The sequence below is a fragment of the Kogia breviceps genome, chromosome 19, assembly GCF_026419965.1.
Source record: "Kogia breviceps isolate mKogBre1 chromosome 19, mKogBre1 haplotype 1, whole genome shotgun sequence".
Taxonomy (NCBI): domain Eukaryota; kingdom Metazoa; phylum Chordata; class Mammalia; order Artiodactyla; family Physeteridae; genus Kogia; species Kogia breviceps.
The window spans coordinates 38,272,833-38,344,485 of NC_081328.1; the positions used below are offsets into that span (position 1 = coordinate 38,272,833).

The following is a 71,653-nucleotide window of genomic DNA, read 5'->3' on the forward strand; positions in this document are numbered from 1 at the left end:
AATTAATTGAGTGATCTTGGACAAGTTATTTAACTTCTCTGAACCTCAGTTTCTCCATCTTTAAAATTAGGATGATAAAGTAGTATATCCTAGTATCCCTCATTAGACTGCTGTCAGGGATAAACGAGATGATGTGTCTGAAGCACCCAGCTCTGAGCCTGGCGCCTGGTAGGTGTTCAGCAATTTGAGTGGCTCCTTTTTTCTTAACTCCAAGCTGACTGCCTAGTCTGTTAACCCAATATTGCTCAGCTAGAATCATATTGCAGTCAATTAAGTTATGACTTTCTTTGTATTTAGACACACTCATCAAATGGGTATGGGTGTTTCTAAGTTTGCTCAGGTACTCTATCTTTTTTTAAAAAAATCAATTTATTTATTTATTTATTTTTGGCTGCATTGGATCTTCATTGCTGTGTGCGGGCTTTCTCTATTTGCCGCGAGTGTGGGCCACCAAATTGCTAGTTCTCAAAACTTTGATGTGCTAGATTCCTAGGCTCTGCCCTGGTAGACTTTAATTCAGTAGGTGTGGGTGGGGCCCAGCAGCCTCCCTGGGGATATTCTAATCCCCATTAATTTCAGAAATGTCCACCTAGACTGTGACTGACATTTGATTTTAAAGCTAATATTCCAGGAAATGTGGAGTGTTTTCTGAGGAGGAGGAAGACCCATCCAAAGCACCCACATTGGAAGAGGCAAGCAAAGCTCAGAGAGTCAGGAACTCTGCATAACAGCCATCCGAGGTTGGTACTTGCTGAAATTCTGAGAGTCAACCAAGGAGGTCTTCTAGAAGGTTCCCCAAGGCTCACAGATTGACAGGAAACCACAACAGGGGTAAAATGCAAACATAACACACCCTATCAGATGTGAGGGCAGTTCTGTACACAGTACAATAACTCGTATCATGGAAAAGTTTATAACTCATTTGTTTTAAATCTGTGTCTGTGTTTTTTCATTTTGGTGATATGGAGAGTTCTGGAGGAAAAGGGGGTGATGATTCAAGTGGGAATAATTTTTACATGTACATCTCCCATTATAAGAATACTGATCTCGAAGTATATTCTTTTGTCTTGAGTCTTTTGCATTATTGATCCACAGTGATGAAATCCTTAGGACAGATCTTCAATTTCCATATCATTTACTACTTTGGTCTACAGCCTGAGGCTAGTTTTGTTCTCCAAGAAAAAAATATTTGTAGGAGTTGATTGAGCCCAAGATTGTAAATGTAGATTTCACTGGTAAAGTGATTGACTCTCATATTGACTTCAGGGATTAGAAAATAAGACTCAAAAGTATGAAAACCACATGGGCATATATAGTAAGTGCTCAACAAATGTTGGCTTTTATTATTATTAGGTGATCATGGGATTGACTTTCACTAATTTGCTCTTGAGTTATAAGCTGCTGTTGACCCAGGGATAGTTTCTAAGAAGACCAAGTTCCTGACACACCAGGGAACATAAGGGAAATACAGCTTCCCTTTAGTGCAGTCTGCCCCAAAGAGCTTTATCCAGACTATGTGGGGTCCTTCAGGTGATTTTAGACGGTGTGCAGACCTTTTAAGTAATGTTCTTTAAAATACTATGTATTTAAGAATAAACATAACTGGTAAAGCATCTATGTTTAAATATATTTTTATGACAAAAGAATGGTTTTGCATTTATGCTGATATAAAGTTTCCTTTTAAAATAAATTATTAAAGTAGAATAAGTAAGTTGATTCAAAGAAAGCTGTTAAGTAATCATAGTACAGGTGGTACCCAGAAATGGTAAAAACTGTGGCGGTGGTATGCAAATGATTGCGCCTTGAGAAGTGCTGTGTGATGAACCGAATCTGCCTGCTCCCCATTTTGCTACATATGAAAATATTAACACTCATTTTATAGGGTTTGCAAATATCACACAGTTATAAAACTTGCGTACTGGATAAGACCATGAGATCATCACAGAACCACCTTCCTTGTTATAGTTAGGTGGATTCTGAGGTCTACAGATGCTGTGCCTTGATTAAGTGCAGCACGTTCTGGAGGAACTGGGATTTCACCCTGTTAGAGAAAACATTCATACCTTCTGGTGGTCTAGACCTCAAGAGTAGAAAAGGGGTAGTCCTTTACCCCCAGTCTATCAAGAGAGACATTGGAAGAGAGAAATTGTGTTCTATGGCAGGATCTCAAGGGGCACCTGTCTTGAAATACTCAGAGGTATTTTTGTATAACTGAATTGCTGAGTTGTCCACCTGGAACTAACACGATATTATAAATCAACTATATGTCAATAAAAAATAAAATAAAAAAACCCCAAAGAGAAATAAGAACAAAAAAGAAATCAACCTATCAACATGAATAGATGCCTAAAACAGTGTTATCACATGCATTCACTTCATTTTTAAATTTTTTTTGCAGATTTATTTTCTCATTGCTTCAGATTATTCATTGAAACCAGTGCTGCCTCTCAAACACAATTGTGCACAGAAGTGTTGCTAATCATTTGAAAAGACGCAGGGAAAAAAATGTCATAAGTCATCTGCACTCAACTGCCTTAAGAAATCCATAGGATCATATGCTTATTCAGTTATTTAGGGAGAAAAAAAGAAAAATTCAGAGGTCTTTTATTTGGAAGAGGATTATATTTATTCTATTTGACTTCAAGGTGTAGAAGCAGAACCAGGAGGGTGAGATAACGGAAAGACAGATTTTAGCTGAATGAGAGGAAATACTTTTCGTTAATTCTAGGACAGAGCTGTTTTAAGAGAGGACGGGCTCCCCAAGACTAGAGGTGTTAATTTTCGGTGACAACCCTAGGGGACATGGGGAAGGAAATGCTCTTATCAAAGGGCTGATGGGTACATGAGGTGGCCGGCCCAAGGTCCTTGCCACTTCTGAATGTCAAGGACTCTGAGGTGGCCCTTCCTGTCTTTCAAATGGCTCATTATAGGGGGTCATTATCTGCAGTTACTGTCTCAGTTCTACGTAAAAAGCAATCAAATCATTTGGGAACTCCCCGCCCCCCATAACACTCTTGAATACATGCAAAACAATGATATATTTTTGGTGCTAAATGGGAAAGAAAACATGTGAACATAAGCCAGCCATTTTAACTGTTTACTGGGATATATTTTAAAAATCAGGCTGTTAAATACTTGATAGTTTAGGATTTGCATATTAATCAGGGTTTTGTTTAACAATAATCAGTAATTTTTAGAGAAGTGTATCGATCAATCTGGAAAGTCCAAAGTTCCATCATTTCAGACTCAGAAAACTGCTATTAAGAGCTTGTAACTTGGACTATAATAAAATGCAGAATTAGGTTGAACCAGGTGAAATTGTCATCTTGTAGATAAAAACCTTACATATGCAATTTCATATAGTTCAACCTACTACTAAGATGTTTATAAACAGTTTTATGATTACTAAGACTTGTAAGCATTTTCGACTAAACCTAGAATTTCCCCTACCATATTGATCAAAGAAACATTATCACCACAAGGCAGATGATAATCCAGTAGGATTTCTTCTAAAAAGGCTCCGCGTTCCTTTCAGCTCGCTATTGCCCAGTGGAATTTTCATTGTAAAGACGCTAAGCCCTCTAATGTGCAAATCATTAAGAAGGTAGTTGTTGCTGTTCCAGCAAGGTTTGCCTAGCAGTGAAAAACAGCCAGATAAACTCCTGCCCTTGTTGAAACCAGGCGGGGAGACCGTGTGGTAGTGCTTGGGGGTGGAGGGGAATGATTTCTGAAGTGAGGATTTAACGCAGTATAATCCCAGCTTCATTGCCTGTTCACAAGAGAAAACACAGCTTCAATTTAACTGCAGGCAACAGGAGTTTCACACTGTCAGCACCAATTGTTTAAAACCCCAAACTAGTCTCTAAATGGGAAGCATCAAAACTAAAAATCTGGAGGGATTTAAACTCCGGATTCTCTTTCAAATATAGTGAATCGAGTATTATATATTTTCCATAGGACGTTCATACTCTCATGTTAAGATGAGCTTGCTCCTAGTAACTTTTCCTGAAAGCTCTGCTTTACAAATACAAAATTTTCATGTACTGTAGGAGAGCCACATAAAAGACATGCTTGTTGACAAATGGGGAAAGATGACATTTGAAAATTCTGTAAGAAAACTGGAGGACGGTCAGGGATTCCCCTCTCTTCCATTTGTTGTTAAAAATTAATAAAAATGTAAGCCCTCAAACTTTACGCATTCATACTCAAAACAAACGCATTAAAAATCATGGCTATGTGGAGAAGCAAGGGGACTGAAAGTAGTTCAATCTATTTTACGGTTGAAACAGGCTCAGAGAAAGTAAGTGACATGCCCAGTGCCTACAGGGATATGGAAAACAAAGACCTTGACTTATATGCCACATTCTCAAAGAAACTAGGGAACAACTCAAACATTGGTGGTTTCTGTTATCACTCTGACAAGAAGGTATTTTAATTCAATTTTCCCGCCCTGAGTTAAAAGCTGCCAAATCCCATCTTAAGTTTCGATCCGTTACTGTAGCATCCTATGGGCAGGCTTGGTCTAGATATACTTGTTTTCCCTGTGCCATCTCCAGCTCAGCAAAAGAACCACTTCCATCCTCTTAAGAGACTTCAGTACCAGGGTAATAACGTGACATCTTGATCTGGTACTGTTTTCCACCCACATTAACAACTTCTCTACCCAGTTTTGACAATGTACTTAAAAGGATATCCAGTTTGTTGGGGATGAGATGGCTGAAGTTCCTAGCCCTATGATGCCCTACACCCAGAACGGATAAATTAGTGTTTTTTTTTTTTTTTTTTTTTTTTTTTTGCGGTACGCGGGCCTCTCACTGCTGTGGCCTCTCCCATTGCGGAGCACAGGCTCCGGACGCGCAGGCTCAGCGGCCATGGCTCACGGGCCCAGCCGCTCCGCGGCACGTGGGATCTTCCCGGACCGGGGCACGAACCCGCGTCCCCTGCATCGCAGGCGGGCTCTCAACCACTGCGCCACAAGGGAAGCCCCGATAAATTAGTTTTTGATTCAGAAAGAAACATTCCATGCGTTTTTAAGAAAAACAGGTACCAAGGGGTGCTTCTGCTCAACTGTTTCCTTTCCTCCTCTCACTCTCAGGAGGCTGAACAGAGTGGACTCAGTCACTGCGTGCCGTGAGCTCAGTAGCAGTGAATTCACGATAAATTAAGTTTTGTCCATATAGAGAAGTTATCTACATGTAAGCACAGGGCCTACCTTTATTCATTTGGCCACATATTTTTTTTCAATGTAGAGAAAGTTTCTCTTATGTGTATGTAGAAACTTATTACTTTACTTCTGGAGTCAAAGACCATATGTGACATGACTATAATGTGAGGAAACTAATTTTCCCAAGTGTCTTGTACACATGAACTTACTACTTACAGCAGTTTACACGGTTGGGTGAGACACGGCCTTACCTGAAGAGGCAAATTCGTAACAGTGAGAGGCCACTCCCTACTGTCACTACATTGTAATAATGAAGTTACAAGCTTGTGTTGCATGAAAATATTTAGTGCATTAAAAACACTGAGACTCTTTTTTCCATTTTTTTTATTACATTTGGACCTTTAAGAAACATATACCACCAGTTATACCACTATTCAGTAAAAATCTATTCTAGTTTTTGGAACGCATATGTGTCACAAACTATCTTGCTTCTGGTCTCTAAGACTTTACTAAGAGTTTATCAAAAAGGTAGGCTCTGATCTATGGGATCCTGAGCCTTGAGGTTTTAAATGTTTTGATTATTGTAAAACAATTTCCAGTGGATGAACTTAATTCCCAGCTGTTTTTCTTCTAGAATGGGTTAATCATTTTGAAGTTACATCCTCCACTGCAAGAATATTCAATTCCTTCAGCTTTGTGATCTATTCTGTCTTTGGAAAACTTGGTGAAAAGGTAATTTGTCCCCCCTGTACAATAGGGTTGAATTCACCAGAACATAACCAATACTAATTATAACAAAAGGCATTATAGATAAGTGTATATGTGTCATGTTCACTTTAATGAATATTTCATAAGCCAGTAACTAACTATGAAGACTATTTCTGGATCAATACAATCCAAGTGTGGCTGTAGGTACACTAAACACCTTAACACAACTCTTGGTATCTGACATTGATTCAAAATAAAAAAAGGGTAAGTGAACAAATACATACTCACACGACTATGTTTTCAAGAAGCTACTCTGTGGAAGTAAACAGGAAAGGGGCCCTTCAGGAAGCTGTTGATGGGGACTGGGAAGGTTTAAAGCTATGGCTTTGGTAAGCACCCAAGTGAGCTGTAGGAAGGCATTTGTAAGAGTAGATTCTGCAGCATCAAAGGATAATTCTCTAAAAGAGGTGGGCATTTTCTCAATTAATTTAAATTCTGAGGCTTTCAACAGTTGAGGGCTAGAAACAAGATCCAAAGAAAAGAACAATCTTCTTCCCGCTTAATAAAGGTGACTGTGCCATTCAGCTCATGATGCTAAATTGTCCAAAAAGCCTTTGGTGGTGTGATATGGACAAGAAAAAAATACACAAACCACGTAACACCATTAAAACTCAAAAAACACTTTTTTCATTTAAAAAAGTATTTAGAACACATAAAACAAGGCAACATTTATTCTTTTTTCCCGTCTTCCGGCACGGGGTCTGTTGGTGCTTCCTCCACGGTTGCACTGTTGCTCTCGGAGCCAGTGTTACTGTCACTGGTCCCTTCCTCTGCCAGACTGTCCACCCCCTCCTGCCCGCTCTCCTTGTCCTCAGGAGTAGACGTGCCTTCTTCACCATTCTGTTGGCTTTCTGTCGTTTCTTCAAGGTGTGTCTCCTCTGTAATCACACATTTGTCACTGTTAGTTCCAATACAAAAATTCCCTCTTCTAATAATGCTGACAGTCCAGAGCTGCAGCATCCGATGATAAGGCAGCCACTCACCACATATGGCTACTAAGCACTTGCTTGATATGAGCGAGTGTGACTGAGGAACTTTTAGCATGTTTAAAACAATTTGGGATGTGGAAACAATCTACTTTTTAACTGTAAATTTTGAAATCTAAATACAGATGAAGTATTTCTGCTGAAAATTTAGCTTCCAAATTTCGATGTGCTCTAAGCCTAAGAATACACACTGGATTTTGAAGACTTATTAAAATTAATTTCACTTAAAAATTTTCATTTAAAAAATGTCGGTAGTAGAAAATTTATAATTACAAGTGACTTATATTTCATTTCTATTGGACAGTGCTGTTGTGAAGTGCTTGGATTTAATGAGTGAGAAAGCAGGTATGGAAATGGTATAAGGCTGATATTTGAAGTACTTCGTTACAAGTCACGCTGGGCTGTTTTCTGTTATTGCTCTAATAGTCTTCAGAACAATTTTCTTCAGCTCTTTTTCTTCAGCTAGAAGGATGAAATCTGAGTAAAGACCTAGGCATGATCTATTCATAGATGACAAACAGAGGCAAGGCTGAGTATTCTAGCTGCAAAATGAGCCAAAGAACCATGCTCTAATTCTCAAGCTCTTGTTTTAACCACAAAATGTGTTCAAGCTCCAAATCTGTTAAGATAAAAAACATGTTCACACGAAACAGAGAAAGGTTCAGATGATAAAGCTTAAAATCTGACTATCTGAAATGTTAATCTGATGAACTACATTCTGCAGAAATATCTGGTAAAGACACTATATTCTACTTAATGTTTTCCAGATGTCAAATCAGAAGTTGTCCATTGAGCACCAAGTATGACTGTGGTCCCTTCTCACTTCTTGTAATGATGGTCCAGGGAGCCTTTGATTGTGTTTCCCATACTTTCAGCTCAGCTCTGTTTACTACACAGTGCACTGGGCAGGGTCAAAACAATGCCAGAAAGTAGAGTGATCTCAAAATTTCAAGCAATAATCGATTTAATCAGTACTTCATGTAAGCTGTGTTACTGTTTGCCTTGAGGAATGCTTTTAAGCAGGAAAATCGGTAGAACAGAAGCATGAATTGTTCCAGGATGGGGTCGACAAATGCTTTCCATAAAGGCTAGATAGTAAATATTTCAGGTTTTGTGGGCCAGGTAGTCTCAGCTGCAACTACTCAACTGTACTGCCGTAGCCCCAAAGCAGCCACAGACAATACATAAATAAACGGTTCCAACAAAACTTTATTTACAAAAGCAGGTGGCAGGCAGGATTTGGCCTGCAGGTTTTATTTGCCTAACTCTGTTCTAGGACACCAGAGACAACACTGATCTTAAGAACAAGGACCACATCTTCTTTATTATTTTTTTAATTTTTTTATTTTTTTTTTGCGGTACACGGGCCTCTCACTGCTGTGGCCTCTCCCGTTGCGGAGCACAGGCTCCGGACGCGCAGGCTCAGCGGCCATGGCTCACGGGCCCAGCCGCTCCGCGGCATGTGGGACCTTCCCAGACCGGGGCATGAACCCGCGTCCCCTGCATCGGCAGGCGGACTCTCAACCACTGCGCCACCAGGGAACCCTGACCACATCTTCTTTAAACAATTTTAGCAATAAAAGTTAAAATACTGAGTGCCAATATCATGTCAAGTGCAGTAATGATGATTTTTATGTACATTTATCCTTGGGAACTCACTCTCAGAGGCAGGTGCTAGAATACTTGCAAATGAAAAAACTGAAATTAAATAACTTACCCAAAGTCACAGCGCTAGCAAATGGGAGAAGCAGTATTAGACCCAGATCTGTCTGACTCTCGGGCCAGTATCCTTAACCATTAAACCATTATACTTTATATTCCCAGGAAATGACATGACTCAATCTGGGCAAACAACCAAGACCTCAAACAGCGAGACTAAAGACAACACGCCTTGTACTAATACCAACATTTTAAGTGGACTCTACTAGAAGAGATTAAGATTTTGAAAGAAATGGGTAGGTCACATGGAGAATAATTCAAGAGGCAAGATCAACAGAGTGACTTCTGAAAAGCACTGAGAAAGGAAAAGCAGAACTAAAGACAGCTGTAAAAACCCTTGACATTTACTTCGGTATCAACTGAAAGATTACCTGTCTCCATCGGAATGCTCTCGTCTTCTTTCTTTTCTTCGGTCTTATTAGCTGCTGGCTCCTCCTCAGGAACAACACTGCTCTGGCTGCGCTCAGCTTGCTCTGCTGCCTCTTTCTCCCTTTCCTCCTGCCTTTTGCGAGCCTGTTCCTCGGCCTGTGCAATTTCAGCTGCAATTTTTTCCATATCCACTTCTACTTTCAAACCACACAACTAGCAGTCAGAAAACAGAACCCAAAAAACTCTCTTAGTAATGTTCTTTTCTTATAATCTCTGAACCAGAGAAATTGTTTTAAAAGTGGGTTTTCTTGGCTAAGAACTATATACATATAGATGGCAGAAAAAAAAATGGTTCCATGTCCTCTCTGAAGCTCTTGTGTCTACAGGAAAGTTGCCCTAGCATGCCACATAACATCAAGTATTACAGAACAGCTGGTGAGACAATGCTGAAAGTTCTGGATTATACTCAAAGCTTCCATTTTATATCTCAGGTGGCCAAACACTAGATTTACTTGTTTTCATACAAAGTGCAAACTGAACTACAGCTAATGGAGACATTTGATGAATAAACTGCAATGAAATGAAAATAATTCACAACTGCATGACAGTTTAAATTAAAACCTCAGAGGGTTCTAGAGTCTAAGGCCTAGTACATATGTGTGTACTATATGATATTTCAAACCTATTGCAACTCTGCCAGAAAATGGAAATTATTTCATAAAGCAAAGACCCTGCCAGTTACAGCATAGTTAACCCTGTTTCCAAGTGAACAACGTTCTATAAAAACACTATTTTGGAAAAAAGAAAGAGGAAAAAAAAAAAGTAACAGACACAGTGATAAAAGTATAGTTAACACATTAAATTTATACCCTTTTAAGTTCATTGTTAAATGAATCTGTGCTTTCCAGGAATTTCCTCTTCTTTTCTTGGTGTCGCTCCTCTATTTGAAGAAGTTCAGCTTCTAGTTTTCGCTGTAAAACATAAGATCAGGTTTTGTTACCACTGAATTATTTTCTCTAAAGCAAATGTCAAACACAGAAAATATGTCTCGTATTTTAATGGTCCACACATTCTCGTAGTGTGATAAATGTTTTGAATTTTTAATTTATTTATTACATAATGTATCTAGCTAAGATTTTTAAAATGTAAAATGCAGCAAAGAGGGAATGACTGATTAATAAGTATATGTTGGAGAATACTGTTTCAGGCCTCAGCGATTTTTTGGAAAAAAAATATTTAGTACATCAGTAAGAGCTGACAGGATGTCCCCAAATTCTTATCGGATATGCTTTCCATCAAAAGGCTCTACGTTACAGTTTTAATGACAAACTTATTAAATCTCTGGGAAAGTCTACTCCCTCCAGCCTCTTCCCTGAATCAGGAACAGGTCAGACTGAACATAAATATTTAACAGGCACACTGATGCATGGTATAGGATCAGGTCACCTGGCACCTGTGGCATAATAAAAAGTTTTGTGACTCTACCTGATGAACCATTAAGGACTGGACCTGTCGTTTGAGGACCTGCATTCTAGCTGTTGTGACAACAGACCGAACGTCTGGCACCACACTCTCACTAAGGATTTCACTGATGAGGCGGTGGTTTCTCTGGAAACGGGCGGTAGCTGTATGCTTCATTGAAAAGCCATCATCATAATCTGGAATAAACAAAAGGATCTGGAAATTAGGTCACCAACTACCATCATCAGGAGAGTGTAACAATGTTAATACTTAGTGATTACCAAGGAGCCATGGCCCTCACTGGTCTAACAAAATCTAAAATAAATCTTTAAGTTATGATGTGCATCTGGGAAGATTTGGCTGAAACACAAATGAAATACGACCATGTGTCTTTGGCCTGGAAATCAACATGAAGGCTGATCTAACAGCAAAACAGATTTTGCCAAATGTCTCACTTTGGGGGTAGTAATTTAAGGCTTTTACAACTGATGTTACATAGGAACTGGGTGGTGTCTTTGTCACTGTAGCACTTTAAAGTAAGGAAAATGCCCACTGCAGAGAAAACATTATCTCTAGCAATATTCAGTTTCCCAGATGGGCATATATATTTTATAAGATTAAAATACCACTAAAGCCTTAAAAACATTTAATTCTAAATTTCACTTCTAATTTTTATCAATTTACACACATATACATTTGTTGTCAGTGTATCAAGGTATATATTACATGCTGTTTTCATCCACTCAAGTGCATATACATATGGTATGGATCTGGATCTGGTTTACAAGATTATTCTTTTTTTGTTGTTTTTTGTTTGTTTGTTTGTTTGTTTCGGTATGCAGGCCTCTCACTGTTGTGGCCTCTCCTGTTGCGGAGCGCAGGCTCCGGATGCGCAGGCTCAGTGGCCATGGCTCACGGGCCCAGAAGCTCCGTGGCATGTGGGATCTTCCCGGACTGGGGCACGAACCCACGTCCCCTGTATCGGCAGGCGGATTCTCAACCACTGCGCCACCAGGGAAGCCCCAAGCTTATTCTTAATAGCTATTACCTTTGCTCTATCACTATCAGTTTTTGACATATCTGCTAACAACCTGTGCTATTATTTACTTAATATTTTTATTTAAATCAACTTAAAAAAAAAAAAGAGCTTCCTCTTAAGCAATACACATTAAAACAAAAGTTCCTCTCTGAACCACCTAACCATCTTAGTGTGCCATCAGAGGTGGGGGACCACACTTTAGGAAACTGCTATAAAGGCTCAAATTGTGCTATGTCAGTTTAGCATGTCCCTTAATTTTGGTGCTTAAGTAGTTCCTAAAACTCTTATTACCAGCAACACCACCGCTACGAACTGCTGTGCAAATTGATTTTTGTTTCAAGTAATTTCTTTAGGATATACACTTCTGAAATTAAAATTACTGGAATAAAAGATATCATTAAAAAAAACTGTGACCTTTTTACTTCTTAAGGGAGAGTTTTTCATATTCACACTTAAGATTATATACATTTGTGCTAGGTTATCCATCTAGGTTACCTTTCTTTTTCTTCTTTCATGTATATGTCCCCAGTGTTGACCACTGGACTGGTAGGGGAAATAAAGTCTTAAAAATCTGGGCCTTCCTTTGCACTTTAGTTGTCTGACTTTTTTTTGTTTGGAGGGGGGGGTAGGTTTATATTTTCTAATTCACCAGGTATTTACTTTATCTCATGAATATTCTCTTTCTAAAATGTCAGTTAAAAAAGACTTCACTGTCTTGTGTGGATAACTACTTATGTTTTTTAGGCCTTGTAGGTCTTCTTTGTTAAAGTGAGCAGCTGTTGTACTCGTGGATGTGCTGCCTTTCTCTTGGTTTTATGTACATTTCCACCTCCCAAGTCTTCCTCTTTCTACTCAGTTCCAAGGTCTAAAGTCATTCTTATCCTGGTATCTTAACTATTATCATCCTTTCTTACTAGCAGCTCTAATATCCTATTTTAAACTTAAAAAACATAATGGGCAGAAGTCTGAGAAACAGAGAAAAGGACTCTCTTTGAAGACTGTTCCTAAGTGAAGCTCTTTCAGTCCTTCTCAGTGTTCCTGCCGTTACCTTTCACCTGTGAAAACTTCAACTGATTTCTACTTACATCTTTTATGTTGCTAGCCTTTGTTTCCGATTATTACTGACCCCCATCCTTCCAATTATTTGTAGACTGGATCTTCTATTTTTTGTTGTTCTGTTATTTTCTTGCACTAATTGTCCAATTTGAGCAACTAAAGTTTGCCTACACTACTGTGTCTTTAGCACTGATGATTCTGCTTAACATGCTATATTGTTTCTATTCCCTATTCTATTTTCTGTATTTATTATTACATTTTGTATTTATGAGAATATTTGTCAATATCCCAGTCCTTTCTTTCTTTCTTTCTTTTTTTTTTTTTGCGGTACGCGAGCCTCTCACTGTTGTGGCCTCTCCTGTTGCGGAGCACAGGCTCTGGATGTGCAGGCTCACCAGCCACAGCTCACGGGCCCAGCCGCTTTGAGGCATGTGGGATCTTCCCAGACCGGGGCACGAACCCGTGTCCCCTGCATCGGCAGGCGGACTCTCAACCACTGTGCCACCAGGGAAGCCCCAGTCCTTTCTTTTAAAAACTCATTTTTGTTTTCCTCTCCTTTTAAGTATATCAGTTTATTCATGTCTTTAGGTGGTATTATTGCTTCCTTTCTTAAAGGTCTCTTCTTTAAGGTCTTACAAGCTTTATCTTTGTTACTATTACTTCTTTAAAATGGGATCTTAAATCATTTTCTAGATGTTTTTGTTGCTTGTAGCTAGAGCTTCCAACCTTTTGCACATCATAGCAGTACATGAAGAAAATATTATTTGTATAGCATGCTTGCTATGTGGATGAGAATACTCACAGCTGGAGGTGGCTTGCTCTGAAGCTCCTTGCAGCTTCAGACCCTGCACGGCTACAGAGAACCAACCAGAGGTATAAAAGCATACCCAAACTCTTCATGGAATGCCAACTAGGAAGCTCTGCTCTGTGTGCGGGGGTGTGCGCGTGTATCAAGTTTGTAGGTATGCACCCTCCTAAGTGTCATCATGAGTTGTATTTATAAATTCGAGCTGGATTTCTGAATTAACTAGAAAAGAAAGTTCATAATGCCTTTTCCCACTCATTAACTTTCTCCCTTAAGAGCCTTTAACTCAGCTAATTTAGGGAACCAATAAGAAAGTAGAATATAACTTGAAGGCAATTAACTTTCTAAAAGCAGTTGAGGTAAAATTCTGATTGTGACTAAAAAACCTTCCATGCATTCTGAGTACAAAGATTTTGATAAAGGCTAGGTAGTTTTTGCTATCTTCTACACTAAAAAGGGTACTTCTTTTATCTTTGGGAAATTCACATACAAATATTAATCAAAATAATTATTCAAATTATTCAAAATATTGAAATGGCACTTAAATTATGCTATGTTTCCATTTAGAATAGGAAATAAAACTTAAGAGATTTCTCATATTTTAATTCTCAGAGAAAGCATAAACAAAGCCCCACTTTTTTTTTACCATCTGGATCTTCAGCAGGCTGAATGCTCATGTAAGGCTCTCCTTTCTCCATGCGAGACTGTCTCTGTCGACTTTCTTCCTCTAAAGCAGCTTCTGCACGACTTTTTGCATTTATGTAAGCAAGGTACGCGGGGGAATTATGATAGGCCTTCATAGATTCATTGTACTCTATCTGAAATTCAAATGTTTTCAGTTTTAGAATTGACATTTTTCAGGTTACAATGAATACTTACATTACCTCATTTGAATATCAAAAGACATGATAATTATCTTCTTTTTACAGACAAGGGATCTGAAGTCTTAGAGAAATTAAGTGACTTGACCCAGGCAGACAATGCCTCAGCTATCTGATTAGATTTTATGTTTCTTTTATAAATAATAAGGCAAGTGTTCATGAATTTTATATTGTACCCATCCCTACAGTCCCATTCTACCTTTTCTGCTTCGTATTCGTTTAAATATTCTTGTTTTTCTTCATCAGTGAGATCTCGCCACATGCCACCAATAATCTTGCCAATCTCCCACAACTTTAGGTCAGGGTTGGAAGCCTTTACTTGGTCCCAGACCTTGAAAAGGACAAACAGTTGAGATTTCAGTATTGATGCCTAAAAATAAAGACCTTTAAAAATACTTTTTAATATAGAAACCTTCAATCATCAACAAAGGCAGAGGCAATAGTGTCAAATCCCCGTGTTCTCTTCAGTCTGCTGCAATAATTATCGAGTCCTCTGTCAGGTTACTTTAAGGCAGATCTCGGGTATCTCCAATCACTGCAGACACTTATGATGAGCTAACTCAATAACATAGTCTTATGTCTTTCTAAAAATTCACGAGAATTTAGAAGGAATGTGGTTACTCTGCATAATACAAGACACCATATTGTCAAATACATGTATAATAATTCTGACCAAAAATTTTAAAATTTCTAAATAGTGGTGAAAATTAATAAAAGCTCTTGTCTTTAATAAAGATATCAGTTATATTTGTTATTTTAAGAGTAATGGAGGTTCATACCATATGACCCAGCAACCCCGCTACTGGGCATATACCCTGAGAAAACCATAATTCAAAGAGTCATGTACACAATGTTCATTGCAGCACTATTTACAATAGCCAGGACATTGAAGCAACTTAAGTGCCCATCGACAGATGAATGGATAAAGATGTGGCACATATGTACAGTGGAATATTACTCAGCCATAAAGAGAAATGAAACTGAGTTATTTGTAGTGAGGTGGATGGACCTAGAGTCTGTCATATAGAGTGAAGTAAGTCAGAAAGAGAAAAACAAATACCTTATGCTAACACATATATATGGAATCTTAAAAAAAAAGGTTCTCATGAACCTAGGGGCAGGACAGGAATAAAGACGCACACATAGAGAATGGACTTGAACAGGGAAGGGTAAGGGTAAACTGGGACGAAGTGAGAGAGTAGCACTGAATATATACACTACCAAATGTAAAACAGATAGCTAGTGGGAAGCAGCAGCATAGCACAGGGAGATCAGCTTGATGCTTTGTGACCACCTAGAACGGTGGGATAGGGAGGGTGGGAGGGAGATGCAAGAGGGAAGGGATATGGGGATATATGTATACATACAGCTGATTCAGTTTGTTATACAGCAGAAACTAACACAACATTGTAAAGCAATTATACTCCAATAAAGATGTTAAAAAAAACAAAAAATGAGTAATGGAGGTTCATTATCAAAAAAAAAAAAAAAAAAGAGGAAAAATTCAAGGAAGTATGAAGAAAATAAAAATTACCATAAGCTTATTGTTTTAGAGATAACCACTGTCTTCTAGGCTTTTTTAAAATATAAACTAACATGTATTTGCTATTATTTTTATAAAAATAAGATACCAGTACATGTAGTCTTGCATTCCTTTTTTTCACTAAACACGTTTCTCATGTCATTAAATATTCTCCAAAAGACTACATAAGTAACATTGGCTACATAACTTTGCTTTAAGTATTTTAACTCTTTATTTAATCATGTTCTTGTTGGATTTTAGTTCTGGAATTTGGAAATCAGAACTAATTTCTTTAAAAACTGTAATTCTGTATCTTTTCCTCTGACTATGCTCAAAAAAGCTGTCTAAGCCAATCTGAAACCTGACATAAAGCCAAGAGCAAAGACGGCAGTCCTCACTCCTTTCTGGCTCCTGAGCACCTACCTTTCTGCTGTACCGCATGTAGGGCATCAGTGGCTTATCTGGTGGCTTTGGGGGTTTTGGAATCGTAATACCAGAGGATGCCTAGGAAAGAGTTAAATACATTCATTACTCAACTGCAAGAAGTTCACCAGCAAACTGAAAAGAGAGTCCCTTAAAAAATGCTAATGCGCCTTTCTTCTACTCGTCCATGGATACAAGATTCTTATATTTTCTCCACTGAAAATAGCTATCACTGCAAATTCAGAAATGTTCACATCAGAAGAAAATAAAGAAAATGACTTTTAGGCACGTAATTTTTTAATACTTTACTTAGCAGTTTATTGCCACTGCTTTGACAACCTGGCTGTAAGAACGAATAAAATATTACACAATAATTCATACATCGAAAGTATATGGTTATATATCAGATGTCCCATGTTTAGGACACTCCCCGGCACCCTTTTATTTTACTTAATTTACCATTACACATACAGTCAACACTTGATTACCTCACTGGAAGCTGAACCCGTTCAGCACTTACCACACCTCATACTGCCTACAGGGGACTATTTACTATTTGCACCATTTCAGGAACACACCTCCACATGAACAACTGCCACCACCACAAACCCTATTTCCTAGGTTCAAAAATGGAAAACGAAAAAACCCTTCTTAGCTTCTTTATTATGACTAGAGATTTTACTTTTCTGAAGGTTCTATGCCCATAACTAGTATTTTTTTTTTTTTATAAAGGAGATCAGTAAGTGTGAACTGAAGTCATGCCTTTTTTAATTCCTAATCACAGTGGAGGAGTGAACAAATTTACCAGGAACAGAGAAATGGCAGACACAGGGCCTGATTAAGTTACTTTTGAGACCTTATATCAAGAAACTCCATTTAATTTTTTAAAAATGCTGGTTTTGTGGGGAAGACACAGAAAGAAAGGGAAAGGAAAACAGAAGAAAAGGAGGAGAGGAGACTGTAAAATAGTTTTTAAAAAGGTAAAGAAGAAAGTGGGTGAGATAAAGAAAAAAGGGAAAGAGAGAGGAGAGATCAGCTCTTTCTAAAAGCTAAATCTAGGCAAGATATCAAATAGCTCCCAGTTGGAACCCCACATATCTCTAATGAGGGAGTGCTGCTGCTGAACCTACTCTCATCTCTACACACATGGCTGCATTTGATCAAGGACCCAGAATCAAATCACGGCTGAATCACATTTGTTTCTCCCAAATTTCTGGGAGACTCCTGATACTGATCCTCCTTTCCAGGCTGGGGGGAAGAAGAGCTGGCTTCACTCTAACGACCAAAAGACAGGAATCAGCAAATTCTTGCAAGAAAACTAAGGTGCCCTTTTGTTCCCTTGCTCTGACGTTGCTGTGTGGTAAAACCAGAGGGAAACCCCTCCATTCTGGGCTGAGACCCCAATCAACCTTATTTTTCATGCAAGGGCTCTGGGAATAGTGTGTTGGCACCTGCTTCCACCACTTTCCAACAATGCTTCTTCTTCCTGTGAGGAGCGTCTCCCTCCCTCCCTCCATACTTGTCAAGTAACTCTGCTTCCTCTCTGCTTCTTCACACGTGAACTTATCAGAACGTATTTCTCCTCTGAAGCTGTATCTCCCTTCTTTCCACTCCTCCCACGCATTCTTAGCACACCTCATGCTGATGCTCATGTAGATAGACTGTTTTTAGCCAGCAGTGGTGAGCCATGGGGGATGGAAACTGTCAACAGTGGTGGTACGAACAGCCACCAGGCTATCTGTCTCAGGGCTGTAGGAGTTCTCTGGGGGGGGGGGGGTGGGGGGGATTTCTACAAAGCTTACCTTATGTCATGAATTCAGAGCAAGAAACACATAAAAGTCTGATTCTTCATAAAGTTATTAGAAAGCACTTCCAACTTATATCCAACACAAACCTTCAGAATTCCATGAAGTGGGTTACAAATAAAGTTGGAATTGTGCCAATAATTGAAGTTGGTAGACCACTGTTAACAATTTTTTAAAAAAGAGATAAAGAATTCTGAAATGTCTATGCTTTAATATGTGAAATTAAAACACTTTAAAAACAAATTACAGTAATATTTGCTCTTTGATATTTCTCTAAGAACTGTATTTTATAACAATGAATTTGCTTATTTCTCTTCTTTTCTCCCAAAGGAACATGTTGAGGTCGTATTTTCATTACACTGACCAATTTACAAATACAAGGAAAACAAAACCGAACCCAAAACAATAACAACATAGTTAAATTCTAGCTGGTTTTCAGGATATTAAAGGTTTATATCACTGAACACCCCTAATTTATTAACCATCTCAAACAGATATCTTTCTACAATTTCTCAAACATTATTCTTTAAAAAAGAAAAAAAAAGCAGTCTGCACTGAACACAATTATAATCACTGCTTTGCTATAATCCTCTAGTTTGAGATATGAAACCTGCTGGCCCCTTTATTAAATGGCCTGGTGGTTATGCTTTTGGAGGGCATGTCTCCTTTTTTAGTGGTTTCTTTCCTTGCTGCTATCAGGAAACCTACCTCTAGCAGCAACTGTCCCTCTTTCCAGCCGGCAATGAGTTGGGGGAAAACAACTAATGATGCTTGTTAAAACTGTGCTTACTATAGAGTAAGGTCCTGGGAATCTCCTATGAATAAAGCCCATGATTTTGTGAAATTCTGGCTACTCAGATTTTTGTTGTTTCTTCCCATTTTTCAGCTGTTTCTCTGGTAGGATCTTATCTAAGGTTTTCTTCTGGGATGGAATTTCCATTAAAGCACAATGAGCTACTTTTAACATTTTGTCTTGATCTGTCTTCATACCTGTACTTGAGATTGTTAATCATCATCTGATGAAGAACTGACCAGAAGTGAATTCCACCTCATAGCTACCATAAGCACTCCAAAAGGTTTCAACATGCTATATACAAAGTGTTTATTGTCTGAAAACCACTCGAGTGTACTGGAGTCGTTCTGTGGATGCTACAAGAAGCTATTCATAGGGTGTCACCGAATCATTCCTTCAAATCAATGACTTAAGGCGATTTGCAGACAGTAATACCAAAGAGGAGCCCCCCCAAAAAACACATAGGTGAGGTCATTTTAAAGTAACACTTTTATAAAGGTCAAAATCAGATCTACTGAGTCCTAACAGAGCTTAAATTATACATATATAGTAGTATAAAACATTAGGCGTAACTAATTTTCATAGAGAATGATTCAATGACCTGAGAGGTCACTAGAAGTTGAAGGGGCTGGGATTAACACAGGCTAAAAATCTCCACATTTTCTAGGCTCTTCAAGTTAAGTCTACAGAGCACTTTGATTACACTTCATTCTGGTGTTGAGAGAACAATAATACAAAGAAAACAACCATAAAGAACCAGAAGATCAATGTTTCCGTGCTCAACAGCCCTCCTATACTAATCTACCCTGAAGCTAGTGCCTAGCCCCAAATATTGGGTTCTAACACCTGAAACAAAGAATTGGGGAGAAACAGATAACTTGCCAAGGCCCCGAGACGGCAACTGCACTTTCCTATTCCTAGTAAGTCTCCATTGAATGAGCTCACGTTTTTAACAAAGAATCCCACAGATACATCCAAGTTAAGAACAAAACGCTTACAGAAACTGCAATACAAATGATTCTAATATTACAGTTACCACCATTTCTTGTCCATTAACATAGATAATCAAGAGCTGACTGTATACAGCTATTAAAATGTAATCATTCTTTTGTCTACTGCCCATGAATAATTTTCTGTATTAACGTGAATGGTCCAAAATCGATTCTACTCCTTGTTTAAATTAAAATGTTCTTTACCATTTGATAACTTTGTGACCCATTACACCTGTGAAACACATTCAGGCCAGGGAAAAACAAGTACCGATGCACATAAAAATTGTATGCATTGTGAAATGCATACATACACACACTTTGTCAGAATTCTTTTCAGATACCATGAAATATGCATGGCACATAAAACTTGATATGCTTATGAGGTACAAATTATGCAGAAACAATGAAAAATTTAGACAAACAAAACCTATCAAGCTAAGCAATATGCTTACCAAGATAGACATATAGTTTGATAGGTACAAGCTTTCTGCTCTAGCTTGACTACAGGGTGAGAGGGCTTTTTTGAAGTCACACTAATTGAATTACTTATGAATACAGCAAACAAAAACCAGGTATTAAAAAGTTTACAGCCATTCTGGGTTGTATAAATTCTCACCAATACCACATTCCAATGTATGTAGGTATTTGGCTTTTGGATTTATTATTTATTTTTGGTAAATCATTTTTACAGTTATTTGTTTCTTTGGTACCTAAACTTCCTTAAATGGACTTTAAGATGATTGTAAAATAAAAAGTCTTCTAACGGGAGGAACAATTCTCAGAGCTTTCTGACATGTTCTTCCCAGGTTATAATCCTCAAATTCGGCTTGAATAAAATTCTCCAATTCTTTCTTAAAATAAAATAAAAATAAAAATAAAATAAAATAAAATAGAAAGTCTGAAGTACATCATCCAATTTTGGTATCTTAGGCTGATCATTTAAGTGAAACATCCTAAGTTTCAGAAATTATATCCTCTATCCTATGGATTATAAATGCACTTATAGCTGTAGATATCTATAGTCTGATAATTCAAATTAATTTCATTCAACTTTTGTTCTGCAATTCATTGAGGTGACATTAAAATATTTTTAATTAGAGAGAAATGAATCTCAGTTAGGTCAACTGTTAAATCCAAAAGACAAATAATTATGTGCCGCAGTTCAAACTGGTAGGGCACTTAGGCCTGTAAGCCCAGCTTTTATTAAGAAACTAAGGTCTTGGGCCTAATGCCAATTACCTTAAATGAAAGATACTCTTCAACTCAAAAAGGGCATCTTAACCATAGGAAATTCTAGGTTTGTCTACACATAGTATTAGCATTAAGTGCCCAAGGCTTTATCTCTACCAACCACCAAACAGAATAAATTCTTTTCTTCTATATACATATCCAGATCTATTTTTTCATTTTTTAGTGTAAGATTGTACAATGAATATTTAAAATAGTCTAAAAGCCAGGTTAAAATTTTTTTTTTTTAATGGCTGTGCTGATGATTCAAAGGACCTAACTCTGAAGGCATTTCTGGTCAATTCCAGTTGTTTGCTGGATGCTGTAATAGTTGATTCTCCTACCGTGACCCGGCTGTTGGTGCCCGGGTTCCCTCCCAGCCTGTAGTTGTTGTAGGCGAGATGACTGTATGGATTGTATCCCACAAACCCTGGTGTGCTGGGCATTTGCTGATGGAAACAAATGAGACAAAAACACGAATGAGAAATGAGCTCAAACGAGGAAAACACAGAAATGAAAAATGATCTGCATATGGCATGCAAAAGCAACCTGATTTTAAACAAGCAATGATGTGTTGTAACTGTTCTTTTTCTTTCAGTGAAAAACCAGTCTGTGTTTTTTTTTTTTTTTTCCCCTCTCTTTCTGTCTCTTTGCAGGGGCCAGTGGTGTTCGTGTGAGTGTGAATGTATGTGCTTGTTTTTTGGAATACGCAATACACTGAAGTGTCTCAAACATTCAGGGTTACTTTATGGTCAATAGTATGAAATAACAACTTAGCGATATATGTCTGAGATAGGAAAGCTTGAAATGTGATAAGCTAGGAGTCTGAGAACACTTTACATGCAAAACAAAACATGATTTATTTGACAGTTACGTGAATGCCGCCAATGTATTATCTTCCCAAATCAAAAACAAGAAATGAATCACTTTCAAAGACAGCTTTAAATCATTTTATATAGTGTGAGAAATGAGAAGAGATTCAAATCAGGAAGTCAGAAGTTGTCCATAGAAAAGAACATATGTGGGATTCAATGGATGTCACATACATGATTTCAAAACGAAGACTTGTAAGAAATGCATGGATTTCATTCTGCGGGTACTGTCTGATCTTTTTAACCCATTCTTTTATAGGCTTTCTCTTCCATCTCTTCTTTGATCCATCTTCCACAGGTCAATCATGAACAATTTCTGCATTTAGTTTTAATGTGAACTACTCTTCTAGTAGACAGACTTGAACTTCCTTTTCTCATCTAGTTTCCCGACAGCCCTAGCTCTTTCAAACCACAACTGCTTGTTGGAGCAACAGAATTCTTGGCTTTTGTAAATTGTGTTGATGTGATCACAAATGGGCTCTTATATAGCAGTGCCCTTCGTGATTAATAAAATGACATCCAATGTTCATGAGAATCAAGGTATAATGCATAAAAAGGATGTAGCAAAGAGAGACCAAAAGTAAGGTATTTTACCTAATGAACCTCAATCAAAACAAGTGACAGTAATTTCATTTAAACATGCAATTGACAATACCAATGCTGAATTGTATAATGTAAAATAAACTTAACACATCCCAACTAAACTGTAGCCATTATAAACACAATTTTCTAAAACATGCCACTGCACATATCCTTAGCGTCCAAAAGAAAGACAGTCAAGCAGATAATACATTTGATATTCTTTAGAAGAAAACTACTGATCAATTTCTAGTCTATGTAGTTATAGAAGACGCAAATCAAGCATACATAAGTAGGAAAAACACAGATGAAGCATCAAAGGCACAAAAGAAGTTTATATTACTTGGAGTGGTACATTTGGGTGGTAGTGGTGGGTGGAGGTGGTGATGGTGGTGGCAGAAGAAATGGAAAAAAAAGAAAGGAGGATAACTCATTTAATATCCATTCTGTTGGATGTCCTAACCCCTAGTCTTCTGTAGTTTATGTGTACATGTGAAATTATAATGGTACAGAAGTATGACTAAAGAAAGGTAAAAATATCCCTTTCTACATTTAAGAAGTCATAGGGTTAGTTTCTGAGCTATTTTTATTATCTCAAAAAGTCAAGTCTGTTTTCAAGATATTATATGCTGTCAGAGGCAGTATTTGTGTCAAAATGACACCTTCAGAGTTGCATAAGCAATGATAATCACTATTCAACATTATGAGGCAGTAATGTAAGAAAATAAGGGAACTAAAAAAAAAAAATCGAAACTAAAATATTACAATTATACCGTTTCCAAAAATGAAGTACATGGTTAGCTCTTTGAGGTTGGGAATCTCAATTGTTCAACTCCACCTGTATAGCCATTAGCAGAGTGCCAAGGAGATGGTCATAAGAAATGTTCTTTGATTTAAAAAAGGAAACAAACCAAACACAGGACTTTAAGATCTACCAGAAGTAACTTTAGAAACCGTATGTTATATAAATTGAGCTGAGAAGATGTGATACAGTATCGCTTTTTAAAAGCATCTTACTATGGAAAAATAAATGGTTGATAAACATAACTACAACATACATCTGAGGGTCAGTAAATAAAACTAGTTTATCTAGTGGAGAAAACAAAATTACACAAGGACCTAATTAGTAAACTAGCCAGAAATTTAGGGGTAGGGAGTATGGAAGGAGGGCTAACAGCTTTAAAGAACTTCTTTTGTAGGATATGGTCAATGTTAACAGTGTTTTGTTTTTGTTTTTAAATAAAAAGACAACAAGAAATCCATTTCAGCAAGGCCTGAATGGTTACGTTAAAACTGTTTTGTGGATTGGACAATTATTTTACATGCTGACCAAGCTGGGCCAGAGCTTGCTGGGTGGAAAAAACGAGTTCACTACTATCATTTAGGCACTTTGAAACATATCAATTCTCAATCCAATAAAACATTACTTATGCAGTAAAGTGCAATGGCAGGATCTGACCCACAGATAATGAAATCTTTACTTGAACAGCTTGAAAATAAAGATTTACAATAAGTTATTATAGAACTGGAAGCTTTATTGTTTAACATGAAAATTATATACAAACAAGGAGAGAAAAATGTAACCAGTTGAAGGTTAGGCTTAAAAATAATAAATGCCAGAACAAACATTCATTTCATATTAACTTTCAAGACTCTTAATAGAGATTAACAAGAAAGAAATGTTAAACTTGTCACTTACTCCCAATTAAAAAAAGAACTGAGCATAGGAGGTTGGCATTTCAGTAGTATGTTTCTTTAAATGCTGGGGTTGGTTCAAGGTAAGATGCAGAGTTATTTTATTTAGTAGGAAGTGCTGTTTTTTAGCTGAATTTTTCATCCTGTTGCTGTGATGATTGAGTGACTGTCACTGGAAGACATCTGGGTTTTTGTATCAAGGCCAGACTTGGCTATTACATTAACAAGAAAATTAAAACTTACTGTTGCAGGAGCTGGGGTGGGAGGTGGGGCATAAGATGGTCTTTCTGTTTGAAAGAAAATAAATAACTTCTTGTAAACAACTGAGATATAATACTATGCAACAAAACTACCAATGGTCCTGTTTTGAAGAAAAAAAAAATGAGAGTATTTTGGAATTCCCATTTGCTAGGGCATTAGTCTCTTATTACTATAGATTGATAAATATAAAAAATGAAACTTACTTGACATTTTGGAAGATTAAGTTCTCAGTTCCTTAAGAATGAATCTGAGACACTAAAATAAAAAAAAGAAAAAAAAAGAAAAATAATCAAAACTCAGCAAGCATAAGAGAATGTTTTCCTAAAGAATAGGGTAGTTTAATTGGTATTTCTTAGTAAAATTACATTGTCGTCTAGTAATCCAGCCTTTTTAATATTTTACTAGCTCTTTAGGTCATTTGGTTGATAAGAATTAAATGACTGAAACAAATTACTGGGGATATTAAAAAGTAAAATTAGACATGTACTTGCAAGTTTTTTTGTTCTTGTTTTTTTTGATACTGAGCCACCTCTTGTATGGAAAACGTTTTGCTGATGTCATGTAAACATTTAATCAGACTGATAAAAATACAGTGACAATAGAATGTGATGTATTGTCAGGGCCTACCTCAACAAGGCCTACCAGATACTGACAGCTTCCTGATCAGCCGCAGCTCTGCCTTCCTTTTAGGATAACAACATCTACTAAAATGGAGCATTTTATTCCTGGAGGCAGTGAAAAAGGTAACTGGTGTGACAATGAACTTTACGTTCTCTTATAGTGGTAAACAGCTTTATAACTGCTGGGAATAAATTTTGAGAGTCTACCTGAAAAACTCTTATTACCCTTCTCAGCCCATTTCAAAATATATCTCCCTCAGTGGAGCTTTCTTGACAAATTACCTGTGCGGAATTAATTGCTTCCTCATCTGTACTCCTATCCAATTTACACAGATCTATGCTATCGTATTATACCTGTTAATGTGGGTATATTGTGTGCTGCTTAGAAACAGGGACCATTTAATTTATTATTGTAGTCCCTGTACCTAGCTCAATTCTTTTTTTTTTTTTTCCTAGCTCAATTCTTACTAACTTTTGTCCTAGTATTACTAGCTCACCACATGACCATACACAGGTGAGCTTGTTCCTTACCTCAATGTACATCACACACTGTGAGTACAAAGAGACAAACATTCATTTTTAGAAATAAGGCAAATAACTTTTATGACTACTGGAGTACTTTCATCCAACATTATGTGAAACAAACATGATTTTTTGGCTTCTGTTTTGCATTTTAAGGGAATTCCTGGAGCATTATGAATGAATAAGAGGCCTGGTGCAGAACGAAATCCTTTATTTTCTCAATGGCCCAACCTGTGTCTCTCCCTCTCTCCTTAAGGAACAGGCAAGAAGCCAGAGTCTGGTGCAGATTTCCTTCCTGCACAAGTTCAGGTAGGCTGTCAACATCCACTAGGCCTTGCTGGGGGGAGCCCTGACAAGAACTGCCACAAGCTCCCTGATATGTCACACTTTATTGCTAATACTTTAAAATTACTAATCTCCTCTGCTATACTATAAATTCCAAGAGCGACCTTGTACATTTGTCCACCACCGGATGCATGCCCGGTGCCTGGCATAAAATCTTAAAGTATCTGTTGACTACCTTGTAGAGGACAGGCTTACTACTTACACCATCTGCTTTAACAGTCACAACTCCCAACGAGACGTGTACTGCTCTTCCCATTTTACAGAGAAAAAAGGGAGTCTCGGCGAGTATAAGTAACTTGTCTCAAGACACATAGCCAGGAAGTGCCAGAGTTGGGTTTCAAACCCAGGTCAAACTGTTTCCGAGCTTTCGCTCTTCACTCTAAGCCACACCACGAGTCCTCAGGTCGCTGCCTGAACCGAGGGGAAACCACCTTCCCGGGGGTGAGGACCACGGGCTTGGCTTGCCCCAAGGGCTTCCTCTGAGGTCGTTTCCTTTAGGCTTGTGTGAAGGATGCACTTTCCCTGCGACTCTACTAAAGAGGAGTATGCAGAGGTGCTCTGACCAATTCCGCGGGGTTAGTGGAAGGGGCACATCAGGCCGCCCAGGAGCCCCAGCTGGCACTCCCTCCCCACCCTCGCTCCGCTAGGCCTCAGAGAGGCCGCAGCTGGCCCCCGGCTCTGGCGCCGCGGCCTAGCCTGAACCCCAGCAACCCCCGGGGACTCGGGGTGGGGCCAAGCCGGGACCCCACGCCTCGCCACCCTCCCGACCCAGTCGAGCCCAGTCGGAAACACTCACCCGCGGGCAGAAAAAACGCCCGCAGCTCCGGCCTCGCTTCCCTTTGTCCCGCGCACGCCCCGCCCCTCGCGTCCGGAGCTTCCGCGCTCGCACTTTCAACACTCTTCTTAATTCCTTTCAAGGCCCCAGCCGACTCTCTTTAGAAAAGTAAGTCTTCTAGTGGGGACGCTGTGGTGCTTAGTACAATGGAGGATTTTTTCAGACCCCATACGTTTCTCAAAACTCCCCGAATTCGGGTAATTTGCCAGCCGGGCGCCGATTCGTCACGGCGGAGAGGGCGGAGGTGGTCCGACCGCTGGGTAGGCCCAAACCCCGCGGCCGTTGAGGAGCGGGAGCAGCAACGGGTGACGCGGCGGGAGGTGCGAGGCTGCGCCGAAGGGAGGTGGGAGCGCGGACTCAGCTTCCCCGCGCGGGGCCGGAAGGCAGCGGGAAGCGCGCTTGCAGCTAGCCCCGGAACCACTGTGGCCGCGAGGCCCGCGCGCCACTCCGGCCGGACTCAGGCCGCGCACGTCCCCGCCTCCGAGGGTTTGTTTTTTTCTTTCTTTCCTTCCGGTCTTTTTCTTTACTCTTTCCCTGGGAGCTGGAGTGTATGCTTCAGTAAGCCGAGGATGCAGGCGTGGAGCGCGCGGTTCGCAGTTTCTGCCCTCCCGCGCGCCTCCCAGGGCTTCCTGCCTTAACGGCAGGGCAGGAGACTTGGCGAAAGCAGCAAGGACCTTTCCAGTTTACCCAAGCGCGAGGCTAGGGTAAATGCCACAGGTTTCTGAGCCAAGGGCCGGAGATGTTAATCCTCTTGCCACAGGTTGTGTGCTCTTGCAACGCCAGGCAAGGGTCTGTGTCCCAACGCGCCTTGGCTCATTAGGTTCTCTCCACCGGGAACGACTGTCCTTCACTTTTCAGCTTAAACTCATCTGTCCTTCCGGATTCAGCTCAAATTGTGATGCTCTCCTGGAACTTTCCCCTTCCCCCCCTTAATCCTTCCTCTGAACTCGGAAGATTCTTTGATAACTTTATTATGGTCTTTACCTGATACCGGACTGTTTGTCATATGAGAGCCGTGAAAGCAAAGGTTCAGTCATCTGCATTGGTCATCTTCGTATCGCCCGTGCCCAGTAAGGGCTTGACCCGTTGTTAGATGCTCAGTAAATGTGTATTGAGGCAGGTTCTGGTCTAGTCCAGGGCTCTTTCCACTAAATCATGACTACGTTGGTTTACTAGATAGGAGCTTCTCCTTGGATATATGAACACCTGACCGATGTGGGACACTGTGGAGCGAGAAGGATCTGAAATTACTTGAAAACAGTGTTGACATTTAGGGTGACTGATTGAATTCTCCGGCTGCCCTTAGCCACCATCCTGGGTGTGCCAGCAGAGGCTAGGGCATCTCTAGAAGTCAGCAAAGCCGTCCAGCTGAACCCACTGTCCAGTTCTTACACCTCCAATATTTTTATACTCATGATTAGAGATTAGTGAAGTTGAAGAGCATGTTAAAGGGAAAGACTAAAAAGGAGCTCATCAAAGGATAATGGGAGGCCTGAGTGGTGCTTGAGATAATGTACATGAAATTGCTTTTTAAAAATATATAAGCATCAGGGAATTCCCTGGCGGTCCAGTGGTTAGGACTCCGTGCTTCCACTGCAGGGGGCCCGGTTTCATCCCCAGTCGGGGAACTAAAATCCTGCAAGCCACGTAGAGGAGAAAAAAAAAAAAAAAGCATATATGTATATATGTACATGCATCAGAGATATGGATTAATGTAAGATACACGAATGCCTCAGCAGGGAAGCCCAGTACCTTCTTTCTCTGGGGGACTGGGCAAGTGCGGTGCCGGGGCAGGTGCTGGGTTGTGTCATCTCTAGGCAGTCTTCTGCAGAAAAGCTGCAGGTGCTGAGTGTTAGGAACAAAGCACACTGTAGTGCGAACAGAGTGGCACAAAAATGGTGGAAAAGGAAAGGAGGGGCTCTCGGAGGAGGAGTGACATTGATACACTTTCTCACCTCCTGGTCTTTACTCAGATGTCACCTTCGCAGTTGGTTTTTCCTGACCTATGTAAAACTGCATCTCATTCCCCAACCTCCATTCTCTTCATGGTTTGTGCTTTGTTTTTTTCTACAGTATTTATCACCACCTAACATACTCTATTTGTTATGTGCTTATTTTGTTGTCTTTTTCTTCCCATCAGGATGAAAGCTCCTTGAGGGAGGGGGGCTTTCGACGTCTGGAACAGTGCCCATTCAGGTGCCCATATTTGTGGAGTGGATAAATGAATGGCTATCTCATTTTCTTTCCTTTGGCTCCTTCTGTGCTCCGAAGATTTGCAAAATTAAGAAAGGAGGAATATAGGGAAGATATAAGAGAGAAAGCCCTAGAGATTAAGACCGAAGAGTGGATTCAACTTACACTGAATTGCTGTTGATTTTTCTCCAAGCAAACATCAGCACATATGATCTTTCATGGACAGGGATATTTATGGGAACTGCAGGACAGACTTTTGGAATGGTGATTATTCCTGGAAAACATGGTATGCATCATTAACATGACTGTTGAGCTATATGTAACTGTGAAGTCGTTGGGAGCCCTCGCAGGCTTCTTATGGTAAACCACAGTGATAGTCTTAGGACCAAGTAGTTTAGTTTTCTTTCTGGCAACAAGATTCGGGAACTTGGCCTGCTTTCCTCTCTGACAGTGCTCATATTTCCTTGAGATTCTTCTTCCCCGCCTCGAAGCAGGGAAGTCAAAACTAGTAAGTGATTAAGCTGGGATTGAAGCCCAGGTCTCTCATTTCTTTCTATAGTAATGTGGGAAGAAGCTGGGAGGGAGACAATTAGGGGTAGAATGAGAACCATGACTGCGGAGGAAGAAAGAGGAGAAAATGGGAGAGAACAAGGAAAAACCCATAGTCCTTGGATACCTAGTAGTCTGTGTGAATTGGTTCTAGGAGGTTTATTCCTTTATAATGCTTTAGAATTGTACACAATTTTTAGATGCTTTTTTTTTTAACCCCCAGATAGAGGGTTTGGAGTTTAACAGATTTCCAAAGAGTTCTGTGACTCAGAAATATTTTGAGGGCTTCCCTGGTGGCACAGTGGTTGAGAGTCCGCCTGCCGATGCAGGGGACACGGGTTCGTGCCCCGGTCCGGGAAAATCCCACTTGCCGTGGAGCGGCTGGGCCCGTGAGCCATGGACACTGAGCCTGCACATCCGGAGCCTGTGCTCCGCAACGGGAGAGGCCACAACAGTGAGAGGCCCGCGTACCACCAAAAAAAAAAAATTTTGAACCGAACACTGAACCGTGCAATTTGTCTGCAGTTTGTTCTAATGAAGCTTTTTTTCAATGGATTTTTTTCCCCCTTAAAATAGGGAAAGGGAGAACAGAACTCTGTCTGAGCCAAAAAGCTTATAAAGTCTGGATATTAAAAAAAAAATTCTGGCTGTAGGAAAAATGGTGAAATAAGCTAGTTTTCTCAGCCGTTTCCGTGAAGGCAGAAGTTATGGCTATTCAGTTGCTATCACTAGAAACTGTTGTGAAATACTGAAGCCCAGAAGATTTCCAGGTCTGAGTGATTCACGATATTTTGTAGACTTCGACAAAGTATGGTTTGTTTTTACAGCCTTCTGCATTACCTTCAAAATACCTGGGGATTTGGGACATGAACTTTGACACATGGTGCAGAAAAGGATGAAAGTGTTTGAAAACAGAATGGTCCTGGAGAACTTGGGGTATGGTGTGTCATCCACAGGCCTTATTTGAGGGTCCAGGGCAGGTGACAGCAAACTGCAGGTGCAGGCCAGGACTGGGCTGCCTCCTGTTTTTGTAGTTTTATTAGGACACAGCCATGCCCACTTATTTACATATTATTTATGTAGCAGTTGCTTTCAACTATAAGGGCAGAATTGTATAGTTGCTACAGGGATTGTATGGCGTGAAAAACCTAAAATAATTGCTATGTGGGCTTTTACAAAGTTTGCCAATCCTGGTCTAGGGTCTAAAGAAATGGGTGAGGGAAACTGGAAAAGGCTTGTACTGGTTTGCACATACACCTTATTTCAAAATGTTTCTTTGTACTATGCCCATGAATGTTGGCAATCTGTGTGTACATGATGGCCATAACTTACAAATGTAGAACCAAATTCTACCCTGTGCACAGACTTTCTTTTCATTTCGTGTGTTGCTAATTTGAGTAATGTGTGTATGCATATTATTTAACTGAAGTTTATTTTTTGGCCCATGTACCATAACATGATTCCATTGGAAACTTTCAAATTATTTTAAACTTTTTTTTTTTTTACTTTGGAGAACATTTTGTACTTTAAACTATCATGGTAGAACAGTTCAAATTGGGTAACTCACTGGGAAAGAATAACTCTTCTGGCAGTAATTGAAGAATTTAAAAAATTCTCTTTACCTGTTATGTTTGAACTATTACTTACTCATCGTCAGCTATAATTGTCCTCACAAATTCTTCTCTCCCACTGACCATTTTCATCCAAATAGTACTGTATATTTGAGTAGTGCTTTGCCAAATATTTTCACATGTATACTATTTCAAACATTCCTGTGAGGTAGGCAGGGTAGGAGTTCTGATCAACCAACATCTTTCTCTTAATTTTCAGGTGTGAAAATTGAGGCCTAGGGAATTTAAGTGATTCCTTCCTGGTTACGTGGGTCATTACTGACAGTCCCAGGGCTGATATCCTGCAATTGTTGGTAACTGGAATTATTATTTACTTTTGTATTTTGTTATGGAAGGGTGCATTTGAACCATTTCAGAGAGATTGAAGAATATTAATTTCTATTCATACATCCAGTGAGGATAATATTATTCATCTGTGGGATTGTTGTAAGAATTAGAGATTGTGTACGAAGATGCTGAGTACAGGGCCAGGAGCAGAGTGGACACTCTGCAAATGGTGGCTCTGCCGTTATTATACTTTTCCCAGGATCATGGGATTATTTTTATTTTTTAATTAGAATATGCCATTTATTAGAATATACTCTTAATTTTTCTGTTGTTAAAAAAAGTATAGAAATTGTGCTTTTAGGGCTTCCCTGGTGGCGCAGTGGTTGGGAGTCCGCCTTCCGATGCAGGGGACACGGGTTCGTGCCCCGGTCCGGGAAGATCCCACGTGACGCAGAGCGGCTGGGCCCGTGAGCCATGGCCGCTGAGCCTGCGCGTCCGGAGCCTGTGCTCCGCAACGGGAGAGGCCACAACAGTGAGAGGCCCGCGTACCGGAAAAAAAAAAAAAAAAAAAATTGTGTTTTGTGCACCTTGGGTACAGTTTTTTTCATTCCCCAATTGAGCTAACAATATTGGAACAATTAAACTCAAAACAATATATCAAACTCAAATACAATGCAGGTTTGTAGTTCATGTTTCAATTTTTTTTTATTGTAGTGGTATCATTTACTTTGGTAAATTCATATCCCAATTTAAAATGCCCCAAAGCAAATAAAACTCTGTTATAAATTCAAGTACTGTATTTTAAAATGTACATGTAATACACACAATAGCTGCATAGTGGAATTACTATAACAAGCAGTTACATTCATGATGCCCAGAACTAAGTTTTCGACACGGCATATAGATTACACTAGATATATTTCTTTATTTATGATAACTGTTACTTAGTACAGTAACTTTAGTACAATAGCTTATATGATTGCATTTCCAAAGCTTTAATAAAGTTAGTAGCATTTAACTAATATTGAATGAAAACATTTTTATGTGTAGGATGTATTTTAGGTCAGATGCTTATGCAAGAATAAGCACTTAACATGCTGTTGTATCCTTGACAAAACAAAATCATCCCTTTCACTGAACAGAATAAGCCAGGCTAAAAGAAATCTGAAGTAATCAAAAGAAAATTTAAATGTGATTCCCTGTATTATGTTAAAGATTATTTAACATAATTTTCTTCTGGTTAAAATATACTTTTTTTTTTTTTTTTGGTTGAAAGAAAGAAGAGAGAAAGAGAGAGGGAGAGTTGTAAAGGCTGTATTAATATGCTAACAGCTGTAGCCCTTAGATGATACTTTAGCTGGGAAGAAAGTATGGTGAGTTGTACTCAGTGTTTTTTTCTGCTTAGAAAAAAATTGATAGCCTATAAATTTCTAATGTTTTAAAACAGGTATTTATTATTTAAGGTCTTTAAATATACCTGTATTAAACAAATTAGATAGTTAAAAAAACTTTGCAACAATACTTGACTTATTCACAAATATATTTTCTAGCCATATTTATTAGAGTTTGAACAATTTAAAAACATAAATCCTGCAAATACTCTTAGCTTAGATAACAATACTGTTATCTTAATTCACATAAATGTTCACAAGAAATATTTATAATACTTTATATAGTATCTTTAATGCTTGCATCAGAGACTCAAATTAATTACATTTAACTTTACAGATGGAAAAGGTGGGATGGTGAGAGGGTGGATTAACTGTTCTAGTAATCGGAGTAACTAGCTTTCATGTTCTTTTTGTGCAGCTGGACTTCTGATTGTTTTGTGGGGGAGGACACAACCTTTAAAGTTCTTAGAATAAAGTTAACTCTCTGGAAATCAGATAATGATTACAAAAAGCTTTCAGATGAAGATTAATTTAATCATCAAATTAGCCCTGGGGTGTTTTCTATAGTTTGTTCAAAACATCTTGCAGAAAATAACTGTTATTTTTCTACCTGTGCAAATTATTATCTCAAAAGGAAAACATTTGGTTAAGTGAATGTCTTCTTTAAAGGTTCATTTATAATTGCTTTCTTTTTTTAAGTAGAAAAATCTTTTTAGATATAACCAGTCATGGAATAATGATGAATAACTCAGTGTGGTTCTTAACATAATACAATCATATTTAAACAGACTATTCCCTTTTCCTTAGAATGTTCAGCCACTGAGTGAAATTTCAAAGGCTTAACTAAACCATCTTAATGCCTACAGTCTCTGATAAAAATTTCAAGGGAAAAAGAAGACTATTTGGAGAATAAATAAAATAGAAACTGTACTAAATTTCTGATTTTAAGCTCCCTCTGTCCAAAAAAATACAACTATAATTAGATTCAGAGACATTTTGTACCCCCCCTTTTTTTTTCTGAAGAGTCATACATTGGTCATAACGTACATACTTAGTAACTTACATTTTGGGACAGAAGGTCGTCAGCAGGCCTACCTTGGTCCAACCTAATGTCATTTTCACATCAAGTCAAATACTGTCTTTGGATTAATTAGCTGCTGATGGAGGTTTGATAGAGGGGATACTGCATGATCTTCTCATGATAAGCCTGACTTCTATATCTGGTAGATTATCCTGCTTAGTCTGTAAGCACCCTTCATCAGTGGCTGCTAAATGAAGATCAAATCGAAGAGAAACAGATTTTTTCCTTAATCGAGGGTTATCTTTAAAGAAGGAACCTTCCCATTCTTTAATAACTTCATCCACTTTCTCTGTCCTGAAATGATAAAATAAATCTTTCTATATGAAGAAGTATGGCTATAGTAAAAAACATGTAATATGTATTGTATATGAAAAATAAATCAAGAAATGTAATTTATATTTACATTTTAAATTATAATTTATAATTTACATTGTGACATTTATTATAGTCTTTAAAAATCATGAATAAAATTTCTAACTGATTCTATGGAATTCTCATGTTTTGGTTATATTTTTGGAAAAATGGTCAATTAAGGATAGAGTACTTCATCTGAGTTTTTGTTTATGTATATTTATTCATGTCAGGTTAAAAATCACAATATATAAAATTATGTTTGGAAACGTTCAAAGATTGCTGAGATTACTCAATTGAAGTTAATTTTTTTGGCATATGTTCACTGTTAGTCAAAATTTTTTACTTACTGAACAGTGCCATGAGCTTCAGCGCTTTCTTTCACGACATTTCCATTTAATATTGCTTGTTTGGTCACTGTTTCCACTTTTTCGTTCTCATACTTCTGTGGGACTTTTGTTGAAAAAGATATTTCATTTATAATGGCTGTGAAAATATTATTTATGAAATATTAAATTACAATGTTGAAGTACTATTCACAGTCAATTTGTATGTCAAAACTTTATTCAAATATTGCTTGTTTTTGCTACTTTAGAGTATTTATTTGTAATCCCTATAAATGGCACTTCACTTTTTAAGTTAGTTAACTTATATCAGAAACTCACCTGAAGGTAAAACAAAACCAACTCTACTTGTGGTAGGTTTTTGTTCTTTTTTCCCACCTTGGATGCAACCATAATATCTGAAATTGGAAAGAATTATAGGAGCAACATTTTATCAGCATGTAATCGAAACAAATGCTCACAAATAAGAGAATGGATAAATTGTAGCATAGTCATACAAAGGAAATACTACTTAGTGAAAATTAGTGAACTAGGGGTATACTCTATCTGGAGGGAACAATCTCCCAAGTATAACATTGAGTGGGGAAAGAAAGATACATTGTAACTAATTTTATCAAGGTTAGAAAACATGTAAAACAATTTCACATTTTGCTTAGGGATATATAATGAGACTAATGAGACATAAGCATCAGATCTGGGAGCCAGGTTAGACTGAGGGAGGAGAATGAGATTGGTGGGGGTGTGGCTTAGGTGCTGGGGGTGGGGATTGGGGGGGACTTCAATAACATTGTAAATGTCTCACTTCTTAAACATGGGAGTTCATTATATTTTTCTTGATACTTTGTATATTTATCTTAAATTTAAGATACCTGTGTATCTTAAATATAGCATAATAAAATTTTTAAAATTATATTAAAGGAATGTTAAAGACCACTTTATCAACATCTTGAATGATTAGGCATTAAATAAAATTTACAACCATTTTATTTCATAATGAATAAATTATATGTATATAGCTATATATATATTTACATAGCACTGTTTTAAGCACTTTACAAACAATTCATTTAATCCTCAGCAGTTTTGAGGTAGGCAATATTATTCCCATTTTATAGATGAGAAAACTGAGGAACAGAGAGATTCAGTAACTTTCCCAGCATCACTTAGCTAGTAAGTGGCATATTTTTAATTCAATTTATGTTTTTCAAAGATTTAGTAAATGTCGAGAATTATTATAGGTGAAAGTAGTTTCCTCCAGTTTTATAGAGGACTCAGAATTCTGAAGTAAGCAGGAATAAAGGTTTTCTTTTTATGGGAACATAGAAAATTGTACATTGTGCTGTGCTCAAAGCCATATGACCTTATACGTGATTGCAGATTATGAAATTATGTGAATTAATAAGAATTCCTTTTTTGATACCTTTCATTACCAGGATATCTGGAAATCTTTCAAATCATGTACTCAGAACAACATTGCTTTCCGTGGTTGTACTATAATAGTAATAATAACATTATTATTATTATGGTTATAATAATGGTTATTATTATTTTGGTGTTTGATGTGTGTGGGGAGTGGGCCCTTGTGGGAGGAGGAATGTGGTAATGTGTGAATTTTTCAAACTTTCTTTGTGGGTGGTCCATAGAAGGCACTGACTAATTCTAAAAGGGGTGAATGGCAAGGAAAGTGAGAAAATTAAGGAAGGTCATTTTTGTAGCGATGGAGAATTGTTTACATTTTGTTCTAGGCTTTCTGTGCTCTTTGTTGTAGCTAATGTCCCTGACTTTGGCTACTCTGTTCATAATTTTGGGAGGCTGGAAATAGTTCTCCCGCATATTTTTTGCAGTGCCTACTAATCCTGTCTTGTGGTAGGAACTCTGTGAGCATGCCTTGGTTATGATGGGTTTTAGATTTAATTTCTCTATCTCAGTGACATAAATGGGTCTGTATTTCTGGTCATTCACTATATGGAATTAGGTACCTGATTTCTTCCTTTTCTAGGAGTCGGCGATAAGTTGCGATTTCTTGTTCTAGCCTCATCTTCGTGTTGAGGAGCATCTCATGCTCTTGAAGCTGCTTTTCAATGCCGCGCCTTACTTCCTGAAGCTCTTTTTCTAGTCCTTCAATCACTGCCTCTAGGTCTTGCAGCTGCATCTGGTAATGTTGTTCACTGGCTTGTAGGGAGTTTTCAAGGCCCCTTTCCTGTTTTATACAGATCTTCATCAGTGAATCAGGGAAACTAACTGTGTTTCTGAAATCTGATTTGCAATGTTTTTGTTCTATTGAGTTCTCTTCTTTCTTAAAAAGGTTGCAATAATTGTACAGCCCTTATGCAAGAGGTATTTCCTTACAGCTTTAGGTATGACCCAAATTTTAAAAAGCTGTATTTTCTATTTACAGCTAGAGAGCTTACTATTTCAAAGGAATCCTGTGATAATTCTTAATGGCAAAAAAAAAAAAAAAAAAAAAATCTGCAGTGTGATTAGTCTATTACACCCTAATTTATTTGATTTCTTAAATATTGAAAAATATAGAATATTAAATATCAAAGCCAGAGCAGACTGCTTATAAAAGGCATTTTCAGAAAGTGTTTAAATATTTTTCTATTAGAATTCTCAGTGGTATGGATAAAAGACTCCCCACTGTTACGACCTTGGATAATGACAAAGGCTCTATTCCCCTACTCTAACAATTAGAGAACCCCAGGGTGATAAGCGAGGGTTATTTCTTTTTTTTTTTTTTTTTTTTTTTTTTGCGGTACTCTCCCGGCCATGGCTCACGGGCCCAGCCGCTCCGCGGCACGTGGGATCTTCCCGGACCGGGGCACGAACCCATGTCCCCTGCATCGGCAGGTGGACTCCCAACCACTGCGCCACCAGGGAAGCCCCGGTTATTTCATTTTTAAAGGTGTGAATAAACCTTGAGTGAATTGACAATAGTTATTGCCATGATGGAGGCAGGGCGGTGGTAGTTGAACTAGGTCCATGGATGGAATTCAGTGGTCTGATTTTCAGTTTCTCACTGGCCAGTAATGGACATTATTCCTTTCCTTCTCTTAATCAGATAACATCTGGGGGATTCAATGGGCCAGTTGCTTTTGAGATTATTCTCACCACAGCATGGAGAGATTCAATTTCCACTTGCAGGTGATGCCACTGGCGTCGGGCTTCCTTGAGTTCTGCTTGAGCTGCCTTTAAAGCCTCTTCATCTTTGTCCATTTTTTTGCTTAGATCTTCCTCCAACTAGAAGAAAGACAACAACAATAACAACAAAAAAAAGGACTCTTGAAAATGAGACATTTAAAAGCAGTTATAGAAAAATAGTATAGGAATCAAATAGTTTTTTCTTTAAATTTTTAAATTACCAATGTGTGTTCTGCTTGATGCTCAGTTACTAATTAATTAAATTCGTGAGCGAGTCAATTGCACTCTTAGCCTCAGTTTTCTAGGATGTAAAATGAACCTCAAAATTCTTTTCCTACCATGACAGTCTATGAAATGTAGAAAAATACATTTAATGAGAAGTAAGTTTGCAGGACCTAAGTTTGAGACCTCTGATCCTTTTTTTTTTTTTTAATTTTTTGATGTGGACCATTTTTTAAAAGTCTTTATTGAATTTGTTACAATATTGCTTCTGTTTTCTGTTTTGGATTTTTGGCCGCAAGGCATGTGGGATCTTAGCTCCCCAACCAGGGATTGAACCCACACCCCCTGAACTGGAAGGCGAAGTCTTAACCACTGGACTGCCAGGGAAGTCCTGAGACCTCTGATTCTTAACTTTCTATTGTTTATGGCATCATTAAGGAAGAAAGAAAGAAAATTAGCTACTACCCACCCCCCCATATTTTCTTGTAGGCTGCTTCATAAAAGCAGATAAACAGCTATATATCCTAAATCGATCATTTCTGATCGATGGACAGGATACTTTACAATAATTTACAGGATAATTTACAATACTGCTAGAAAGTATATTATGAATCATTTAGAGAGTTAAGTTATCATAGGCATTAGAGATTCTATAATAGACTTCGGTATTAAGAGAACCCATTGTTGAGTTACCTTTTTTAGAAGGCATGTTAATTTTAATTTTGGATATCCAAGGTGGTAGCAGAAATGACTTCTTTAAAGACTGTTTTCTAAATGTTCTTATATTAAATAACAGGTGGATTATTTTATATTCAGCTTTAAGTGTTCTTATGCTGATGTTGGGATTAAATGAAAGTATCTTTTGACAGAATTCTCAACATTTGGCCCCAAGTACAGTAGGAGCAATGTATGGAATTGATTGAAGTATTTTGAAGCAAAAATTAGAACTTCTTAATGTGTATATATAAGTGCATTTTAAAATGTAAAAAATTTAATTTGGTGGTACCATAGATTTTTTTTAAAAGGCAATATTGGATTAAATGAAAGTCAATAAAGTTTAGCGCAAGATATTAGACAACAAAATTCATTCATTTCTTTTGGTTTGTTGTATCACTTATTCTTAGTGTTAAGTTGGCAAAGCCAAGCAGCAACACATATCAGAGCAACTACAAAAGAGGATGACAAGAATTTTGGAAATAGAAGAGCATAAAAATGCTGGTCTCTTGGATGTTGAGTGAGGAGCTGGCAGCTAGGCTTGTGTGGTAGCTAGATTCCGAAGATGGCTCCCAATGAATCACACCTCCCCAGATTCATGTCCTTGTTTGGTCCTCTTCCACACTGAATCTGGGATAACCTGTGTCTTGTTTTAGCCAGTAGAATATAGCTGAAGTGCCAGTTCTAGGCCTAAGCCTTAGATGAGATGACCCAGATGACTTCCACTCCTATGATTTTGGGAGCTCTGGGCCAACAGGTAAGAGAACTGGATACCCTGTTGGAGAGGTCACGTAGAGAGGCCAGATGGAGAGAAACAGGCCCAGTTGTCTCAGCTGAGCCAGCCTTCCAGAAATGCCTTGCCAAGGTGCCAGACACAGGAGTGAGCCACCTTGGATGTCCCAACCTAGTTTTGCCCCAAGATGGCTGAAGTTCTAGCCAATGTCATGTGCAGCAGAAGAATAGCCCCCACGGAACCCAGTCAACCCACAGCATCGTGAAAGACAATACAATTGTTTTAATCCACCAAGTTCTGGAGTGGTTTGTTATACAGCAGTAAATAACTAAAATAGCTTATGTTTATTTTGTAACAAGTAAGTAATCAGGCTTCCTTGAATTTATTCCAGTTGATTTTCTAAATTATTTGAAAAAAAATCCCCTAGTTTTATGTTAAGAAGATGAAACAAAACTTACTGTAGTCTTGCTTTTTCACTTTATTCACTTCAGCATAATGACTTGTAAACTAAATGACTTGTATTTCTATTATTGCAAAATAAAATGGTTATTTGGCTTATAATTTTTAGAAATTGTCATCTGTTAATTGTTTTCTTCTCTTTGTAAAAGGTGAGTGAACTATTCCAACACTTCAATCAAATATCCCAGTGAATTTGCTTCATCTACGATGCTGATAATTCTTTATGAAGACCGAAAATGTTACCCAGAAGTTAAATGTATGTTGTTACTAAAAATGAGTTGCATGCAGTAATGTCCTATGATTTCCCAGCAATATTTTTTCCCTTTTGGGTATGTTCTTAAGTAAACTCTTTGCTGTGTTTGGGTGCTTGGAATAGAACTTGTACTCAGATATGATAGGTAAACTAAAAAAAAAAAAAAAAAAAAAAATCCCTGAATTTCTGAATCTTTGTTTCTAAAAGAGTTGTTTATTCATTTGTTTAGAGATGAGACCTTAATTTATTACTAAAGGTGATTGTCACTTTAAAACAAAGTAAGTCTATGAAATTAGGATTTAGCTTTTATTTAACTTGATTCTCTTTTTAAAAAATACTTAAATTTGAATGCTTAGTATTAGAAATAAACATTTCTCATCTTTTAGTACAAAAGCAAAAACCTGTAATTGAAGTAGAAAGTCATTTTCGATTTGGCAATTTTGATAGTCCCAATTTATATAATTGTTTCTGAATGCCATGTTCACATACTCAGATGATTTCTATTTATAACAATCTGGTATAAAATTGAACTCATTAAAAAATGATAGAAACCTTTTAGAAATATTTTACTTAGTTTTATCTTGCAAAGTGTGGAAGCTAATAAATCTTAACTATAAAGCTTGTCATTTTAAAGATGTTATTTATATTATCTCTATAAATAACTCCATAATAGCTTGGAAGGGTATCTGAAATGTTCCTTCCTGTAGATCTAAAAGAGATTAGAATGCACCATTTTATTGCATGTTGATTCCATGTTTTGTTAATGATAGTAACCTCATGATTTATATAAAAATCAAATGTATCAATCAACATTCATTTAATGGTTATTTAACAGTAATAATCACAGCCTTTCCCCCTGTAGTCCCAGTCACTTTGCAATAAAACCTAAATTCCTTCCCCAGTATATGCTGCATTGAAAAGGAAATACTGTACCTCAGAGAGGCCGGGGCAGGAATTGGATAGACATGGATTGTCTCCTTATCCTGGAAGATGCCTGTCTGTATGAAATCATTACCTGGATCCTTGTTGAGAGCACGGTCTCTATCTGATTTCTGGTGAGGAGCTTTTCATATTTTGCCCTGATCTCATTGAGTAGCTGGGACAGCTCCATTCTTTTCCCATCCTCCACCTTGGCTATCAGAACCTTATCGATAGGATGAGTCTCTGCCGCAGAACCTGCTCTGTCTGCATCGCGCGCAGAGACAGCTCCATGGAGCCTTAAAGATACAGAGCTCCTTTTTTTCCCCCCCGGAAGCCACGGATATGCCGGGTTTCTAATCAATTATGCAAATATTTGATAAACCCTTTTCTCCTGTTGTTGTTGATCTAGTAGACGTGTCAGGCTCTCTGTAAAGTAACAGAAAAATGAAAACAGTCTCAGTATTCTTGAATTGCTTCTCTAAAACTGAGCCCATTGAGGGGGAAAGTTAATTTAGCTTGTGGAAAGGAAACGGGGCATAACATAAAGAAAATTGTATTTTGTTTTCCCAAGATATTGCATGGAAATAAATCTAGGCTCAAAACATGGTAACTGAGCTTTCCTTTTATGGCTTTCCTCACCATTTGGATAATTTACACAGAAATGCTGTGGGAGGGCATTAGAATATGTTGTAAACCTTGAATATTCTGACAGTTATTGGAAAAAGCTACCATCATATTCAGCTGACAGTGGTCATCAGCCACAGGGCTGACTGACAGTATTTCTCTTAAATACATGCTGCGTGGCTCATGGTGGGCTGCTGGTCTGACGGCAGGCTTTGACATATTGTTGTGAATTCCTGAAGATACATTACGGATGAAGCTATGGCTGTAAATAAGTGCTAACAGAGTCTGAGAGCTGACAGTTAACATTTCCAACGTTTTAATAAGGTTGAAGAAATACAATCAGATGGTCCCTGGGCAGAATGTGTTCATTGAGGTAAGATGTATTGTGGGGTTACTCCTTCATGAGTAAACAGTTAATGACAGCTCCTACTTGTAAATATAACATTTGTGCAACTCTTCTAACTTTAAAAAGCACCTTTACAACTGTCATTCCATTCAGTAGTCACAATCCCTGTCATTTTGTAACCTGTAAAGATGACAAGCCCGAGGCAGGAGGGGTTAGGGCATCTTTCCCAAGGATGTATGGTGATGTAATGGCATCCTTGGCACTGGAACTTTGACTCCTTGGCTGTATTCCAAATATTGTCCCATCTGCCCGTGCATTATGTCTCTCCCCACCTAAATTCCTTGTTTAGCCTGGCAAGCTGGCTGTGTGACTCAAAATATTTTTGAGATACTGTTATTTGTAGAGTGGCTTGGCTGAAAGTGTATCTGGAGTGTAGTTCAGGAAATAATCAATCTTTGGCTCTAGTGCTCACAGGGCCTTTGAATGTGCATCATGCTCTTTTAATTTCGGAATTAACTCGCTCCTGGCCAGTCCAATCTGTGCTGGGCATTCCCACAGTCGCCTCCAAAGAAAGCTGGCTGACCAGAGCCCCTGCTGAGAGGCGAGGTCATTCTTATACTCTGTTTCATTTGACCCACGCCTCCTCCACCCTCCCTACCGGTCACAATGGCGGGTCCTCAAAGTGCAGCAACAATCGATGAGAGGGGGTAGGGAACGGAAAGCACCAAGGTATGGGATCAGAAGGGCACAGACAACTGATGGTTGCAAGGCAAATTTAATAGCAAAGCATAGTCATATATATATACCCCTAAAGCAGGGACTTTGCATAGTCATTGTGCCCTAAAGCAGAAACTTTGTATAAACATTTTTCTATAGAACTGGGCTTTCCTCTGGGCTAGTCGCCACCATATCTGCATCAGCGGGTTTATTGCTTGTTCCACAAAGGCACCAACTTCCCCTCCAGGGTTGCTTTGCCTAGCTTTTAGGGAACAACCAGGGACTCTCAGTATCTGAGCAGGTCTCTGGAGCGATCTGGCCAAAGGCCATCTCCTTTTTTACGTTCAAACCATAAAGTCCAGGATGCATACCAAGGAGAGTACAATCGGGCCCTGAGGCTTATGAGGGTCTTAATGGCGCATTCCTCAGAGGGCAATGCTCGCCACACATGTGAGTAATGAAGTTAATTAATTCAAGATCTCAAATGTCACTTTTCAAGGAAAAATACTGCTAATTTACTTTAAAAAATACTGTCCTTTATTAAAGAAATCAGTAATGATGTCCATTAAAGGCTGTGGCATAAATAAAACTGCAGGATCCATGCAATTCTCAGTGCGTTAGCTATAGTTACACACTGTTCTTTATGCTTCAGAAATCATAACAGAGTGCAAATAAGCAGGGACCCCCACACTTCTCATAGGGATCATCTTGAACCCACTCTAGTTATTAGAAAAGTAAATCATTTGAAAATGTATTTTATTAATAGAAACAAATTAATTATAACATACCTCACAATGGTCAAAATGCTGTGGTTGAGAACACAAGCTCTAGGGACATTCATGAGAGGGAGCCTCCAGACCCTTTGGAGTTAGAATTCAAGACTGAAGGCCATTCATTCATTCATTCAGTTATCAGATGGCTACTTTTTGCACAGAGGTGTGTTGGGTACAGACAAATTGCTAGAAGAGTTCTGAAGAGGAGAGGTGAGCTTTTGGGGCATATTGTGGGGGGAAGAGATGGAGAATCATTGCTGGTTTATGAAACGAGGAGTCACGTGGTCAGATTAATTGGGGAGTAGTGCAGAGCATTTCAGAATAAGGACACCAATTAGAGAACCAGTGTTTACGAAAAGAAACAAGAAACGTAAAGCTATTTTTGAAGTTCTGGCTGGGCGATCATTGGAAACTGGGTTTGAGTAATGCCATGGGCATAGAGGAAAGGGGAGCATGCATGAAATCAGTGAGTTTTAGCAAAAGTGGCAACTGATTATGAAGGGAAGGGGAGGGGAGGGCAGAGATGATACAGGTTCACACTCTCTGCGACTAGAACGTGAGTGGTTCCATGATCAGAATCAGGAAGAGGGAGGGTAATTAGATTAAATTCAATCTAGACCCTTTAAAGGGAAAAGATCTGGGGTCAAGCCTCTGCCTGCCAATTACTAGCAAGGTGTGCTGATGCTCTTTGAACTTCAATTTCCTCATTTGTAAAATGAGACTAATGATATACTCCTCATACTATTACTACTACGAGCATAGGTAGGTACCATTATCATCATCCTCATTTTATAGGTGAAGATACTGAAGTCCAATGAAGTGCAGAGCCAAGATCCAAAGCCAGGCAGTCTGACTCCAGAGCCTACTCTTTCCAGCATAACTGATAGGTAACTTCTTAGTAATCAGAAGTAAAACACTGAGCACATAATAGAGGCCCTTCAATCCTTGTTACTTAGAGTGAGCGCTTGTTAGAAAGCAGACTCTCAGGCCCCGCCCTAGACCTACTAGGTCGGAATCTGCATTTTAAGAAGATCTCTAGGTGATTCGTGTGCACACCAAAGTGTGAGAAGGACCACTTTAAATCACTGCTTCTCAAACTTGCCGCACAATGAACTCATCTGGGGAATTTTAAAAGCTACTGGTGGCCGCGTCACCCTCCCAGAGATTCTGATTTAATCAACACAGGATGTTGCCTGCGCATCCTTTTCCTCCTTGCCCCGCCCCTCTTGGCCCTGCCCCATCCAGGTCCCGCCCCGCAGCCCCCATAAGAGTTTTAAACATTCCCCAGGTGGGTCTAATGTGCAGCAAAGTTTGAGAATTACTGTTACAAATGTTAGGCTTTCTTCTGCTCACTTCCCTCTATGCTTCACCCAGAAGAAATGGGTTGTTAGTTCACGTGTCTGAAATAAGGCTCCCGAAGTTAAACATTGGCAAGTCCCAGTTTTTGCCATAGTTGGTGCAAATCTGAGTCCGTAGATTGAGATAGACAGGACAGATACATTGCTGTATTTTTCTATAACTAATTAGTCTTTGTCTTGAGCTCCCATGCTGTACAGGATATGTAATTAAATGTCATCAATTGGGCTTCCCGCCTTTTCTCCAAGACGTTGCATCTAAGTTTTGGGGCAATTCTGCAGTTGTGACTATGGGGTCCCGTATCATCTTTGATGTCATCTGTCCAAGTCTGGGTTCACTGAGTCAGTCTCCGTTCTTCCCACGTGTCCCATTTGCGTTGTTGGGGAAAACGTTAACAACAAAATCTCCCTGCCCAGAAATTCTCTCCGCAAAGGTAGTAGAGAAAGAAAACACTTTTGCTATTGGATAAGCATTACATTAGAATGTGATGCACATCCTGGAAATCAATAGGAGAGTGCAAAGACAGAAGGAAATCTTCCCCTTCTAGAGCCCATTACGTCCCAGTTCTCAAGAGAAACCATACCTAGTCCTCCTGTAAGAGGACTTGACAGCACCATTTGTCACAGACAGTTCATCTGGTAACTTTACCTGGTAATCGGGGTCACCATCTGTGTTCACTAACAGGCTTCACATGAAGGAAAATTACACTTCTTGTAACAGGAGGTAGCTTTGGAGAGAGGCTCCTACCTTCCCACAGAAACTGGGAGACAGGGCGCTATTTTCCTTGGATATTTACATTCCAAAGTATGGTTCCCAGGTCCCTGAGAAAGATATTCCTAGGTTGTAAAGCTGGCCAAAGGCTTGTTTCACTTTTAAGTTCACTTACGTTTCAAAGAGACAGAGAAAGAATTTACATTTACAAGGTTTCTAAAGTAAATGCTCTAAGAAAAGGAAGCGTGTGTTTGTGTGTGTGTGTGTATGTGTGTGTGTGTGTGTGTGTGTGTGTGTGTGTGTGTCTTACCTTATTTCAACAGGGAGGGTTTAGCCTCTTAGTTTGAATTTGTATCTGCCCTTACAGCCTCCAGCTTCTCGCTTCCATACTTCCCTGCTTGAGGGCTTAAGAACCATCCTGCTGTTTCAGTGTGCCGCTGGCATGGAAATATCAGGTAGCTGGTCTGTGGCTCCATCTGCCTAGACACACTGATCAACCATAACCTATTTGGATCTTGTCCCTTTCCTGGGGCCACAATCTAAGAAGCAGTGTGCCTTGCTCTTAAGCCATCAGGTCCCGAAACTTACTTCGCGTTTTGCTGCTTTGCAGCGGCTCTGACTCAGAAGCGGGACCCGGGGCTCCTCTCTTGGGAACCCACCCCTGCCCCTGTCTCTTCACTCCTCCTTCCTCCCCTCTTCTTTCAGTCCAGGGGAAGCTCTTCTATTCTTGAAGGTTCTATTATAGAACATAAGCCCCAAGACATGTCTATCATGTTCATGTCTCTCTCATCACTTTCTAGCTTTGTGCTGGCCCTGAGATGGGAGACAATAAATATGTGTAGAATGAATGATGCTTCTCCTAAACGTTTTGTTTGGACTCTGAGTGCTCTTCCTTCTAAGACCAAGGATTTTGCTTCACTCTCCCCTGAGGCGATGAACACAGAGTCACGTATTTGCTTGAAGGATGTGGGAGTGGGCGTGATGAACTACCAGGAGACAGACAAGTAGTTCAAAACCATTACACTCCCCATGTTTTTAGTGTTTATAAAGCCAAGCAAGTCAGACACATACCCATCCTTCATCTTGATGGGTTTTTACTGAGTGATATGTTGGGGTTTTGGCATTAACCTTTGGGGGAAATAGCATCCTTCTTGTGTGCAGAGGTCGTATTAATTTCCTTAATCAACCCTTGATAGGTTACTCCTAAGCCTAAAGCTTCCAAGCGTTCTCTGTGGAACTTAACATTAGTTTCTACTCCTCAGAGAAGCTAAGCCCCTCCATGGTTTGACCCTATTCCATGAATCTAGTCTTATCCCTGTCATTCTCCAAAGGTGAATTCCTTATTCTGCCAGATTCAACATCATAGTTCCATGTAAATCATGGTCAGTCCTATCACTTTTCCTTCATTCATATTGGCTTCATGTCTGCCTATTCAAATCCTTCCTTCAAAATTCGAGCCTTTTTACTTTATTGAAACTAAAAGCATTATTGAATAGATGCAAAGTAATAATTATAAACTGTGTACAATGTATTGAGAAAAACAATGCAGCAGATACCCATGAACCACACTCAGGTTAGAAATGAAATGTTGTCATTACCAGTACAACTGAGTCACTTGTATGCCCTCTTCCTGCCCCTGAATTTTGTGTTTATATTTTATTTGCTGTTCTTTTTAGTTTAACCTTTTTTGTTTGCATCACTAAACCATACATCATTTCATAATGGTACAGTACACGTTTTTCAACTTTACATAAATGGAATAATTCTTACTTATGAAACATAAATTAGGTAGTGATTATTTGAACACAAAACATTCTTGTAAATAATGGCCTTCTACAGTGTATTCAGCTAAAATACTTTTTTCATTTTTAGGATTTCATTTATTTCTAAAAAGAAAAATACTCTTTTCATATCTTGTGACTCCAGTATAAAAATAAGCATGACTTCACATAGTGTTTATCTCCTTGGCTTATGTCTTCCATCGTGCCATTGAAGGTAACCATGTCTTACTTTGTCTGAAGCTGTCGGCTACTAGTTTTATATTGTCAGTCTGCAGCATGAAGCTGGTGTCGTTAATGGTTGCATCTGATATCTGGGAAAGCAGGACACAAAAAAGTTGTGTTTGTTACACTCACATTTGTAACTTCTGTGCACTGGTATTTAGCAATGACAATTTCAGGGTCTTCAAATAAATTTTAGATGTATATGATTCTCTAATGACAAATACATTAAATAATTGCCTAAATATTTCTTTATACCGTTTATCTCTTCTTTTGAGAATAAAATAACTGTAGGCAATCTACTTAGTTTAATTTCACTTAAGTATTTTGGAGACATTTCTACAACTCATTCCATAAAATGAACTATATAAAAGTGAGCTAATTAGAAAAAAACTAATATTGCTAAGAGGTATATTTTGTTGCTTGCTAAATTCCTTAATCTGGTTAAATTGAGAAAAGTACAGGTATATGTGTAAGATGTTGCTAATCTTTTAATATTTTGTCATTTTTAGTGTAGTTCTTTCATCCAGCAGTTGCAAAGTTTCTTACCTTGTTTTGAAGTTCCTCAATTATCCTGTAATATTTCTTGTAGTTCTGTTTTTCTTCTTGACCATTAGCTCCGGGTCCAAAATTTCTTATACGATGCTTTGATTTTATATTCAAGTATACTGTTTGCCTACTCCAGAGCCCCACCTGGTCCAGGGAAACTGTGAAATGGTCATTTAGAATTCTTATCTATTCTTTCCTCAACTGCTCCCGAAGTTGGTGGAAAAAGCTTCCCAGAAGCCACCTAAACCACATTTCTCCCCTACAAGTCTTCCTTTACCCTTGACCAGAGACTAATTGCCATAGACTTGATTTGGGGGCAAAGTGTGACATGAAAGGCTTCAACCCTGCGAAACCCAATGCCTCCAGGAGAGTATTGAGAGGTATCAATTAGTAACTCCTTTTAGAGCTGATAAAGTGGATGTTTCATCTCTGATAGAATCACTTTAAGGATTTTTAATGACATCTGTAATACTAAATAATTGTTTTGGTAATTATTTGTTAAATTCCATAGTTTATTTACTTAAAGGCACAGAAAATGCTTTCAGGTATCTATTATCTAACATTGGAGAAATGGAGCTGAGAATATTTACATGGTATCAGCCTAGTTAAACTTCTATTTTCCCATATGGAATTTCTGCCCTCATATTTTTTTATGACTTTGATTATTACACTTTATTTTCCTTTGGAATTGTATGATAAGTATGCCATCTTTTCAGATGAAGCTATTTGAAATCAACTTTAGGGATTTCTGGTGAAGTTATAGAAAGTGGCTGATCCTTAGCCTATGTACCCTGTACATAAGTAACAGTAAGTAAGTAAGTACAGTAAGTAACAATAAAATGTTGGAAGAGAAAAGGGTCTGTTTCATTTTAATAGTCTCTTGTTATGTTTTTCTTGAATTTAGTCAATTGTAGAAAAATAAAATATTAAAAATTTTTAAATTTTTTAAAATTTTAAAATTTTCTTAAAGCTTGCCTTGGACTTTCAAAGTGATCAATGCTATCTAATTTTATATTCTTTTTAAATTTTTTGGCCATGCTGCATGCCTTGTGGGATCTTAGTTCCCTGACCAAGGATTGAACCTGGGCCCTCGGCAATGAAGGCACCGAGTCCTAACCAGTGGATCGCCAGGGAATTCCCTAATTTTATATTCTTAATTTATGAAAGTGTAGGACCCTCAAAAAGTTAAAGTGAAATGGAGGAATGATACAATATAGTGTTCTGAGTCAGTATTAAACAGCAAACAGTTTCTCCAGGTTCTTATAAACCTCTGCAGTGGCTGCCTCTTGTTCCTTTTGCAGTTAAATTGACACATGCAGATCCTGAATTGTAGCAGAAATACTCATCTTGGAGATAATAACCATGACATGCTGCACTTTCCCTCCCCCAATTCCTTACTAACATGGAGAAGTCCCTTCCCCCCATGATTTCCATATTACAAAATGTATTTTTCTTCATCTAAGTATCTATCTATCTATATCTGTCTATCCATCGATCTATCATCTATCTAACTTTTTTCAGTTTTTTTAAATTGAAGTCAAGTTGATTTACAACGTTGTGTTAATTTCCGCTGTACAGCAAACTGATTCAATTATATATATATATATATATATATATACACATATATATATTCTTTTTTATATTATTTTCCATTATGGTTTATCACAGGATATTGAATATTGTTCTCTGTGCTATACAGTAGGACCTTGTTGTGTATCCATTCTGTATATAATAGTTTGCATCTGCTAATCCCTAATTCCCAATTCATCCCTCCCCCACCCCCTCCCCCTTGGCAACCACAAGTCTGTTCTCTATGTCTGTGAGTCTGTTTCTGCTTCGTAGTCTGTCTGTCTATCTTTAATGAAAGCTGTCCCACTAGAAGGACAATACTTTTGGTCAATAAACTTGGTGTCACTTGATGTTCTCTCTCTCATGGCCTTGGCTTCATTGCACTTAAGGGGAAGTCTGAGCCCGTTCCTGTCTTCAAACACCCTAGTAATCAAATAAATATTCCTTAAAACTTCTGTTAAAGTTGAAACAATTCCACAAAGAATAAAATTTTCAAATGACATATTTAGGAAACATAAATGTCAAGCCAATATCTGCTATTGGCAAGTGTGGGGCTGTGAGTGTGATAATATCTGCATTTTTAGGTTTTGTAGTTGTTGCTTTTCTTCTAAATGACCCCAAATATATGTAATATGTTGAATAGAGAATTGAACATATATTATAAAATCTTTCAGGCTGAAAGGATGACCCCCCCAATAAATAAGATTTTGTGAAATAAGTAAAATTTTAAAAGTGAAGTTCTCTGAGCTAAAAACACAAAAGAGAACAAAACATCAGGTGAATGATAAAGTGCCTCTGCAGAAGTCGCCCTCAACAGAGTCGTGGCTGCCAGTTAGACTGCAGTAAAAGAATTACAGGGCTTCCCTGGTGGCGCAGTGGTTGAGAATCCACCTGCCGATGCAGGGGACACGGGTTCGTGCCCCGGTCCGGGAAGATCCCACATGCCGTGGAGCGGCTGGGCCCGTGAGCCATGGCCGCTGAGCCTGCGCGTCCGGAGCCTGTGCTCTGCAACGGGAGAGGCCACAGCAGTGAGAGGCCCGCGTACCGCAAAAAAAAAAAAAAAAAAAAAAAAAAAAAGTGGTTGAAAACTAGTGGTTACCAGTGGGGAGGAGGGACAATAAAGTGGTGGGAGAGTGGGAGACAAACTATTGGCTGTAATATAGGCTCAAGTATGTATATTGTAAAATGTGGGGAATAGAGCCAATATTTTACAGTAACTGTGAGTGGAAAGTAACCTTTAAAAATTGTATAAAAATAACCTAAAAAAAAAGAGACGGTAATTATGTGACATGATGGAGGTGTTAGCTAAGGCTATGGGGGTCATCATTTTGCAATGATAAGTGTATCAAATTTATACATTGTACACCTTAAACTTACACAAGGTTGTATGTCAATTATGTCTCAATAAAGCTGGGGGGAAAAAAAGAAAAAAAAGTGTCACCAATACATGCCACGATATCAACAGTGATTATGTTAGATAGTGGGGTTATGAGGGATTTAAATTTTCTTCTTTTAATTTGCATTTTCCAAACTGTCTTCAATAAATATAAATTACTTTTATAATAAGAAAAAAGTGTTATCTCAATGTTTGCTTCTTTCCACTGGATCATTTTATATTGACATTGATATTACAAATGAGTAAATGTTTTTAAAAGAGCTTGACCAGTATTTCCTGTTCTTCAGGTGTCATATTTGAGCTACTGATAATTTTTTTAAGTGATTTATTACTTGCAGTATTTTGTTACTTGAGGAGATTGTTTGGAGACTATTACTTGAGCTATGTTCTGGGTTATTTATATTCATCACTCTATCTCCTCTTGTAGGTCTTTTGAACACTGTCTAATTCTGTGACTTCATGAAGCAAGTTTAGGCTACTTTCTACAGAGTCTCATATCCTTTGGATGTTTCCTCTTCTCTTCCTGCTATAAACCTTGTCTCTTCTTTCTTTTTTTTAAAAATAAATTTATACATTTATTTATTTTTAGCTGCATTGGTTCTTTTTTGCTGCATGCGGGCTTTCTCTAGTTGCGGTGATCGGGGGCTACTCTTCATTGCGGTGCACGGGCTTCTCATTGCGGTGGCTTCTCTCGTTGCAGAGCACGGCCTCTAGGCGCGCGGACTTAAGTAGTTGTGGCACGTGGGCTCAGTAGTTGTGGCTCGTGGGCTCTAGAGCGCAGGCTCAGTAGTTGTGGCACACGGGCTTAGCTGCTCAGCGGCATGTGGGATCTTCCCGGACTGGGGATCGAACCCGTGTCCCCCACATTGGCAGGCAGATTCTTAACCACTGAGCCACCAGGGAAGTCCCTTGTCTCTTGTTTCTAATCTCTGTGAGGATGGATACCACCTCCAGCATCCTCACTGTTCTTGTCCATTGTCCTTTGAGATCAGAAAGACAAGAAGAACTTTATGAATCTCTGGATCAGAGGTCAACAATGAACATCTATATGCAGGTTGGCATTGGCTCTTCCTTCTTATCCATAAGTCCAACTCTCAGAAAAAAGAAACACATTCCTCTTACTTAAAAGTCAACTGGAGAGCTGAACTTTAGAGTTTCAAAATAAAGCCTATGCCTGTTGTGTGGTTTCAAAATAATTTTCGGGCCGATAATAAGGTGTGAACACCCTGTCCTTAACATTTTATTCAGCACTCTAAATAAATTTCACAATCCATAATGTTTCAATAATTTCTGTTTTTAAAATCAAATGAGCTCATTTTGCTGCACATTCTACTGCATCTCACTATGTTGGCACCTGTGATCTGGCCCTTTCCATATCTGTAAACAATCATTTAGTACAAATACAGCATCTCAACACATGCCAAGGTAATCCAGAATGAGGGTTTCACCTCAAGATAATTTTCAGAGTAGCCATATACTTTTGCCCTGACATGAGGCTAATACTAGCCGTAAACATAGGTCCCAGGTGGTACAGGACTGGAAGACTGGCCGTCGGAAGACTCATGGAGAGAGGCTTTCCCGATGTGACTGTGATGGGAGGCCACATACAGCTGGTTTCCATGTCTGTCCTTCTGTCTTTAATCCAAGCTGAATCAGCGAGTTCATATTTCTTAACTTTTCAGTCGAGGAGAAACATCCAAGGTTTAATTTGCTGTAATGCTTTGATGGGAAACATATGTTCGACTCAAGACAGTGTTTCTCTTTTTCTCTGAATAGTGGTTGATGCTTAGCTATCAACTTCATTCTGTGGTTACAGAGTGCCTACAGATTCATTTTTTATGTTTTATTCAATGTGCCTAGAGGAAAACAAACTACATTATTTGGTTGTTTTTATTATTAAGGTTTGATACTCTCATGCAGCTCTTATTGATTTTATATTTGAAGGTACCAATTTACATGAATTACATTCAGGTTTACTCTTTTGTAATTTTTAATTTGGGTTTTTATGCCAAGTCCCATGTCCTTTTCTTAAGGACTGGCTTGTGGGATTGATGATCTAATTTGTGGTCTGGGAAAGTCCTTACCCAGCCTGGCTTTGTCCTTTGCCTGTTTCTTCCTGAGACTGACCTATACCACCCCCTACCCTACTTTAACAGGCTTTGTTTCCCAAGCAAGACAAGACAGAGCTGTGTGGACCACCCATGGGGTAAAAAACTTCAGCAATGGAGAGTGGGAATAGGAAACACCAGCTTGGCTAAGTGACAGTTTTTGGTTAGAGGTGTGGCTAGATGTGACAAGGGAGCAAATATCTGAGCATCTATTCCCTTTGGGACTTTCAAGGTTTTCGGAAATCTGGCACCATATCACATATCCCATCTTCTTTCCCAACTCTTTTTTTTTTTGTTTTTTGTGGTACGCGGGCCTCTCACTGCCTTGGCCTCTCCCGTTGCGGAGCACAGGCTCCGGACGCACAGGCCCAGCGGCCATGGCTCATGGGCCCAGCCGCTCCGCGGCATGTGGGATCTTCCCAGACTGGGGCACGAACCCATGTCCCCTGCATCGGCAGGCGGGCTCTCAACCACTGCGCCACCAGGGAAGCCCCCAAGACTTTTATTTTGACCAGTCTCCTAAATGCTCTGCAAACATGCACTGTCAGATTCCTGCTGCACTTCTGGTGGATACTGTGGAATCAAGCCCTTCACTGTTAACATCCTGTATTGTCTATCTTCTTTGTGTTTTTAGCTTTCCTCTCCATCTAAAATGTAAGCTTCTTGAAGTAGGAGGTATATCTTATGTTTCTTTTTTTAAAATTAACTAATTAATTAGTTAATTTTGGCTGCACCGGGTCTCAGTTGCGGCATGTGGGATCTAGTTCCCTGGCCAGGGATCGAACCCGGGCTCCCTGCACTGGGAGAGCAGAGTCTTACCCCTGGACCACCGGGGAAGTCCCTTATGTTTCTTTTTATCTCATGATATACTCAGTTCAGTGATGGACATAAAGAAACTAGACGTTAATTAATTATAGACTGATTATTCAATCTCATCCTTTTTTGTGGGCTAAAGCTATTGGCTGTAGTGTTAGGGACACTGAGGTCTAATTTCAGCTATCACTGAGTTCTAATGTGATGTTAAAATTTCCCACATACAAAATGGCTATAATTTTCATTCTCATGAAGAAGACACCATGTAAACAATGAATAATGTGTACATTATTATTTGTAATGATAATGAAGCTAGATCATAATCTAGAGCTTCATTTCTGGGTAAAATATTGCATTTCTTTAAAAAAATTCAGAAATAATTTAGTTGACTTGCAAAAGTAAATTTATTGAAGCATAGAAACAATTAGAGCAAAGCTGTCATTTCAACTTTTTCAAGAGAATTCTAATAAGAAAAGAAAAAGATGCAGAAAAATTGGTTAGTCATCTACTTCTGTATGGAAACTTTTTCCCGAAGTTAGCCAGAAAGATGGCTAGATTGATGCAACTTCTTCATTCGTGTCTTTTAGATTTTTTTCTCTGAAGGACACTCTTGTTGATCTGGAAATTGCCTATTTAAGTTTCACCTCAGAAACATTACTGACTTGAGATGAGACAACTTTGCCATCCACCACCTCCTCTACGATGGTCGTAGTCACTCTAGTCTTGCTTAGATCTGAAAATCAAAGAATCACAATGTCAGTCTGGAAACTGTCACAGAAACATAGATCAAGAGAAATCCAAATGCATTCACTGAGTATGTTCTGTCTGAGTAAGATGACATGAACACTAGTATACACTTTTTATATGACAAGCAATGTGTGCCTTTACGTTTCAATTATAAAATTATCAGGAACATGAAAAAAATATCTACCTCTTCCTTGGACAGAACAGCTTCCAGATCTTGAGTCACTAGACATGGATGAATCCCTGGATCCGGTGTTTCTGAACTCCATGTGTCTGATCCCGAGTTTCTAAAATCAGATCCTCCAAAACCAGAACCACTGGAGAAAAAAAGAATTGTTTTCCTTTGCAGTTTGCAAAGGCAGGAGAAACCCTCCATGCAGAGGGCTCTTTCTCATGAAGGCAGCTGTCATTTGATTGGACTCTTTTACTTTATAAATACAAGTCTGGTCCCCAAGCCTCTTTTAGGTTTCATAATGTAAATACACCAAGACCTGCGTTTAGCATGTTCCTGACTTTCGTTTACCCTCCTTCTCCATCAAGCAGGCAGTGGTAGGTATCAGTTTCCATCTCCAGGCGGGTCTTGATGTCCAACAGCTACTCATACTCTGTGTTCTGGCATTCAGTCTCACCCTGGATCTGGCAGATCCGCTCCTCCAGGCTGCTGATCTGCATCTGAATTTGTGACAGCTGTGCCATGTAGCCAGCCTCCGTGTCAGCCAAGGTCCCTTCCAGGGAGCTTTTCTAAGGGAAAAAGCAAATAAAAATTTCATGATGAAAATAAATCATTGGATGATTTTTAAAAGACATTTTATAAGATACTAGGAGAAATGCACTTTCCACGAGTTAAAACCTCTATTGCTCTATCATTGCTTCCTTCATTTTTGTTGCCATTACTTTTTTAAAACGAAGTCTTTTATGGAAATAGATATATTACTTTTAACTGAAATGTCTCATGCTTTCAACAACCATAATACAGTCCTCCCTAATCCTGCTTTTATTATGTGCCAAGTGGAACATGTTGGCAAAGAAAACCGAACTGCTCCGTTGGAGATTTTTGAAAAGCTCTTTGCACAAACCATGGCCAGTTGGGACTGCAGCTCAATTTCCAGGGCTTGCAGAGTGCGTTTCAGTTCTGTGATCTCATTCTTGGTGGAACTGGCTGACCTGGCATCAGCATCGGTAGAGATCTGTGCTTGCAGAGATGCGCTCTAAATACAAATAAAACGCAGTCTCGTTGCAGGCTGATGATGAGTTGAGGCTGATGAGATGGGGCTGATGAGATGAGCGGAAGTGGCGTGTGTGTGGCCACGGGCAGGGCTCGGAGACTCAGGGTCATGATCTACCTGCTCATTGAACTGCTTGCTCTTCAGCCTCGCGGAGGTTTTGCTCAGCCAGCTCCTCATACTGTGCCCTCATGTCATTCAGTAACTCAGTCAGGTCTGTCCCTGGGTTCAGTTCTACGGTCACATCCCCTCCGGAGCTTCGTTGCGTACTCTTCATTTCCTAGCATGAAGGGAAAATAGACCAGAGTGATGAAAACTGAAAAGCGATGACTTCCTAAAATGTGCTTAAGCCAACAAAAATTTGAAACTAGGACACTGAAGGGAAAAAAGAACCCAACAAATTCACATATAATTTTCTCATCGTGACTTTTCTTCCCCGGTTATAGAAGTTGGAAATCCATTCAGATGGAATTTACTGTCATAGAATGGATGTGGGGGGAGCTCTGTAGGCCAGAGTAATTTAATCGTGGACCGTGTTCCTACCTCCTGGTGGTTCTTCTTCAGGTAGGCCAGCCCTCTGTGAGGCTCTCAATCTGCATCTCCAAGTCAGAGCAAGTCATGGTCAGGTCATCCAGGACTTTCTGCAGGCCATTGATGTCAGACTCCACGGTCTGCCAGAGATGCAGCTCGTTCTTGTATCTGGAAGGGTACAGTACAGCCCAGTTCAAAGAGTACAGTCCATTCTTACCTATTCAAGAAAATATTTTCTCCCCTAAGCAATTTGATCATTGAAGGCTAAGTTTTCTCTTAGGTGTTTTTCCCTTGTAAATAAAAATCTGAGCCTTACATTAATTCTATTGATGGCCAATATTTTTGATAACAAAAATTTCATCCTGAAGTTGCCTTTCTTTTCTTGTTGGTGGAATGATGGTTTTTAAAATGTACCCTTGGGATGTTTGTGAATTCAGGTCTTGATCCCCTAAAAGGTTTCTTTAAAATTTAGAATAAACTAAGCCAAGGGATTGAATTTTATTTCCCCTAGGACGTTTGTTTTCAAGTCTTCATTTTTCTTACTTCAGTCTGAAGTCATCAGCATCACTCTGGCATTGTCAATTTGCAGAAGAATCCCAGCATTTTTAATAGTGGCAGTAAGGATCTAGAAAAGACAATAATAGTGAATAAATCATGGATGCTTTTTACCTGTGTCTACATGCCCACCTGTGAGAGTAGATGTCTCCTGAGTTAGCTTTTAAAGGTGAATTGCTTTGAAGATTTGCTTAGTAATGACACCTGCATTGATAATCATAATGTATTTAGACATCTTTCTGCAAAAATTCACAGCTTGCACATTTATTGGAATGGGCATGGAACATTGTTTTACAGAACACAATCCTCTGAATATTTCTGATGCTTTGGAAGATCAGTTGTTCTAATGGGCTCTTTGAGAAACAGGGTGAAACATGAATTCCACTTCCAAAAAAGTCTTTAAAAATATACTTCCCATACAACCGTGGCTAAACATTTTAGATTCCACCACATTCTCATACAATATTTGCACCAGACTTCCTAGGAAGAAAAATAGTTGTAAGACTATTTAAATCTAGCAAGACACTAAAATATGTCCACCTGCCAGAATTAATCACAAAATAATAAGATGAAGCTTGTGTCAACTCATAGCCGTCACTCTTATGTTAGTTAGCTACCTGGCATTGTATAAATTTTACTCTTACGTAGAAATACTCAAATGTAAGATGTGAACAAAATTAATGTGGTTGGATGTCGTGTATAAAATACTGTCATAGGGCTTCCCTGGTGGCGCAGGGGTTGGGAGTCCGCCTGCCGATGCAGGGGACGCGGGTTCGTGCCCCGGGCCGGGAAGATCCCACATGCCGCGGAGCGGCTGGGCCCGTGGGCCGTGGCCGCTGAGCCTGCGCGTCCGGAGCCTGTGCTCCGCGACGGGAGAGGCCACAGCAGTGAGAGGCCCGCGTACCGCAAAAATAAATAAATAAATAAATAAAAATAAAAATAAAATACTGTCATAGTTAAAGCACACCAAGTCCCATTTTACATATACAACAAAACAGATATATTTTCAAATAATTCCTTGACTTAAATTCACCATCATGGTCCACGATCTGAATAAATGGGAAAGCTACAGAAGTAATAGAAATTCAGCCATGGCTAGTGTCTCACCTGATTCCTAAGATCCTCAGTGATTGAATAGTATTTGCTGTAATCTCTTCCAGCTCCACCGTCTCTAGACCCAGGCCCAAATTTGTCATACCACTCCTTGATTTTGTTCTCCAGATCAGCGTTGGCCTCCTCCGGGGCTCTGACTTTGTCTACGTAATTGACCAGCCAGTCACTGAGGTTCTGCATGGTTTGCTTTTCACCTCTAGAGAAAAGCGCCCCCTGGCCAACACCACCACCATAGCTGTAGAAGCCTCCGCTAGCACCCCCCGCCGAATCCAGCACCTCCACCAAAGCCAATCCCAGAGCCTGAAGCTCCTCCCAAACCGCCCCCTATTGATCAGCTACCAAAACCCCCTCCAAAGCTGCCTCCAAAGCCCCTGCTGGAGCCCCCACTCAGGCCACAGCTGCCGGCCCCTCCGCAGAATCCCCGAGCAGAGCCTTCCCCCAGACTGCATCTGCTTCCGCTGCTGAAGCTGCTGCCACCAGCCCTGGAGGAGGACACGCGAGATGAGCAAGACATGGTGTTCCTGCAAAGGGTTGGTTTGTCCAGGTGAGGAGGAGAGGTGATCGGGAAGAGCCTATGTGCAAGCTGCCTTTTTGGCCCTTATATACACATACTTCTAGTGTGTTCCTTTTCCGTGTCAGTTCTTAACCCGTTACCCTTTTGCTCATCTTCAATTGGATATATATTTTTTTCCTCCCGAATCCACTCTACTGGCTTTTTTTCTGAAGCTGGGTCAGAGCCTCGGGGCATTTACTGTATCAAGTAAAAAAGAAAAAAAAAGGTGGAGCAAAGCAACAAAAATTATTTTTCAGAATTATAGTTTTAATCTTTCAGAGGTTTTGATGAGTGATAATTCTTTTCTGAAAGAGCAATTCTGTTAAATTTGCTTCATGATTTCCCAGTTGCAGAGCACATCCCCAGATTAACAGATGTAATTAAAATACTTAATATGACCAGAATGGAAATTTCCCATCAAACTTGTGACTTTTTGTTCATATTGTTCTCTTAAAGTTGAAATGAGCTTTAGCATCAGCATTTGTTTCAGATTTACTTAATCGTCCTTCTCTGTGATTACTTCAATCAGCATATTCCTAAGGTTGTTTAAGTTTGCGATTTTAGATGATTGTGCTACAAAGATGCTTTTCTTTCTGATTGAATTTGAGTCTGATATAATGATACCAACTTCCTTCTTTAGAATCAAATCTTAAGAAATGAACAGATAATGTTGATTTCGTTGATAACTAGAGAAGGGGATCTGAGTCACTTCTTTTAAATTTTATTTATTATTATTTTATTGGCTGTGCCACAGGGCATATGGGATCTTAGTTCCCTGACCAGGGATTGAACCCGTGCCCCCAGCAGTGGAAGCACAGGGTCCTAACCACTGGACAACCAGGGAATGCCCTAAATTTATTTTATTTAAAAAAATTTTATATGAATCACTTTTTAAAAATAGATCGTTATTGGAGTATAACTGCTGCACAATACTGTGTTAGTTTGTTTGTTGTACAACAAAGTAAGTCAGCTATATGCATATATATATATATATCCCCATATCCCCCTCCCTCTTGAGCCTCCTCCCACCCTCCCTATCCCACCTCTCTAGGTCATCGCAAAGCATCGAGCTGATCTCCCTTGCTATGCTGCTGCTTACCACTAGCTATCTATTTTACATTCAGCAGTGTACATACGTTGATGCTACTCTCACTTTGCCCCAGCTTCCCCCTCCCCTACCCCGTGTCCCCAAGTCCATTCTCTATGTCTATGTCTTTATTCCTGCCCTGCTCCTAGGTTCATCAGTACCTTTTTTTCTCTTTTTTTTAGATTCCATATATATGTGTTAGCTTATGGTATTTGTTTTTCTCATTCTGACTTACTTCACTCTGTATGACAGACTTTACATCCAACCACCTCACTACAAATAGCTCAGTTTCATTTCTTTTTATGGCTGAGTAATATTCCATTGTATATATGCGCCACATCTTCTTTATGCATTCATCTGTCGACAGGCATTTAGGTTGGTTCCATGTCCTGGCTATTGTAAACAGTGCTGCAGTGAACATTGTGATACATGTCTGTTTTTGAATTATGGTGTTCTCAGGGTATATGCCCAGTAGTGGGATCGCTGGGTCATATGGTAGTTCTATTTGTAGTATTTTAAGGAAACTTCATGCTGTTCTCCATAGTGGTATCAATTTACATTCTCACCAACCGTGCAGGAGGTTCCCTTTTCACCACACCCTTTCCAGCCTTTATTGTTTCTAGACTTTTTGATAATGGCCGTTCTGACAGGTGTGAGGTGATACCTCATTGTAGTTTTGATTTGCATTTCTCTAATAATTAGTGATGTTGAGCATCTTTTCATGTGCCTCTTGGCCATCTGTATGTCTTCTTTGGTGGCATGTCTATTTAGGTCTTCCGTGCATTTTTAAATTGAATTGTTTGTTTCTTTGATACTGAGCTCCATGAGCTGTTTGTATATTTTGGAGATTAATCCTTTGTCAGTTACTTCGCTTGCAACTATTTTCTCCCATTCTGAGGGTTGTCTTTTCATTTTGTTTAAGGTTTCCTTTGCTGTGCAAAAGCTTTTAAGTTTCATTAGATCCCATTTGTTTATTTTTGTTTTTATTTCCATTATTCTAGGAGGTGGGTCAAAAAGGATCTTGTTGTGGATTATGTCAGAGTGTTTTTCCTATGTTTTCCTCTAAGAGTTTTATAGTGTCTTGTCTTACATTTAGGTCTTTAATCAATTTGGAGTTTATTTTTGTGTATGGTATTAGGGAGTGTTCTAATTTCATTCTTTTACATGTAGCTGTCCATTTTTCCCAGCACCACTTACTGAAGAGGCTGTCTTTTCTCCATTGTATGTTCTTGCTTCCTTTGTCATAAATTAGATGACCATATGTGTGTGGGTTTATCTCTGGGCTTTCTATTCTGTACCACTGATCTAGATTTCTGTTTTTGTGCCAGTACTATACTGTCTTGATTACTGTAGCTTTGTAGTATAGTTTGAAGTCAGGGAGCCTGATTCCTCTGGCTCTGTTTTTCTTTCTCAAGATTGCTTTGGCTATTCAGGGTCTTTTGTGTTTCTATACGAATTGTAAAATTTTTTGTTTGAATCCTGTGAAGAATGCCATTGCTAGTTTGATAGGGATTGCATTGAATCTGTAGATTGCTTTGGGTAGTATAGTCATTTTCACAATACTGATTCTTCCAATCCAAGAACATGGTATATTTCTCCATCTGTTTATGTCATTTTTGATTTCTTTCATCAGTGTTTTATAGTTTTCTGAGTACAGGTCTTTTGCCTCCTTAGGCAGGTTTATTCCTAGGTATTTTATTCTTTTTGTTGTGATGGTAAATGGGTTTGTTTCCTTAATTTCTCTTTCTGATTTTTCATTGTTAGTGCATAGGAATGCCAGAGATTTCTGTGAATTAATTTTGTATCCTGCAACCTTACCAAATTCATTGGTTAGTTCTAGTAGTTTCTGGTGGCATCTTTAGGATTTTCTATGTATAGATCATGGCATCTGAAAACAGTGACAGTTTTACTTCTTTTCCGATCTGTATTCCTTTTATTTCTTTTTCTTCTCTGATTGCCATGGCTAGGACTTCCAAAACTATGTTGAATAAGAGTGGCAAGAGTGGATATCCTTGACTTGTTCCTGATCTTAGTGGAAATGCTTTCAGTTTTTCACCATTGAGTATGATGTTTGCTGTGGGTTTGTCATATGTGGCCTTTTATTATGTTGAGGTATGTTCCCTCTATGCCCATTATCTGGAGAGTTTTTTTTTTTTATCATAAGTGGTGTTGAATTTTGTCAAAAGCTTTTTCTGCATCTACTGAGATGATCATATGGTTTTTATTCCTTAATTTGTTAATTTGGTGTATCACATTGATTGTTTTGCATATATTGAAGAATCCTTGCATCCCCGGGATAAATCCCACTTGATCATGGTGTATGATCCTTTTAATATGTTGTTGGATTCTGTTTGCTAATATTTTGTTCAGGGTTTTTGCGTCTATGTTCATCAGTGATATTGGTCTATAATTTTCTTTTTTTGTGATATTTTTGTCTGGTTTTGGTGTCAAGGTGATTGTGGCCTCGTAGAATGAATTTGGGAGTGTTCCTCCCTCTACAATTTTTTGGAAGAGTTTGAGAAGGATAGGTGTTAGCTCTTCTCTAAATGTTTGATAGAATTCACCTGTGAAGCCATCTGGTCCTGGGCTTTTGTTATTTGAAAGATTTTAAATTACAGTTTCAATTTCATTACTTGTGATAGGTCTGTTTATATTTTCTAATTCTTTCTGATTCAGTCTTGGAAAACTGTACCTTTCCAAGAATTTGTCCATTTCTTCGTGGTTGTCCATTTTATTGGGATATAGTTGTTTGTAATAGTCTTTTATCCTTTGTATTTCTGCAGAGTCAGTTATGATTTCTCCTTTTTCATTTCTAATTTTATTGATTTGCATCCTCTCCCTTTTTTTTGTTGTTGAGTCTAGCTAAGGGTTTATCAATTTTGTTTATCTTCTCAAAGAACCAGCTTTTAATTTTATTGATCTTTGCTATTGTTTTGTTTGTATTTCATTTATTTCTTCTCTGATCTTTATGATTTCTTTCCTTGTACTGACTTTGGGTTTTCTTTGTTCTTCTTTCTCTAGATGCTTTAGGTGTAGCGTTAGATTGTGTATCTGAGATTTTTCTTGTTTCTTGAGGTGAGATTGAATTGCTATAAACTTCCCTCTTAGAACTGCTTTTGGGTCATTGTGTTTTCATTGTCATTTGTTTTAATGTATTTTTAAATTTCCTCTTTGATTTCTTCAGTGATCTCTTGGTTATTTAGTAGTGCACTATTTAGCCTCCGTGTATTTGTGTTTTTTACAGTTTTTTTCCTGTTATTGATTTCCAATCTCATAGCGTTGTGGTCAGAAAAGATGATTGATATGATTTCAATTTTCTTAAATTTTCTGAGGCTTGATTTGTGACCCAAGATGTGATCTATCCTGGAGAATGTTCTGTGTGCACTTGAGAAGAAAGTGTATTCTGCCACTTTTGGGTGGAATGTTCTATAAATGTCAATTAAATCTATCTGGTCTATTGTGTCATCTAAAGCTTGTGTTTCCTTATTTATTTTCTGTTTGGATGATCTTTCCATTGGTGTAAGTGGGGTGTTAAAGTCTTCTACTATTATTGTGTTACTGTCGATTTCCCCTTTATGGTTGTTAGCATTTACCTTCTGTGTTGAGGTGCTCCTATGTTGGGTTCATAAACATTTGTAATTGTTATATCTTCTTCTTGGATTGATCCCTTGATCATTATGTAGTGTCCTTCCTTATCTCTTGTAACAGTCGTTATTTTAAAGTCTATTTTATCTGATATGAGTGTTAGTCCAGTGGTTCAGACTCAGAGCTCCCACCGCAGGAGCTCTGGCCTGACCCCTGGCTCGTGACCAAGATCCCACAAGCCACCCAGGGCGGCAAAAAAAAAAAAAAAAGAAAAAGGAGAAAAGAACAATAACAAAGTAAAAAATAAAATTAGACCAGGAAACTAACAGATATGTTAGAAAAATAAAAATAAAAATATAGATGAGACAACAACTGGAAGGTAAAACAAAACCACAATAGTAAAAAAAGAGGAGAAAAAAAAAAAGGTGGAAAAGGCCTTGGCTTTGGAGGGCGGGGCCTAAGCAGGGGTGTGGTTTGGGTGGTGGGCAGGGCCTATGTTTAGGACCCACAGGGCTGGAAAAAGCCCTGTGGGGTGTGGGAGTTGGGGCTTAGGCTCAACAGAACAGAAGGGGCCCAGGTGTGCCTCCCACCTGTGGTTCCAGAGGGTGGGAGACTCACCTTGGAGCCCAGCAGGCTTCCTGGGCTCAAGCGGGTGGGGAAACTCCCTTGTTCCTCTCCTGCTCCTCCGGTCCTGTAGGGCCCCTCCCGCCTGCCTCTCCTGATCTCCCCGGCCTCCCTCCTATGCCCCTAGGACCAACCCCGCCCAGAGGGGACTTCTGAGGGTATAGGACCCAGCCGTCTCCGGGCAGATTTCCCCTGCCCGCTCCCTCCTGATCTGAGCCCCTGAGGGTCCCTCCAGGCATGGGAACCCCTCCCCGGTCTCAGCCACCCCTCAGGGGCACTGGTCCTGTCCATCCCCCACTTCTCCTCCCCCTTCAGTCCCCCCAAGTCCTACCAGTTACCTTGGGAGTTCTTCCCATCTCCTTGGGCATCAGGGTCTCCCACCAGCATCCAGCAGGCACCCTAGTTGTGGGGAGATTCAAACCCCATGTCTTCCCACACCACCATCTTTGAGAGATGATTCTAATGTGATTTAAAGCATACCAATTTTTTTTAAAAAGGAAAAACTCCCCAACTCGTGTCATGTAGCTAGTATAATATTAATATAAAAACCTGATAAAAAGGACTTCCCTGGTAGTGCAGTGGTTAAGAATCCGCCTGCCAATGCAGGGGACATGGGTTCAATCACTGGTCAGCGAAGATCCCTGGTCCATGAAGATCCCACATGCTGTGGAGCAACTAAGACCCTATGTGAATCACTTCTGAGAACCAGTGTTAGGCTTGGAGTGATTTTGAGGATACCAAAAGCTGGAGTTTCCTGTCTACTCTCTGTTCAGGTTTTTTTTCTGTTTTTGTTTAAAAGGTATTTAGAAAAGAGGATCTGGATCCACTTCTGATAACTAATGTTATGATTGGGGTCATATTTTATAGATACTGAAATCTAGAATCCTCCCCTGTCTTTCACTTTCTGCTTCCTGTTTTTCTGTCCCTTTGTTCTTTAGATTATTTCCATTTGCCGCTGCTAGTAGTTTCTCTGTTTTGAAAGTGGTTTTTTTTTTTTCTTTTTTTAAAGACAAATACTGTATGATTCTATTTATATGAGGTACCTGCTGTAGTCAAATTCAGAGAGAGAAAATAGAATGGTGGTTGCCATGGGCTCGGGGGAGGGAAAATGAGTTGTTCAGTGGGTACAGAGTTTTAGTTTTGTAAGATGAAAGTAGTTCTGGAGATTGGTCACATAATAATGTCAATGTACCTAACACTCCTGAACTGTACACTGAAAAATAATTAGGATGGTAAATTTTTTTTTAATTAATTAATTAATTAATTAATTTGTTTTTGGTTACGCTGGGTCTTCGTTGTAAAATGAAAGCTTCAAGAATCTGGTGAAGCTCCAGTGAAACAGATTGTTCAGAAATGCTGGCTGCAGTGCCTGGCATCAGTGGTTGTTTAATACATAATCGTTTAGAAGCAATGGACTGAACCCCAGATGTCCAGGCTCCCAGTTCAATGCTCTGCCTTCAGTTACATGTCGGTTTGAATATTTTGTGATTAGCGGTTTATTTATTCATTTATTTTTACCTGTAAAAAATCATATAAACTACACTTCACTGTAGAACATGATTTTTATAAGTGCAGAATGATCTGCAAATAGTAACCAACAGCATTTATTTTTTTGTGAGATAGAACTGCATTTTAAAAGATTACAGAGGAATAAACTCCATGTTTTTAGATTAGGAGGAAAACCAAATAATGAAAGGTATGGCATGTTGCCCCTGATGAGTCTTTCAAGTTAGGAATAGAATGAACTCAGGGCTTCTGCCTTCTGTTCACTCCAGAGAATATTCTGTTACGAGTCTTTCAAATAAAAGCACAAGACCAGAAAAGCTAAAGGAAGGAAGGGGGCACAGAGTATTTGTGGAGTGTCAGCAGAAATTTTTGTGGCAGGCAATACGGAAAAGGGAAAAGCTCCCATCTGATGTGTGCACAGCCTCTTTGTAATATGCCACATGTTGTAGAGAGATAATAAATACTCCTTGAATGAAACGATGAAAAACAGCACGTCTTGACGTGCTTCATGAACACTTTGATCACTTTTGTCCTTTACTATGTGTTCTGCCTTCTAAGTCTTTATTTCTCCACCTTCTGGGTTTGTAATTCAGTGTGTGTGTGTGTGTGGCGGGGGGGTGGGGGGGTGTTGTTTGGGGAAAGGGCAGGGAAGGACATGCCAGAATGAGCCGGGTCCTCCCCTGTAGGGAATCGTTGTTTAGGTCAGTGGCCTGGTGGTGGCCACTGTGAGCGCCCCCCAGGCTCAACTATTTGGAAGAAAAAAAAAAATACAACAATAAGTAGCCTGAAAGGACACTCCAGCTGGATCTGGCACCATCCCTAAATCGATTTCAACCCAGTGCTCTTGTCAGACACCAAAGAAGTTACAAACACCTACAAAAATAGAGCAGAAATCCACCCAGGCTGTGACTGTTTCTCTTCCTTCATGCCTTCCTCTCCTTTCCTGAATTCTTTCCCTGTCACCTTTTCCAATCTTCCCTTAATAGCTTCCGTTAAGCGTGTCTGTTTGAAGCCTTCCTCTTCCCCACCTGCATCTGTTTGGCACCATTTTGCCAAATTTTGTTCTGAGAGAAAATGACTTAGCTTTGTGCTTGTCATACTCGAATGCTCTAGAATCCCTTTACGCAACTCAGTTCTTTAATTTTCCTGAAGATCATTTAGCCAGTTTATGGAGAGTTAAGAGAATGGGCAAGTGACTTTGTAGGGTTGGAGAGTTAAGACAGATTGAAGTAAGCACAGGGACTTTAATTTTGCTTGAGAGGGCCTTTCGGACCTTTCTTCATACCAGGTAGACAATAGCTTCTATTCAGAGAACCCACAGACATCTATAAGTCAGATGGTAATGTAAGCGGCGAGACCCAGCCTCCTATGGCTCTTGCCATTGCTAAGTCAACCCTCTGGGCATTCTCCCCTCTGTCTCTCTGAGGTTGACCCCTCAGTCTCCTCTGACCTGATCACAGAGAGGTGACAAACTTTTGGTCAAGGAGTCCCAGTGGTAAAAGAATAGTTTTATAGGAAGGAATGGGATGATATTTTATCTCACAGGCTCAGGGGAAACCTTCACCTGTTCATGTCCTCTGTCCTCAGCCATCAGGACTAGGACACTTTATATTGTTCTCAAATTCCAACATCTTGGGTGTCTCTAGATGAGGTCACAGTCTCCTGATCTGGAAAACTATTATATTGGACTCTATAATTTTCAGGTTCCCTTCGAGCTGTAATATGTAGCAATTTGGTTACTAAGTGCATCACTTTCTGGTCAGATTTAGGAAGTGTTTTATATTACAGTTAGGAGGGATTTCCTTTACTAGCTCGTAAGCTGCAAAAGTTCAGCACTTGTACTTAAGAACTGGGTAGAGTAATGCTTGTTTGGTAGAAATCGTGCCAAATTAGAGTTTAGAAGTTAGAGATCCTCCTTCACGGGCCTGTACATGTCCATTCCGAGAGGAAACCTGATAAAGATAGCTGACTGAGGAAGGGGGGCTTGCCTAGGAATGCTTCCAAGGCAACCTTCCAATCTGAGTTACAATTGACTAAGCACTCACAGTAGTCTGTTTCTTACCCTCTGCTTTGTCTTGACCTTGTTTGGTCCAGCTTCTCTCTTTTGTGCAGGCCCTTGATCTGCTTTCCCTCAAGCTTGAGCAAGCACACACACACACAAAAGGTGGAACATTCCCCCTTATCAACTTCTCCTGGGAATCATCTGACCACAGAGAGACCCTTTTCCTGTCAGACCTCAGTGGTCATTCCTCCTTGCTTGCCCTGCTTCCTCTCCAAAGATTCTGCTTATCTCTGCCTGCCTCCTCTTTTACTCTATAAAAGAAAACCATTTTTTCTGTATGATTTAGACACACTTGCAGATTTCTGAGATCACAGCAATCTCCCTATTGCAAGAGTCTTTCTAACGGAAGTCCTCCTTATTTTTTTTTATTTGACACAGTAAGAATTCAATAATAAAAAAACAACCAGAACAACCTTAATTGTAAATGCAGATACATTCTCCTAAATAACTCTTGGACCAAAGGAAATCAAAGCTGATATTACAAACCAACTTGAAAGTAATGAAAAGAAGAAAACTTTGTACCTGGACTTTTGGGTTGTAGCTGAAATTATAGAGGAAAATTTATAGCCTCACATGGCTGCATTATTAAAGAGAAACTAATAATGAAGAAACTTACTACAATTTTTTTTAAAGAACAGCAAGATCAAATGGATGAAAAATAAATTAATAAAAATAAGAGCTGACATCATTGAGATAGAAAGTAACAAATACATACAGACGCTCAAAAACCGGTTCTTTAAAGAGACCATTAAAATAGGTGACCTCTTTGTGACCCTGGTTAAGGAAAAGAGAGAGAGATTCAAAATGTATAAGATTAGAAAAAAAAATTAGAAAGATTAGAAATAGGAAAGGAGACATAACTATGTGTACAGGAAAGGTTAAAATAATTATAAAAGAATGCCATGTACAAGTTAATGGAACACACTTTGGAGATCTTTCTAGTACTTAGCCAAACTGTTATTTGCCCATGAGTGATCTCCATGCTCATCAGACCCGTCCCACCAAGGCTCATCCCAGGCACAGAGACTGGGTAAGGCTCAGGTAGACAGTCTACCTGCACTGGCCCCAGGGCACAAGGCTGACCCCTGGAGAACAGAGCTGTTGAGAAACCGTTGCAGATCTGTGGCCTTGGATGGGAAGGGCTCACAGGACAAGTCTGAATAGAGAGGCTGTAGATCTGGGCCAGGCTTGGGAGGGTTGGCTGTGGGCTTAGGACCCAGGGGGCCAGCCTGTATGGTTACTGTTGTGTGGAGGGAACCCGTGGGAATGCTGGCTCAGAAGCCAGAGCTTTTCAGGAAGGGAGAAAAGGAACAAGATTCAGCTCTGATGACTAGATGAGTGAGAAACAGGTCCCAGCAAACAGTTGTTCTCCTTCGATGCCTGTGCCCTAGAGGGAGACAGAGAAACCAGGTGTCCGGGAATCCTTGGTTGAAGGGTACCTGGTAAGCCTAGCATCCTTTCCCAGTGGCATTCAACAGCAAGTCCAGGGCCTACCATTGCCCTTCTGGGTGCAAAGTGGACACAAGTATTTCTAAAAAGGGCAAATGGATGATGTTTATGTACTAACCCGTCACCTCTTCATGGTAGGTGACTGGGTATTTCTAGAAGCCCTTTGACGTGATTAGTCCTGGAGCCAATGACCCAAATCATGCCCTGTTCTTTCTTTCCATGTATCCACAGTTTACCACAGTTTAAACCCTGCTTCTTCTAGAATGCTTTTCTTGTCCCACCCACAAATTCCTAATTTCTTCTCTTACCCACACACTTCTTCTTTCTTAATTGTTCTTAAAAGTTTCTACCACATTTCTTACCACTTGGCTACTCTTTTAGTTTTTTTCTTAAAAATGAAACAAAGGAACATTGTAAAAACATTTAAATATACAGATGGTTTTTCGTTGAAGATTTAAAAATTTTACCAGTAGTACATATTTATTTCAGAAAAATTAGAAAATGTATATAAACATGTAGCTGGAATAAACATCACCCATATTTCCACTACCCATGAATAGTCACTGTTAACATTTATATGTATATTGTTTCAAATTTTTAATAAGCATGTATATAATTTGCATACAATTATTTTTCTTGTACAAGTAGATGACACTGTATTTATTGTCTTGAAACTCTACTTTTCATTTCTCAATTGATGACTGACATCTTTTCAGGTCAATACATGAATCTGAACATTCTTAATGGCTGCATGAGACTCCTCTGTTGGACTTTGATGGGTGTTTTCTAACAGTCTGTTGATTCTTCATTGTTGGATATTTTATTATGCTTAATTTTTCACTATGATAAACACTGCTAGGAGGAATGGACATATAATAAATAACTGATTATTTAAGAATAAATTCCTATGGGCTTTCCTGGTGGCGCAGTGGTTGAACGTCTGCCTGCCGATGCAGGGGACGTGGGTTCGGGCCCCGGTCCGGGAAGATCCCACATGCGGTGGAGCGGCTGGGCCCGTGAGCCATGGCCGCTGAGCCTGCGCGTCCGGAGCCTGTGCTCCGCAACGGGAGAGGCCACAACAGTGAGAGGCCCATGTACCGCCAAAAAAAAAAAAAAGAATAAATTCCTAGAAATGGAGTTGCTGGTATATTCTTTTTTTTTTTTTGGTATATTCTTTTCTTAAAGGCTTTTTTTTTTTTTTTTGGTATGCGGGCCTCACTGTTGTGGCCTCTCCCGTTGCGGAGCACAGGCTCCGGACGCGCAAGCTCAGCGGCCATGGCTCATGGGCCTAGCCGCTCCGCAGCATGTGGGATCTTCCCGGACCGGGGCATGAACCCGTGTCCCCTGCATCGGCAGGCGGATTCTCAACCACTGCGCCACCAGGGAAGCCCCTTAAAGGCTTTTGATACCTGTTGCTGAGTTGTTCTCATGAAGTTTTTGTTAATTTATTGATACATTCCATCCAGCAAGGTATTAGTGCCTTTTGTCTACACCCTTGCTAAAATATTATCATTGAACAAACTGGACCTGTTTTGATGCCTTTCTTTGATTACTAGAGATGTTGGGCATTGGGCACTTTTGTGTGTGTGTGTGTGTGGTACGTGGGCCTCTCACTATTGTGGCCTCTCCCGTTGCGGAGCACAGGCTCCGGATGCACAGGCTCAGCAGCCATGGCTCACGGGCCCAGCCGCTCCATGGCATGTGGGATCTTCCCGGAGCGGGGCACGAATCCGTGTCCCCTGCATCGCCAGGCGGATTCCCAACCACTGTGCCACCAGGGAAACCCATGGGCACTTTTTAATGTTTGTTGGCCATTCATACTTCATGAAGTGCTTATGTGTATCATGTACCCATAGATCTGTTCATGAATTTATATATTGGGGACATCAGTCCTTGAACAGCAATATATAAGTACAGTGAAAACCCCTGGTACCATGTGGCATTGCTGAAAAATATAGACATAAACTGATTGGCTGTTGCTGCTCATTCTGCATCCAGCCCTCAAGAAGGTGGGCTAAAGCTTGTAATTTTCTGGGGTGAGGAGGGGAGATATGGCTGGTGGACAGGCAGGGCTAAGGGGCGGTGGTTAGGGAAGGGGAGTTTCAGGAATGGGGAAGTTGAGGATGAGTCAAGCCAGCTAAACAGGCTTCGGATTACTGGAACTGCTGCTTTCTTGGAAGTCAGCTGGTCTCGGAATTCTCTCCTGGTTTTCGACATAGAAGACAGCTGCCAGCAGGTGGCGCCAAACTGCAGGTGGCAGAAGATTTAAATTGCACTGCCCAAACCTGTAGTTGCCTGACTGGCTACATGCTTGGATGCCCCTTTGCGTTGTGATGGATTTTTACCATATTCTATTAAGGTTTAAAATGTTTTTAAACTAAGTTAAAACAGAGAAAAAACTGTACTTCTATTTTCTCTGATTCTTTTTCTTAAAATGAACCTAGAAGAAAATGATTGTTTTGAAAGTGAAGTAGAAAGGCATTGAGGCATGATGCTATTTTGTGATGTCTTTTTCTTCAATTTGGTTTTCATATTCATTTATAGATCAGCACTCGTCAGAGTTTTCAAAACATCAACTGGGCAATTGACCTCCATTCTGTTCTGTAGATAAAGCTGATTTTCATACCAATACTTTGGGAAAGTGGTTAAAATTTGGTTCAAATAAGAATA

At 39.2% G+C, this 71,653-nt stretch overlaps 3 protein-coding genes across 8 annotated transcripts; all 3 read right to left on the reverse strand.

Moving 5' to 3' along the window:
• Positions 1-6,536: 6,536 nt before the first annotated feature.
• SMARCE1 (SWI/SNF related, matrix associated, actin dependent regulator of chromatin, subfamily e, member 1) lies at positions 6,537-27,594 on the reverse strand. 3 transcript variants are annotated; one of them, XM_059046592.2, is made up of 11 exons: positions 26,701-27,215; positions 24,621-24,672; positions 24,400-24,443; positions 21,355-21,459; positions 16,194-16,274; positions 14,448-14,579; positions 14,014-14,185; positions 10,492-10,664; positions 9,876-9,977; positions 9,009-9,219; positions 6,537-6,810 (listed from the first exon to the last, which is right to left on the reverse strand). In XM_059046592.2, exons 2-11 carry the CDS (start codon positions 24,625-24,627, stop codon positions 6,602-6,604), a joined length of 1,236 nt encoding a protein of 411 aa, XP_058902575.1. In that variant the 5' UTR covers positions 24,628-24,672; positions 26,701-27,215; the 3' UTR covers positions 6,537-6,601. The 3 variants fall into 3 exon arrangements, with proteins under 3 accessions (XP_058902575.1, XP_066877444.1, XP_066877445.1); XM_067021343.1 differs by lacking the exon at positions 21,355-21,459 and having other exon boundaries at positions 26,701-27,594; XM_067021344.1 differs by lacking the exons at positions 21,355-21,459; positions 24,400-24,443 and having other exon boundaries at positions 26,701-27,193.
• Positions 27,595-32,061: 4,467 nt separating this feature from the next.
• On the reverse strand, positions 32,062-41,312 carry KRT222 (keratin 222). 4 transcript variants are annotated; one of them, XM_059046594.2, is made up of 6 exons: positions 41,084-41,312; positions 37,658-37,786; positions 36,526-36,746; positions 34,868-34,944; positions 34,553-34,688; positions 32,062-34,145 (listed from the first exon to the last, which is right to left on the reverse strand). In XM_059046594.2, exons 1-6 carry the CDS (start codon positions 41,177-41,179, stop codon positions 33,917-33,919), a joined length of 888 nt encoding a protein of 295 aa, XP_058902577.1. In that variant the 5' UTR covers positions 41,180-41,312; the 3' UTR covers positions 32,062-33,916. The 4 variants fall into 4 exon arrangements, with proteins under 4 accessions (XP_058902577.1, XP_066877448.1, XP_066877449.1 ...); XM_067021347.1 differs by having other exon boundaries at positions 41,002-41,291; XM_067021348.1 differs by having other exon boundaries at positions 32,078-34,145; positions 34,553-34,655; positions 41,002-41,283.
• Positions 41,313-54,485: 13,173 nt separating this feature from the next.
• KRT24 (keratin 24) lies at positions 54,486-58,631 on the reverse strand. Its single transcript, XM_059046590.2, is given in 12 exon segments — positions 54,486-54,684; positions 54,883-54,955; positions 54,958-55,012; positions 55,219-55,436; positions 55,772-55,903; positions 56,043-56,198; positions 56,462-56,493; positions 56,496-56,617; positions 56,993-57,014; positions 57,017-57,074; positions 58,112-58,379; positions 58,381-58,631. Coding segments are annotated over 12 exon segments (1,491 nt in total). The 3' UTR covers positions 54,486-54,580.
• Between the last annotated feature and the right edge of the window lie 13,022 nt (positions 58,632-71,653).

Excerpts from the sequence above, each read along its gene's own strand:
- SMARCE1 (XM_059046592.2), bottom strand. Across the intron at positions 14,186-14,447 it reads ACGAATACGAAGCAGAAAAG|ATAGAGTACAATGAATCTAT; the intron begins GTAGAATGGGAC and ends TTTGAATTTCAG. Across the intron at positions 10,665-14,013 it reads GCCTGCTGAAGATCCAGATG|ATTATGATGATGGCTTTTCA; the intron begins GTAAAAAAAAAG and ends TGTTTATTCCAG.
- KRT222 (XM_059046594.2), bottom strand. The coding sequence starts at position 41,179 with ATGGAGCTGTCCCAGCTACTCAATGAGATCAGGGCAAAATATGAAAAG. Across the intron at positions 36,747-37,657 it reads TTGAATCTCTCCATGCTGTG|GAAAGGGGCCTTGAAAACTC; the intron begins GTGAGAATAATC and ends TGTATAAAACAG. Across the intron at positions 34,689-34,867 it reads TGGTTTTGTTTTACCTTCAG|CCATTATAAATGAAATATCT; the intron begins GTGAGTTTCTGA and ends ATATTTTCACAG.